General features: G+C 42.3%; 1 protein-coding gene and 1 non-coding gene across 3 annotated transcripts; one reads left to right on the top strand and one right to left on the bottom strand.

Moving 5' to 3' along the window:
- Window positions 1–35,581: 35,581 nt before the first annotated feature.
- Window positions 35,582–71,548, bottom strand: TWSG1 (twisted gastrulation BMP signaling modulator 1). 2 transcript variants are annotated; one of them, XM_054723901.1, is made up of 5 exons: window positions 71,381–71,548; window positions 69,506–69,662; window positions 48,843–48,942; window positions 41,445–41,711; window positions 35,582–38,679 (listed from the first exon to the last, which is right to left on the bottom strand). In XM_054723901.1, exons 2-5 carry the CDS (start codon window positions 69,626–69,628, stop codon window positions 38,498–38,500), a joined length of 672 nt encoding a protein of 223 aa, XP_054579876.1. In that variant the 5' UTR covers window positions 69,629–69,662; window positions 71,381–71,548; the 3' UTR covers window positions 35,582–38,497. The 2 variants fall into 2 exon arrangements, with proteins under 2 accessions (XP_054579876.1, XP_054579877.1); XM_054723902.1 differs by lacking the exon at window positions 71,381–71,548 and adding an exon at window positions 70,622–70,670.
- Window positions 46,732–46,833, top strand: LOC114230058 (U6 spliceosomal RNA). Its single transcript, XR_003615915.1, has one exon. It is a non-coding gene; the product is annotated as a U6 spliceosomal RNA (small nuclear RNA).
- Window positions 71,549–72,089: the final 541 nt, after the last annotated feature.

Genomic DNA, 72,089 nt, shown 5'->3' with positions numbered 1-72,089 from the left:
AATCAGGGATCTTTTGAAATGTTCTTGTTTTATAAAGTTTGGCAGCTTAGTAAGGGAAATACGATTTGGGATAGATAGTCCTTCCCAACGCCTTCCATTCCTACAGTCGATACTCTCTTTAGAACCTCCTTGCCTATTTAATTAGACCTCTGTAATCCATCTTGCACTCTGCCTCTCAAAGCAGCGTCCCTCAAATCTGACAAGAGGTGAAGTCAGATTTGAGGGACTTACCCAGTGAAGTCAGCCCCCTCGCCTGACATTCAAGAGCCTCCCACAATTAGACACCAAGACACTCTTCTGACTGCTTGCAGAGCTTTCTTGTTCTCCCTCTGGCAACAAAAGTGTCCTCCGGTTACTAAGATGGGCAACTCCCCATACGCTTTGCCTCTGGCAACACTAACTGGGCCAAAGGTAGACACTGTCTCAAGTTGGGGCATTTTTGAGCCCTTGCTTGAAATTGTTATATGGACGTAGACATGGAAGGGGGGAGAGGTTTTTCCTGAGGTAACTGGAAGGTGAACATCGTGGGTGGTTAGCATGGTGGTGTGCCGGGGGAGGCTAAATAGCCATCTCAGATGGTGGTTTAATTGAATTTATTTAAGGGAAGGGCATGGGGGATGAGCTATCTAAAGGGAAGGGCTGCACCCAGCCAAGGGGACACTGGGTCCGTGATGGCAGCCCCCAGGGGCTGGAGTCTTACATGCAGTCACTGGTGGGAAACTTGTCATCAGTGGGTCTGGGGCTGAGCTGGCGGGTTGGAATGTGAAAGGAATGCAGGTGTGCGAGCAGGTGCCTTCAGGCAGTTTTCATGCCTTGTGTGGTCTTACCCCTGGTGTCCAGTGAGTTTTTCCTGCTCTTTGTTCTGTGCCCGGGAAGCTAACTAATGGCCCTTAAGGATTGTATTGCCCTGTCGGCCTAGCAATAACGGCTGCTGGCCATGTTCTTCATAACGTCAACAGGCCCGTCTACAGTAGGAATGAATGAGGCCAAAGCGGGGAGAGGCAGGTGATGTGGACAGAAAGGCAGAGAAACCAAGAGCTGGCAGCATGAAAACTGGTTTCCGTTTCGGAGGCCATCGTCTTTATAACTCGTCTTTGAGTGCTTTGAGCATGTGAGCCTAGCTGGGTGAGCTGATACGTTTGTTTATTTTTTATTGTTTAGGACTCATTGGTGTGGTTATAGAACATACTTGTTTTTTGCCTCCTGCGTCTTCATTCCTCCCATTGAAGCCAGGCAGCATAATCAGACCCTCGAGCGGCTGAGCGTTTCGGAGATGGTCATGGAACCCAATCAGAACCAATGAGCCCCACAGAGACTTCACTTGAGGTTTGTAGTAAGTTGTTTTTCTGGTGTGGTGTAAGTACATGAAGTCTAAATACGTGCAACCATTTTGCTCCTACAAGAGGCAAGCCTGAAGGAGACGGGTTTAAGGGAAAGGCACCAGCGAGCCTGAAGGTGAAGTCAGTATTGTCAAATGAGCTCTGGAGAGGAGAAGAACCTTGTTTGGTGGCATCATTAGAGGTGCACTATCAGACCTCGCCTGTTTGACCTACAGCCTAATGTCCACACTGTTTAGAACAGGGGTCCTCAAACTTTTTTAAACAGGGGGCCAGTTCACTGTCCCTCAGACCGTTGGAGGGCCGGACTATAGTTTAAAAAAAAACTATGAACAAATTCCTATGCACACTGCACATATCTTATTTTGAAATAAAAAAACAAAACGGCAAAAACACCTGCATGTGGCCCGCGGGCCGTAGTTTGAGGACGCCTGGTTTAGAATGATGTCATAAATGTCCTGTTGTTTAGGCAGGTTTGTACTGGGGGTGTTCTGTGACTCAAAACTCTAAATGTCCTAATTCTGTTGGATTTCTTTACATGACACTGAAAAGTGCTGACGAATACAAATTAATACTTAAAAATAAACTGTGGAAGAGACTTTCGGCTATGGCTATGTGACATGGCCAACAATTCCTCTAACACAAGCAATTTTCAATCGGTGTGCTGCAAGAATTGTTAAAACATGCAATAACTGACTAGTCAGGGGCAGACCTGTTTTCCCTTAGACTGTCAAATAAAAAAAATGACGACAGCCAACAACACAATAGCCATTGGTGTGAATGAATCAATATTATATTATTTTGTTAGATTGGCAAAAAAATATATACTTTTTGGTGTGCCAAAGAATTTTAGTAATTAGTTTAGGTGTGCATGAAAATCACTGCTCTACACACAAAATTTCAAATGTTTGGATGTCAGTTACTAATGTCACCTTAGCCAAAGCATGTCACAAGCCAAACCCCAGGATGTAGAAATAGACTCCACAAAAATCTGTGGTCACTTATTTGCAATCTATGACAAGAACTCTCGAAGCTCCTTGGCTTCTGAGGGGATGATTGTTTACCCTCCAAGGATCTGTAAATTACCGTGAAATGACACCTTTTTCTGAACCAGCTGCTTCAGGTAGTTGGCTAGCACTGTGAAAGTAAATCCAAGAACAAAAATCATAAGTATGTTCACTGTTCCGATTACTGATAGAGTGCCTGGCACAGAATAGATGCTTAGTAAGTTTTTGTACAGTAAAGCTGCTAAAACTCTCAGTAGCAAGTGATGGAATTCCATTTTGCTTAAACAAAAAAGGAGAATTTGCCCAGCTGGAGTGGCACAGTTGGTTGAGCATCATCGTCTCGTGCTCCAGAAGGTTGCCAGTTTGATTCCGGTCAGGGCACAAACCTGGGTTGTGAGTTTGATCCCTAGTGGGCCGCAAACAGGAGGCAGCCTAGCGATGTTTCTCTCTCACATCAATGTTTCTCTCGCATATTGATGTTTCCCTCTCTCTCCCTCACTTTCCATCATCCCTCCTTCCCTCTCTCCCTTCTAAGTATGTCCTCGGGTGAGGATTAAAAAATAAAAGGAGAATTTATTGGCACACATAACCAAGTCCAAGATACTCCAGGCACAGCTGGTTCTTGGGCCTCAAATGCATCATCAGGATTCTTCTTTACCATCTTTTGGTTCTTTCTTTGTGTTGGGTTTATTTTCTGGTAGACTCGCTCCATGTAGTAACAAACACACCAAGTTTATATTCTTGGATAGTGTACCCTACAACTGTATATGTCTTCTTCCTCTGCTTGAAATAATAACATCTGCTACTCGTTGACTTGACTATTCTGTGCCAAGCACTGTACATTTAAGTTAAATGTATGTTTACTTTCAGTGAAATAAATATTTATATCACATAGTGATTAAGATCATGGATTCTAGAGCCAGTTTGCCTGGATTTTACCCTATATTTATACAAATCCCAGATTATGCCAAATAATTTATAGTTAATCTAGAATGCAGTTTAATTATTGTGTTTGGATGTTCTTTGCAATGACTCAAATTAACAATGAAGCTATACTAAATGATGCGACTCAAAGTTTGGTGGGGGAGGGGGTGATGGAAAATGATTTATTTATTTTTTGTTTACACTTCTGCCAAATTCTTCTTTCTCACTGAAGTTGAAATAGCATTATCTCTAAAACTTCCCCTTTCCTTCAGAGTTTTTGAAATAGCTTATCAAACCCCTCCTTAAAAGCAAGCATGGTAAGGCTTTCTTCAGCTCCAAGAAACCACCAAAATAACATGCAGTAGTCCTCCTTCATCCATGGTTTTATTTTCTGTGGTTTTAGTTCCCTACGGTCAACAGTGATCTGAAAATACTAAATGAAAAACTCCAGAAGTAAACAATTTATAAGTTTGAAAGTGCATGCTGCTCTGAGTAGCATGATGAAATCCTGCTCCATCCTGCCAGGACGTGACTCAGGACGTAACTCATCCCTTTGTACAGTGTATCCACACTGTATACACTACCTGCCCCTTAGTCACTTAGTTCCCATCTCTGTTATCAGATTGACCATTGTGGTATCTCAGTGCTTGTGTTCAATTTTACTTAGGTCTACCCCAAAAGCCATTCACATAACTTTTATTACAATATATTGTTATAATTGCTCTATTTTATTATTATTTATTATTTTTTAATCCCTTAGTGTGCCCAATTTATAAATTAAACTTTATCATAGGTATGTCTCCATAGGAAAAAGCACAATGTGTTATAGGGTTCTTTGGTACTATCTGTAGTTTCAGGCATTCAGTGGGGGTCTTGAAATGTATCCCTCACTAATGAGAGAGGACTACTGTATATATAAAACATATATGTGACTGACTGGGCAAGTCCAGTTGGGATGACTGTGAGATGACCTTCACCTATAGACACAGAATTAACGTGTAACTATACTGTCATCCAGGCCACAGTACTCTAATGTGTCCACAAGGATAAGAGGAATACTGTCAAAAACTTTGCAAAAATCTGTATACACAATGAGCAGGCATAATTAGACTAAGTAATGGGGCACAAATTAGTTGGAATTTGATTATTGGCTCTAATTTCTATATGCCAGGGTTCAACAAACTTTTTTTTTAAAAGATACATTTGTATTGACTTCAGAGAGGAAGGGAGAGAGAGAGATACATCAATGATGAGAGAGAACTATTGATTGGTTGCCTCCTGCATGCCCCACACTGGGGATTGAGTCCACAACTGGGCATGGTGCCCTGACCAGGAATTGAACCGTGACCTCCTGGTTCATAGGTCAAAGTTCAACCACTGAACCACATAGGCCAGGCAACAGACTTTTTATTATGGGGCCAGAAAGTAAGTTGTTAGGTTTTTTGGGGGGGCCATATGGTCCCTGTTAGAACTACTCAACTCTGCTGTTGTAATGCAAAAGTAGCCAAAGACAACATATAAACAAATGAGTGTGGCTATGTTCCAAAAATTCTTTATTTGGAAAAACAAGTGGAGGTGCTTTGCTAACTTCTGCTCTGTGAACATATATTCTTACCTCATTTGCAAAAATGGTCCTAATGCTAACTACTTTGTAAAGTTGTTATGGCACTTATAGAAAATAATATGATGGATCTTAAAAGTTCTTTAACAAATTGTAACTAGCCCTGGCCGGCTTGGCTCCGTGGATAGAGCGTCAGCCTACGGACTGAAGGGTCCCAGGTTCGGTTCCGGCCAAGGGCACATGCCTGGGTTATGGGCTCCATCCCCAGTGGGGGGGGGGTGCAGGAGGCAGCCAATCAATGATTCTCTCTCATCATTGATGTTTCTATCTCTCTCTCCTTCTCCCTTCCTCTCTGAAATCAATAAAGAAATATATTTTTAAAAAATTGTAACTATGTGTGGTGATGGATGTTACCTAGACTTATTATGGTGATCATTTTGCAATATCTACAAATATGGAATCATGTTGTACACCCAAAACTAAGATAATGTTACATGTCAATTCTACCTCAATAAAAATAAAATAAAACTCCTATTTTAAGTTGGGGAAAATATGAACCAGGGCACTGAAATGAGTCCCAAAGTCAGATAGATTTTGGGCTGAGCCTGGGATTTGTCACTAACTAGTAACAGGTGACCTTGGGCAAGTTTCTAACCCTCTCTAAGCTCTTGCCTGGCTAGATCGGACAACAGCTGACACACTTTAATTTTGCAGCGTTGTCAATGGAGCGGTAGAATTTCTGGTTCACTGACCTACCTGTGCTCTGGCTCTGGAGCAGCTCTGCTTGTGGGGACATGCCTTTAACGACTAAAGATCTACTTCTCAAGACAAGGAATCAGGTATTTCATCTTTTTACTGAAGCGGAAACAAAAAGAAAAGAGCCTTAACCAAAACAAGGCTTTGAAGTTCGCCATCAAAAGGATTTCCTTGTCATGGCTGTTGAAAGCTTTTAAAACTACATAGGCTTTTTAAAATATGGTGGGTTGCCATCTCCCTGGGAAGTTTATGTGTGGGTCTAATTACAACAGAGTATCAATTGAAATAATCTTTAAAGAGTCTTTGATTGAAATAGGAGTCCCTGGTAAGTAAAGGATGAGAAGTGTTCTTTTAGTAAATATTTAAGAGTTCCTTTGTTAAATATTTTACTTTGCAAGATAGGAGCTGCAGGTTTCTAGAAGCTGCCGTTGGTGGAACTATAAATTGCTACGGCCTTACAAGAGAGAAATGTAGGATTTCTAACAAAATTGAAAGTATGCATAAACTGTGATCCAAAAACTTATTCCAAGGCTATCCTAGACCAAGATATACACAAGGCTATTTATAATATTGTTATTTTTAATAATGAACACATTGGGGTCCAGCAACAAGGGATTGATTAAATCAATTATGATATATCCACTGCAGTAGAACACCATGTTTCTTATATAAACAAGTACTGTGTAGCCCTAGCCCGTTTGGCTCGGTGGATAGAGCGTAGGCCTGTGGACTGAAGGGTCCCAGGTTCGATTTCAGTCAAGGGCACATGCCTGGGTTGCAGGCTCGATCCCCAGTGGGGGCGTGCAGAAGGCAGCCAATCAATGATTCTCTCTCATCATTGATGTTTCTCTCTCACCCTCTTCCTTCCTCTCTGAAATCAGTAAAAATATACTTTAAAAAATACTGTGTATCTGTATGTTTTGGCATGAAAGATGTCCCTGATAGACAGCAAACTTAGTTATCTGGACAGAATATGTATGAGAATGTGTTCACTGTCTCTGTATTATTTGAACTATTTATGAAAATGATGCATTATGAAGGAGAAAAATAATGATGCTTTCTGTTTGGAAAAAAAGCAGCTGTAATTTGTATTTTCATTGCTCAGAAAACAGAGTAAAAAGCAGAATATTGGACTGAAGAGATCTATGGTCACCCAATTCAATTTCCTCACATGGGATATAGATAGTAAAACACTCAAAAACTCATATAACATAATTCTTAACTTGAAAATACAAATTGTACCTCTTTTATTAAAAATGTGTTGCTGTGAACTGTGATACAGAGTAAATTATATTTTTTCCAAAAAACAACATACTAATTTATTTCAATATTAAAAGCATTACAGATCTGATCAAAATTGTGTCATAAATTCAAAAAGACATACATCAATTCATCTTATTTTTGTATGCATTTCAAAGTAAATTGCAGACATGAGTACACTTTATCCCTAAACATTTCAGCTTGCAATATTTGTTCTATAGTTCTTTTTTAGTTTAAGGTAAAATTTACATACAGTGAAATAGACAAATATTAAGTGAACCATTCTGGGTTCAGAAATATGCAACACTCAACCCAACCCCTATCTAGATAGATAAATTTTCTAGTTTTTTCATATCCAAAAGTTTTTGTTACTGAATTTATTGGGGTGACATTGGTTAATGAAATTGTATATGATTCTGTAATACATCCTTTGTATATTGTACTGTGTGTTTACCACCCCAAGTCAAGTCTCCTTCCATCACCGTTTATCCCTCTATACCCTCTTCTCTCTCCATGTGCCCCCTTTCCCTTTGGTAATCACCATGCTGTTGTCTGTGTCTATGAGTTTGTTTGTTGTTTTTGCTCAATTCCTTCACCGTTTTCACCTGGCCCCACAATCCCCCTCCTCTCTGACAGCTGACAATCTCTTCTCTTAGGTAAATTTTCGTCACCCAAGAAAGTTCCTTCAAGCCCTATCCTAGTCAGTCCCCAGCTTTACCCTCAGTAAGAAACAACTGCTGCCTCATTTGTTACACAACAGATTTGTTGTGCCTGTTCTAGAACTTCATATAAGTGTAATTAGCCAGTTAGTACTATTTTGTGTAAGGTTTCTTTCTGTCTATTTTGGAGAGTCATTCTTGTTGTGGGTTTCAGTAGTTCATTGCTTTTTATTACTAAGTGGCATGCCATCATTAAGTACTATATCACAATTCATCTCATCCCATTGATGAACATTTAGGTTGTTTCCACTTTGGGACAATTAGTGGGGCGGGGGGAAGCTGCTATGAACAGGTCAAGAATTATGCAGGGTCTGAAGTTTCATACCTCATGCACCAGTTTCATGGATGCTGGCAGAAGACACAAAGACTCCTGAGTCAGACATGAAGGGTTTTATTGCTCATAGGAATAGTGGTAGCCAGAGTTTCAGTGTTTGCTCCAGTTCCCTAAGCCCCATTTCCACAGGGTGATGTAACAGAGCCAAGTGACACCTGCTACACCCAGTTATGTCACAGGAGACAAACCCTGATCTTAGGGAACCTAAATCATTTATGACTGCTCTGGAGAAAGACATTATCTTGATCTTCCAAGGTTGTACTTTATACAAATAGCTCAGAACAAAGGCAGCCAGTGCTTCTGCTCACAAGACATGCAAAAAACCAGAGGCCCATGCAGAACTGTCTCCAAACAAAACCTTCTTCTTGTACATGCCTTTTTGTGAACATGTTTTTTTTTAAATATATTTTTTATTGATTTCAGAGAGAAAGGAAAAGGGAGAAAGATTTAGAAACATCAATGATGAGAGAGAATCATTGATCAGCTGCATCCTGCATGCCCCCTATTGAGGACCAAGCCTGAAACCCATACATGTGCCCTTGACCGGAATTGAACCTGGGACCCTTCAGTCCACAGGCCAAAGCTCCATCCACTGAGCCAAACCAGCTAGGGCTGTGAACATGCTTTTAATTTCTCCCGGGTAAAATCCTAAGAGTAGAATTGCTGGTTACAAGATAGATGTTTCTCTAATATCCCAAAAGTAATGAACCATTTTATAACCACCAACAATGTCTGAGAGTTCTTGTTATTTCAACTCTATCAATGTTGGTATTGTCAGTGTTTTTAATTATAGCCATCTGGTTAGTTGTAGTTGACAAGTTAATTATAGTTTAATTTGCATTTTTCTGATATATTAATGATGTTGAACATTTCTATTTGCTTATTGGCCATTAATACATTTTCCTTTGAAAGACGTCTGTTCAAATCTTTTGCCTTTAAAAAAATAGCTTTTTGGGGGGGTCATTTTTATTATTGAGTTGTGAGAGTTCTCTATATTCTGGATACACATCCTTTATTAAATTTATATTTTACAAGTGTTTTCTTCTCGTTTGCTTATTTATCTTAAGTGTGCCTATCAGTGAGTAGGCTTTTTTCAATTTTGCTGAAGTCTAATTTATCAACTTACCGTTTTATGATTACTACTTTCTGGGTCCTGTCTAAGAAATCTTTGCCTACTTCATAGTCATAAATATTTTTTGAAATGTTTTATTCTGGAAGCTTTATATTTAAGCTCTTAAGTCTAGGTCTGTGATACATTTTGAATTATTTATTGGGTAAGGATGAGGTACATATGAAAGGTTTTGTTTTTTTTTCCATATGAATATTCGTTTGATCGAACACGATTTATTGAAAAACCTTTCCTTTCTTCATTGAACTGCTTTGGTAAAAAATTAAATAACTGTGTAAATGTGTGTCTAATCAGTTCCATTGACTTGTCTGTCATTACACCAGTACCATACTGATTACTATCCTACCAAATATAAGAGTAATATGCAAATTGATCGTACCTCCACTACACCCACAAGCCATGCCCACCAGCCAATCAGGAGTGAGTATGCAAATTAACCTAACCAAGTTGCTGAGGCCACGGAGATAGCAGGAGGCTTGGGTTGCCCCCGACAATGGAGGAAGCCAAGTTTTCCACCTGCCCTGGTGGGCCCAGGCCTCCGTTCAAGGCTACAAAGTTTCAATTATAGAAGATAAATAAATCCCAATAAAAATGGTGGCAGCCACAGAGCTGGAGAGAGCAGGAGGCTTGAGTTGCCTCCGGCAATGGAGGAAGCCAAGCTTTCCTCCTGCCCTGGTGGGCCCAGGCCTCCACTCAAGGCTACAAAGTTTCAATTATAGAAGATAAATTAATCCCAACAAAAATGACTGCAGCCATGGAGCAAGCAGGAGACATGGCTCCACTCAAGGCTACAAAGTTTCAATTATCCTACCTAATAATAGAGTAATATGCAAATTGACCGCACCTTTGCTATGCCTAAGCCATGCCCACCCACCAAGCCACGCCCACCCGCCAATCAGGAGCAAATATGCAAATAACCCAACCAAGATGGCTACAGCCACTGAGAGCGGGAGGGTTTCTGCGGTAACAAAAGAAGCCAAGCTTTCCGAGCCTCCTGTTGCTGGCCTAAGCCTCCACTCAAGGCTACAAAGTTTCAATTATAGAAGGTGAATTAACTCCAACAGAAATTGCTGCTGGCCGAGGAGCGAGCAGCAGGCTTGGCTTTGCTCCAGGCTACAAAGTTTCAATTGTAGAAGGTAAATAAATTCCAGATACCAGGGCCTCCTCTTGGGTCACCAGGGGGTGTGGCTGGCCTGCAAACCACCACAGGCCCCTCGCTCAAGCCGCCCCATGCCCCAAGGGAACCCCCACCCTTCAGGGTAAACCAGTCAGCTCCCGCCCATGCACCAGGCCTCTATCCTATGTAATAAAAGAGTAATATGCAGATTGACCATCACTGCAACACACAATATAGCTGCCCCCATGTTGTCAAAGATCCTGCCCCCATGTGGACACAAGTTGGTCACCACAAGATGGCCAGCAAGGGAGGGCAGTTGGAAGGCACCAGGCCTGCAAGGGAGGGCAGTTGGAGGCAATCAACCCTGCAGGGGAGGGCAGTTAGGGGTGACCAGGCTGGCAGAGGAGGGAAGTTGGGGGCAAACAGGCTGGCTGGGGAGCAGTTAGGCATCAATCAGGCTGGCAGCAGAGTGGTTAAGGGGTGATCAGGCTGGCAGGCAGAAGCAGTTAGGGGCAATCAGGAAGGCAGGCAGGTGATCAGTTGGGAGCCAGCAGTCCTGGATTGTGAGAGGGATGTCCAACTGCCCGTTTAGGCCCGATCTCGAAGGGCCCCAGATTGGAGAGGGTGCAGGCTGGGCTGAGGGACACGTCCCCCCTCCGTGCACGAATTTCGTGCACCGGGCCTCTAGTAGAAGATAAATAAATCCCAGATACCAGGGCCTCCGCTTTGGTCGCTGGGGGGCGTGGCCGGCCTACAAACCACCACAGGCCCCTCACCCAGGCCGCCCCATGGCCCAAGGGAACCCCCACCCTGATCCAGGACACCCGTCAGGGCAAATAAGCTGGCCCCCGCCCATGCACCAGGCCTCTATCCTATCTAAATCTATCTAATAAGAGGATAATATGCAAAATGACCATCACTCCAACACACAAGATGGCTGCCCACATGTGGTCAAAGCTCTTGCCCCCATGTGGACACAAGATGGCCACCACAAGATGGCCAGCAGGGGAGGGCAGTTGGGAGGGACCAGGTCTGCAAGAGAGGGTAGTTGTGGGTGATCAGGCCAGCAGGGGAGGGCAGTTGGGAGGGACCAGGCCTGCAAGGGAGGGCAGTTGGGGGCGATCAAGCCTGCAGGGGAGGGCAGTTAGGGGTGACCAGGCCGGCAGAGGAGGGAAGTTGGGGGAGACTGGGCCTGCAGGGAAGGACAGTTGGGGGGGACCCAGGCCTGCAGGGGAGAGCAGTTGGGGGGGACCAGGTCTGCAGGGGAGAGCTGTTAGGGGTGACCAGTCCTGCAGGGGAGGGCAGGTAGAGGTGACCAGGCCTGCAGGGAAGGGCAGTTAAGGGCAAACAGGCTGGCAGGGGAGTGGTTAGGGGGTGATCAGGCTGGCAGGCAGAAGCGGTTAGGGGCATTCAGGAAGGCAGGCAGACGAGCAGTTGGGAGCCAGCAGTCCTGGATTATGAGAGGGATCCCAGATTGGAGAGCGTGCAGGGTGGGCTGAGAGACACCCTCCCCCACCCCCATGCATGAATGTTATGCACTGGGCCTCTAGTAGCTTAATAATATTCTTAAAGTCAGACTGTAAATTCTTAAATTTTGTTCTACTTTTTCAAAATTACTTTGATAATACAGGTCATTTTCATTTTCATATAAATTCTAAAATCAGCCCATGGAATATTAGATGATAGGTAGATATTTAGATTTTCAAGGTATATAATAGTTATTTTAAGTATCACGATAAGAAAAACATTTTAGTAACTGTATATTAATTTTCATAACTATTTTATATTTCTAAATTGATTGCACAGAAAGCCAAAATAGATTTTTTAAAAATATCTTTTTATTGATTTCAGAGAGGAAGGGAGAGGGAGGGGAAGCTAGAAACACCAATGATGAGAGAGAATCATTGATCGGCTGCCTCTTGCATGCCCCCTACTGGGGATTGAGCTCCCAACCTGGGCATGTGCCCCGACCATGAATCCAATTGTGACCTCCTGCCTTAGTGGTCAGTGCTCAACCACTGAACCCCACTGGCTGGGCACATGTGCCAGTATTAATTCAACATTGTGGTTTGTATCACACCATCACGTTAAAAGTAATTCAATTCATTACACCACGAGCATGAAAATAAAAGTCTCTGCTGCTATCTTGTAATTCATGGCAACCCTTCATGAAGGGTAGTTTTGTGACTAGTTTGCCAGGGAGTAAATATGAATAACTAAGAATTCACAGATATATAAGAAAATAAGCAGCAAAAAGGAAAGTGCCAAAATAAATTTATTTTGAAGCAAGAAGTGGTAAGTTAAGGTACCCTGACTTACTAATTTAAAATGATATGCATAGTCAATTTGTCATCAATTAAATGAGAAAGCAAAATAAAGATATTTGCACATATGCAAACATTTGTGTATGTAACTCACACATATTCCTTTTAAGAAAGTTCTTGAGAATATATTTCAGCAAGATAAATGGAAAACCAAAAAAAAAAAAAAAAAAGAAAAGAAAGGAAGACATGGGATACAAGAAAGAATAAAACTGACCCAGAAGTCTATTATCAAGAAGGCTTTTTTCTTTCTTCTTTTATCTTTTTTTTTACAAGATCTAAGAAAGACACTTAGAAACTTCAGGACAAATAGGAAGTTGTACAAGATAGTCAAGGTTCAAACAGGAAGCAATCTAGATTTCACATGATTTTGAGCAATTGGTAGAATATTAGAAAAAGGATCGTTTTTGCTTATGATTCTAGGAACACTTCTTTCAGATAACACTGGAGTGCTGACATTGACCATGTACAGAAATAAACAGAATCCTAGCATTAAACAAAAAATCTATGCAGCCAAGCCAGTATGGCTCAGTGGTTGAGCGATGACCCATTAACCAGGACGTCACTGTTTGATGCCCAGTCAGGGCACCCACCCAGGTTCTGGGCTCAATCCCCAGTGTGGGGCATGAAGGAGGCAGGCAATCAATGATTCTCTCTCATCATTGATGTTTCTCTCTCTCTCTCCCTCTCACTTCCTCTCTGAAATCAATAAAAATATATACATACTAGTAGCCCTGCACACGAATCTGTGCACCAGTAGCTTGCCAGTAGCTCACTGCCGCCCTCCAGTAGCTCTCCGCCCGCTGCCCTGCCCTCCTGTAGCTCCCCACCCTCCATCCCCCCTTCCCCCGCTCATAGTTTGCTGCCCTGCCACCTCCTGTAGCTCTCTGCTGCCCGCTTGTAGCTCGCTGCCCCACTCTCCTGCTATTCATGATCTGGTCATTACGTGGTTGGTTGTTACACTTCACAGTGTAACAACCATTTGCATATTACACCTTTATTATATAGGATATTTTTTAAATCTATGCAGTTAATACCTACCCAGTGATAATAATTAACATATTGCTTAATGGGTTTGAACTTTAAAAATTAATCTACAGACAATTCACAGAAGACTAAGACACCTAAGTTGAGAGGTGAAGATTGGAGAAATCTAATGTTACATCCTGGAGAGGCAAAGAATATTGCATAAAATTAATTGGACAAGAAATAGAGGTCTAAGTATATTATTTTAGGTTTAAAAAAGAATAACTAAAAATAAAATAACTATAAAAAACTGAGGATATTATGGTAAGTAAAACAAGTCAGGCAGAAGAAGCTAAGGACCATATGATTTCACTCATATGTGGGATATAAAACTGAAACTCCTGGACACAAACAGCAGTGTGGGGGTTTCCAGAGGGAAGGGTCTGGGGAAATGGGGTGTTGGGGAGGAGGTGAAGGGGGCCTAATATATGGTGATGGAAGATGATTTGACTTTGGGTGCTGGGCACACAGTGCAATATACAGATCTTGTGATTAGACATCCACACCTAAAACCTATATGGTCCTATTAACCAATGTCATCCCAATAAATTTAATTTAAAAATAAATACAAGAAAATTAACTTTCCATGAAGCATTTAAATAAATATCTTTCATCATAATATTTAAAAACAAACACTGAGAAGAGAAGGGCAATAGTGTGGATGGAAGTCATCTTTTGAAGCAGAAAGTTGTTAGGTAATACCTTTCTAATCTAGAAGCAGTGATATTAACACATTATTTAAAATTATGAAGGCAACTACCAGAGAAACAAAAGATAGAAAAGTTCAGGCCTGGGTTGTGAGAGATGTGATGATTTTCTCCACAAATCCTACTGTAGTCCATGATTTTTTTTTAAAGTAATTTACATCTATTATGTGGATAAAATTTTAAATGAGAAAAAAGTTTAGATTAAAATTTTCTGCACTATGTTCTGACATCAAAAATAGATCAAAGCAGCTGTCTTACATGCGAGTAGTTTTTGATTAGAAAATACCAGTTGGTTTATTTTTATAATTTTTCTGTTGAGTTTCTAAAAGAGGAGATAGAGAAGATTTCAAACTGCTATTTGATATTATTTGTTCAGAAATCATACATTGTGAATAGATGACTTTTTTTTTTCTCCATAAGTGAAAAGCCAAGTTGGATTATTTTTACTACATTTTCTCTTTTTACGTTGATTTTTGACAAAGCAGAAATAGTTTGATGTGCTCTGTAAGAATTGTGCTCAGATAAGTACATGTTACAGACCTAGTGGAAAAAAATTTGAATACTTCTTTGGAGGAATGTCTATTCAAGACCTTGGCCTACTTTAATCTGGTTGTTTTGTTACTGAGTTTTAGGAGTTCTTTATATGTTCTGGATATCAATCCCTTATCAGATACACTAGAGGCCCAATGCATGAAGATTCGTGCAAGAATGGGCCTTCCTTCCCCTGGCTGCTGGCATTTGCTCTGGCTGGAGCCGCCTTTTTGCTCATGCCTGAAGCCACCTTTCTGCCTTCCCATGCTGTCCAGAGGCCCTGAGCAGTTGGGGTGGTGCAGAATGCCTGCGTCCCGCCCTGTCCCCGGCTGCTTGGCGCCTGCATCTGCAAATTAACCAGCCATCTTTGTTGGGTTAATTTGCATACTCACTCCTGATTGGCTGGTGGGCATCGCAAAGGTACGGTCAATTTGCATCTTACTCTTTTATTAGTGTATATGATTTACAAATATTTTCTCCCATTCAGTGAGCTTCCTTTTCACTCTGCTTCCACACTTTATATAGACTAAATTAAATGATACAAAACTAAGGGTAAGAGAATGAAAACTTCATACTGGTCCACCCCATCCAGTGAGCCAGCTGTGTCTGAATAACGACCTCCCCAAGAAACAAAATGTGAGCTGGCTCATCTGATCTGCTCATTGGATAGGCATTTTGTGTGTCTCAAACTTTCTGTTTTAAGGCTGAAATTTAAAAAGGTAATTACTGTATTATTTTTTTAAATTCGATCTTCTAACAAAGCCCTTTACCCCTCTGATTTATGAAGTCACTGCTTTGAGATCTCTCAGGGGGCTCCCTCACCGGGAGTGGGAGATGCCCCTCTAGAATTTCCGGACCTCTTACTTCCCCCAGCATTCCCTCCCTCAGATTCTATGGGATGGATGAGCCATTGACACAGGTCCTCTTGTACACCCACATTGGTGAGGAGAATTTGGAAATACAGTTTTACAATTTAAAATCTGCATTATTGCCAAGAGAAATCCCCTGTGCACTAACAAGAAAGAGTCAAATCTCAACTTTCAGTCTAAGGCTCATCTGCTGCCTGGGCAGTTGTTGAAACAAGTAAATTCTTGGGCGAGGAAAACAAAGCTGCCCCGAGAAGCTCCAGGCGGGGAGGCAGGCCCACGGGAGGAACATCTGCTTGGCGCCCAGCCCTGAGCCCTGCCCCAGGGTCAGGGTGTTGCCCCATTTCATTAACTTATGCAAGCTAACTACTAAGAAGATTCAGTGCCATTCTTATGGAAAATAAATTGCCAGTTAATATTAAATTTCAGGTTATTTGAACATTCTGTGGAACAAAAGCCCAACTGTGATTTTGGGACAATTCATGTTAAGAAAGATGATTTTCAAAGACTCTGATCATATTTCAAGAATATTGCTGACCACTGACATTTGAAATAAGATTTTTAATTTTTTTCCCTTTCACAAGTATCATTTGGACGTTTGCCTCGGGGAATTTCTTCCTTGGCAACACATATAAAAGCTTAAAACTGGATGACGTTGACATTCTAAAGATTTGAAGTTTGTCTTTGATTCTTTCAAAAAGGAGGAAAAGAAACAAAAGGAAGGAAAAACCATTTAATGTCATTAAAGTGTCTTTGAAGGCATGACAGGCTCGTGCTGTGGAAACAGATGAAATGGAAATACTTTCAAAAGGTCCAAATGGGGGGATTTTTTTCCAACTTTTCCCACCCCTCCTTTGCAGAGATATAAAGGCTGAGGCCAAGTAGAATTGGTGCCGCCCAACCCCCTTAGGACATCTCCCAGTTAATAGCAAGGCTTCGTCACGTCCAGTTAGGTGGCCTTACCAGTCTCTCTCCAGCCCTCTCCAGGTCATTCTTTCATCGCCAGCCTCTTAAGCTCAAATCAACTACAACAAAACAAACAGAGCACAACCACCTTCTAATTTTTAAAGAGAGGCAATACACGTTAAAAAGAATGAGATAGCTCTACGTATACTGACTCAGAACACTGTAGCATAAGTAAAAAGAGCAAGTGACGGGAAAATCAATTCAATATGATTCTATTCACATTTTTTAAAAAAGGTGTATGGTCCCGGGTCCGGGTGAGGCTGCGCCCCTGGGTCTGGGTGAGGCCACACGCCTCTGGGTCCGGGTGTAGCTGAATCCCGGGTCCGGGTGAGGCCGTGCGCCCCTGGATCCGGGTGAGGCTGGGTCCCAGGTCCGGGTGAGGCCACGCCCCTGGGTCCGGGAGAGGCCACGTGCCCCTGGGTCCGGGTGAGGCTGGATCCTAGGACCGGGTGAGGCTGAGCGCACCTGGGTCCGGGTGAGGCCACGCGCCCCGGGGCCCAGGTGATGCTGGGTCCCAGGTCCGGGTGAGGCCGCGCGCCCCTGAGTCCAGGTGAAGCCGCGCCCCTGGGTCCAGGCGAGACCAAATCAGAGGGAGTTGGACCTACATTACCACCATTTGTCCACCATCCAGAGCTGAAAAGTCAGTGCCAACATGTACACACAAGGAACTGATGGACATTGAAATTGGGTCTCAAAAGAACTGTTGGTCCAGAAAGAAACTCACTACAGACTGATTAATTTGCCTGTCAGCATAACTATTATTGCTCGTCTCACATTCGGTTCTTATAAGTATATTTCTAGTAACACATGATCTCACTCATCTAGGGGAAATGATGAACAACATAGACTGATGAACAAGAACAGACCCAGAAACAAGGAGGCATTGATCGGACTGTCGGGCCTCAGAGGGAGGGTTGGGGAGGGTGGGGGTAGGGGGGAGAGATCAACCAAAGGACTGTGTGCATGCATACAAGCCTAACCAATGGTTAAGGACAACAGGGGGGTGGGGGATGGGAATGGGGGGATGAGGACAAATATGTGACACCTTAATCAATAAAGAAATAAAATTTAAAAAAAGGTGTATGTGTACCCCTAGCCGGTTTGGCTCGGTGGATAGAGCGTTGGCCTGTGAACTGAAGGGTCCCAGGTTCAATTCCGGCCAAGGGCACATGCCTGGGTTGCGGGCTCCATCCCTAGTAGGGGACGTGCTGGAGGCAGCCGATCAATGATTCTCTCTCATCATTGATGTTTTGCTCTCTCTCCCTCTCCCTTCCTCTCTGAAATCAATAAAGAAATATATATGTTTTTAAAAAGATGTATGTGTATGCATGATTTTAAAACAATGGAATCACACACACACACACACACACACACACACGATGCTCCGACCAACTGATTCACTGGGCCAGCCCAATAAGTTTTGACAGTTGTATAACCTATGTGACCACCAGGATGGTGATTAACAGGTAACTCCAGGTTCCGACACTGTGAGGAGTGAGCAACATTTAAAAGATTTTTTCCCTGCCATGCACCTAAGACACATTGCCTTGGAACAATGCCAGCATTATAGCCTTCTGATTTATTAATTTCCTCCCATCTTCTGGATGACCTTAGAGAAATTATGAGGTGGGAGGGACAGGAAGAAACCTCAGTGGAGCACCAGTGTAAACTGCATGCCAGGTGGTGACAGTATCATGGCCCCGACATCTCCCCATGGCACAGCCTCACAACCAAATCATGAAGCAGGAAGGACAGAGTTGTCCTCAGAGGCCCTGAGTGTTCTTAGATCACGCAAATGAAGGAGGCTTCTGGCAACCAAGAGTGACCAGCTAAAGACCAAGCACAATGGACATTTCTTAGAAACTCCCAGTTCAGTGTTCAGCCATTAGAACTACTGGGAATCACCTCTGAAACAGTGACAGAGCAAGCTAATCACACCCTTTAGCACAGGGACCAGGATGGAGCTTGGCCTGGGTCAGCAAGAGCCAGAGGGAGAGGCCACCGCACGGCTTGTGCAAGGAACAAGCTGAGGAGGGACCCGGGGACAGATGGTGCCTGTAAAGACCTACTAGTGAAAGGGCCTGGGGCTCCCCGCATCAGGGTCTGTAGGTCCAGGCTGCAGTGCCCCTAATGCACTCCTGGCTGCAGCTGCTATTGTAAATGCTCCAAGGGCGGACCTTTAAAGCCGTAGTAGCATGAAGGGTGTGGGCTGAAGGTGACTAAATGTTGTCTGAAAGGCCCATTCTTCTTTTTTAAAATATATTTTTATTGATTTCAGAGAAGGGAGAGAGAGAGAGAGAGAGACATCAATGATGAGAGAGAATCATCAATCAGCTGCCTCCTGCGCGCCCCATACTGGGGATTGAGCCTGCAACCCGGGCGTGTTCCCTGACCGGTAATCGAATCATGCCCTCCTGGTTCATAGGTCAATGCTCAACACTGAGGGCAGGCCCATTTTATTTGGCAGCACTCTGAGATGGTTCAATTGCAGGATCATCTTCACGTGAGTTATACCTGAGTACTCAGACTTTCTGTTTCAGTTTTTTTTTTTTTTTATGACAGATTTGCTATTTTGAATATATTTTTATTGATTTCAGAGAGGAAAGGAGAGAGATAGAGAGAGAGAAACATCAATGATGAGAGAGAATCATTGACTGGCTGCCTCCTGCACGTCCCCCACTGGGGTGGGGGGAATTGAGCCTGCAACCCGGGCATGTGCCCTTGCCTGGAATCAAACCTGGGACCCTTTAGTTCACAGGCTGACACTCTATCCACTGAGCCAAACCAAGTTGGGCCAGATTTGCTATTTTTAAAATGTCACAGAACAAATAGACCTGTAAGTTACGTTTCATACATTTGGGGGTTCATTTTATGTTCTTCTGACAGTTCCAATATGTTTCTGCTATTTAAAAATTGGTTTTGGACCCCGAAAGTGAGAACTGTGGCAAGAGCTCACTGGGGACTTCCTGGGAGGCAACAAATACCCACAGCTGGGGGGCTCCGCGGAAGCCAGGACCCGAGAGAATATCACCCAACTCCGCGGTGGGCTTCTGTGCGAGATGGTATGTTGTTGGTAGGACGGCAGCAAATGGACCTTGCTGTGTGATGACAGCTATTCCTTGGGTAACTTGCAAGGAAATTGTATAAAGTGTTAGTGATATTTAGAATTCTCATAATACATTGTCAGGTTAAAAAATAGCATTTCACGATCCAGTTTCATATGAAAAAGCACATAGATTTGTGTAGAGAGAGAAAGAGTGGCGGAACATTGCGTGACTTAGGAACTGGGGCTATAAAAAAACACAGAAACTTCCCAAGAAAAAAAGAGGTTCGCTGCCAGGAAGCACCTGCACAAGGATTCAGGAACAGCCAGGACGGTCAGGACTGACGGTCATTCTGGACTCAGGGCAGGTCTAGAGGCCTCAGTAGATGAGCCTGGGCTATGGACTGGGTGGGGGGGGGGGGGGCGGAGGGGGGGCGGGGGCTTCTCTCTGCCATTTTCACGGGCCAGCTAGCTCCCTCACACCATCTTCTGCATCTTCTTCCTCACAGCCGCTACTTGGATTTTCTGTGGCTTCACCACTTTGGCTTGCACAGGACCCATCCGGGCTGCGCGGGTCCTCGTAATGTGGTTCTTTCCGCTGAGTGCCCACGGCTAACCTCCGTTCTTTCAGCAGCTTCTCGTCCTCATGCCCAGGAGAGACGGTCCACGGCCCACCTCGTTTGTGCCAGCCTCCTCCTTGGCCCAGCCGCTGCCGCTGACCACTGGGCTGCTTTGGCAAACCTGTGCTCCCTGATCCAATCAGCAAGGTGGCATGGGTTACTGTGAGGGAGCCCCTCAGTGCTGTGGCCAGTGGGGAAATTGAGGCGCACTTGCCCCAGTGGCCGCAGGTAACACGCACGACACAGATAATATGCACAACCTGTTAGCCAGCTACCAGGGGAACGAGCAAGGCCGTGGCCCCGGCGGGAGGCGCGGCGCCGCCCTGATGCGCCGCCTGCACCCACGTCTGGCAGAGCCTGCCCGGCCCTGCTTCGGGCTGCTGCGCTCTCCTCTCCGCTTCAAGTTTGGGCTTGAAACGTCCAGAGAAGGCCCAGCCCCCACCTGCCAGCCTGTCTGCTCCGAGGTTCCTGTTTCCCAGCAGAAAAAAGTCTGAATTTGAAAATGAGTCCATTATGGGCTGGTGCCTTTTCAACCTGTTTTATGAACCCATTATTATCAGGAAAATCAAGCGTTAAATGAAAAATAGTCGTCCCCCCCCCCCCCCCCCCTCAGTGAATGTTTATTTTTCTTTGTACCTCGATAACCAAGAGAGAAACAGAAGAGCGGAGTCACCGACACAGAGACACGGTGTTTGGTGATGTGGGTGCAGAAGCGCTGCGTGGGCGCCCGCGGGTCACTGCGTGCACCGCTATGCGCGGCAGGGGGAGGGGTCTGCTGTGTGAATGTCGCCCCCAGAACTGCCGAGCACCTGCACCTCTCGAATGTCATTCAGAACTCCCAGCAGCAGGAGAGTGTGTCCTGCCCAGAGGGCCGCTCCCCTGCGGGAGCGGGAGCGGGAGCGGGAGCGCGCCTGGCGCCCTGCCACCGGCCGGGAATCACCGAGTCTGTGCCCGGGCCTCCGGAACCAGCTCTTTGTTCTGAGTTCTGCACTGGAGCTGCGAGGTCCCTCGGAGGAAACCTGGAGTGTCTGTTCAGAACACCTCACAAAGGGGAGAGTTGTAAACACTGATAGACAAGGTTCGCTTTAATAAGTTGACAATTACCGTCAAGTGAGTACGTGTTCGCCTCCCCACCCTCGCAGCGCTGGGTGCTGCCCAAATGGACGGAGCTCTTCGTAACCAGCCATAGCAAGGACATTCCCCGTCCAGGATGTAAAGGAGGCCCCATCTGGGGGGCAGGGGAGTAGGGGAGGTCGAAAAGCTTGGAAGGCAGTCGTTTTAAAGATTACAAATGCAGCAACAGGTGAAGTTGTTGGTTAGTGTGTTTTATGTGATCACAAATGCATTGTTCTTTTTTAAAAACTATATATTTATTTTTTGTATTGATTTCAGAGAGGAGGGGCTAGGGAGCGAGAGATAGAAACATCAATGATGAGAGAGGATCATTGATCGGCTGTCTCCTGCACGCCCCGCAACCCCAGCATGTGCCCTGACCAGGAATCGAACCCGGGACCACTGAGCCACGCCAGCCCAGGGGGGTGGGGGGGGGGGGAGGGGGACAAATACATTATTCTTAAAGGTCATTCTGTGGAATTTTAAAATCAATGTTTGGAGTTTCTTGCTGGTGTTTTTATTGGTTCTGATTAGTTTAAGAAAGTGGAATGCAGCTGTTTCAATGAATGCTATGGACTGAATTTATACTCTTGAACTCCTTTATAATGACAAAGATGTAAATCCCATGGTAGTACAAGGTGCAAACCACAGGACTATCTGTCCTAAAATCATACCGCTCAAATCTTAGGTCCTATTTAGAAACTATTCATTAGAATTTGATAACAGACTATATGTCATTATCCATCAAAGACATGACCAGACCCACAGTGTAGGATCAGTTAAAATCAAACTCTCAGTGAGCATTTTGTACCCATCTGTAGGCCCCTAAAAAAAAAAAAAATTTAGGGGGGGTGCTACAAAATATGTATTTTTTATGATAGACACATACTTCTTTTTTATATTTTTATTGATTTCAGAGAGGAAGGGAGAGGGAGAGAGGGATAGAAACATCAATGATGAGAGAAACCAAGATGGCGCCATAGGTTAAACACCTAACCCGCAGCCGGGCACAACAATTTCAAAAATACAACTAGAGGTCAGAACGGTCATCGTCCAGAACCACAGGAAAGCTGGCGGACTGAAATGCCCACAGCTGGGGAGAAGGAGAAGGCCACGGGGACAGTCGGGGGAGCCGCAAAAGCCTGAGGTATGGAGAAACGGACGGAGACACGAGCACGCGCGCCTGCGGGGAGGATGGAGCCGGAGAGGAAGGGGCGGCTGACGGCCTGGCCGGCGTTCACTGGCAGGAAGGAGATAAAGGCTCCGGATTGCGCTGAGCGCCGGCTCCGACTGCACTGAACCCCGTTCCGGGCGAAACCCTGGGAAGCCAGGCGCAGGCTGGGGGAATGAATCTGGGCTGTGGGGCGCAGGCACAGAGGAGCGGCGGAAGGCAGAGCTCCAGAGGCGCGCGCAGGAAGGGGCGCAAAGGACGGACTGTTGCCTGCGCCACTGAACTGCCCTAGCGGGAAGGAGACAAGGGCTCCGGACCGTGCTGAACCCCAGTTCCGACTGCACTGAACCCCAGTTCCGGGCGAAACCCTGGGAAGCCAGGCACATGCTGGGGGAATGAATTTGGCCTGTGGGGCAGAGGCACAGAGGAGCGGCGGCTCCAGAGGCGCACACGGGAGGGCGCGCAGAGGAGGGACTGTTGCCTGCGCCACTGAATGGCCCTGCTGGGAAGGAGACAAAGGCGCCAGACTGCGCTGAGACCCAGTTCCAACTACATTGAAACCCAGTTCCAGGCAGCGGGCGAAACTCCAGGGCGCGTTTCTCTCAGAGGTGTTTGCAAGGAATACAGAGGGACACAGACACAGGAGCCTCATGTCTCCTGCACAGCAACTCTTCCTATATAGACAAAGAGGGTCCTCATGGACAATTGGCCTGGAGGACAATTCCTCCTAGTGACACCAACAACAATCAAGACTTAACTGTAGATACTCACTCAGTTTCGCAACTGCGCCGCCCCCGCAGGCCGCCCGGCCCGGGGCACTGGGGACACCGCGGCGGCAGCGGCGCCCGGAGCCCGGCGGCCGCCCAGCGCCCATCCCCGCCGCGAGGCCCCCGCGCGCCTGGTTCCGCGGGCCGCGCGCCCCGCACACCGGACGGAGGCCCGGGCGCCCTCTCCGTGCACCTCCCGGCGCCACTAGACCTCAGTAGAGTTGACTGAATTCAAGGGATTAAGAAGAACAAATTGGGGAACTCGAAAAAGATGACGGCGGAGGTGAAGGCTGATGTGTTGCCTCACATGGCAGTTTCGGAAATACAACTGGAACATGGACTAGTGAGGGTGGCGACTGCTGCTCGCGTCTCCCCAGACCGGGCGGCTGCTCCTCTCAGTCAGCACCGCAGCCGGGGCCATGGGCTCGTGGGCGCCGCAGCAGCTGCTGTGGCGGCGGCCGCGGACTCGGCGCAGCGGCTCTCTGTGAAGGAAGAGACCATCTTTCTGCAGGAGGGGCGCATCCGCGCCACCGACCTGGCCGAACTGCGCAGTGAGATCCTCGAGGCCCCGGAGGCCGCCAACACCGATTTGGAGGATTCTTAGGAGTTCTCATCTTACATTCAAGCCCTTTAAGCCATTTTGACAGAGGAGAATCAAGAAGGCGGCTAAGTTAAACAAAGGAACTGCGAACTCCACCGCGCACAGCAATTTCAGGGGCACGAATGGAGGACAGAGCCTCTGCCATCCAGAACTACAGGAGAGATGGCTGAATGGTAGATTTATAGCTAAGAGGGAAGAGGAAACCAGCGAAATCGGAGGGGATGAGGTGTGGAGGCGCGTGGGTCTGGTTGGTGGCGGGAGAAAGGGGCTTTTGTTCCAAACCTAGGGGAGATTAGCTCTCCATCACACTGAAATCCAGCTTCTGGGGACCCGTGGGAGACCCAGATGCCTGCGGGGAGAGGCGGGACTCTTGCGGAGGTGCCAAGCGCCCCTGGGTCTGGGGGAGGCCGCGCTCCCCTGGGTCCGAGTGAGGCCAGGGGTCCATAGATCCAGGTGAGGCCTCGCGCATCTAGGCCCGGGTGAGCCCAAGTGGCCCTGGGTCTGGGAGAGGCCAAACATCCCTGGGTCCAGGTGAGACCATGTGTCCCTGGATCGGGTGAGGCCTCGTGAACCTAGGCCCGGGTGAGCCCAAGTGGCCCTGGGTCTGGGAGAGGCCAAGCGTCCCTGGGTCCGGGTGAGACCATGTGTCCCTGGATCCGGGTGAGGCCTCGTGACCTAGGCCCGGGTGAGCCCAAGTGGCCCTGGGTCTGGGAGAGGCCAATCGTCCCTGGGTCCGGGTGAGACCATGTGTCCCTGGATCCAGATGAGGCCTCGTGCACCTAGGCCCGGGTGAGCCCAAGTGGCCCTGGGTCTGGGAGAGGCCAAGCGTCCCTGGGTCCGGGTGAGACCATGCGTCCCTGGATCCGGATGAGGCCTCGTGCACCTAGGCCCGGGTGAGCCCAAGTGGCCCTGGGTCTGGGAGAGGCCAAGTGTCCCTGGGTCCGGGTTAGACCATGCGTCCCTGGATCCGGGTGAGGCCTCGTGCACCTAGGCCCGGGTGAGCCCAAGTGGCCCTGGGTCTAGGAGAGGCCAAGCGTCCCTGTGTCCGGGTGAGACCATGTGTCCCTGGATCCGGGTGAGGCCTCGTGCACCTAGGCCCGGGTGAGCCCAAGTGGCCCTGGGTCTGGGAGAGGCCAAGCATCCCTGGGTCCGGGTGAGACCATGTGTCCCTGGATCCAGATGAGGCCTCGTGCACCTAGGCCCGGGTGAGCCCAAGTGGCCCTGGGTCTGGGAGAGGCCAAGCGTCCCTGGGTCCGGGTGCGACCATGTGTCCCTGGATCCGGATGAGGCCTCGTGCACCTAGGTCCGGGTGAGCCCAAGTGGCCCTGGGTCTGGGAGAGGCCAAGCGTCCCTGGGTCCGGGTGCGACCATGTGTCCCTGGATCCGGGTGAGGCCTCGTGCACCTAGGCCCGGGTGAGCCCAAGTGGCCCTGGGTCTGGGAGAGGCCAAGTGTCCCTGGGTCCGGGTGAGACCATGCGTCCCTGGATCCGGGTGAGGCCTCGTGCACCTAGGCCCGGGTGAGCCCAAGTGGCCCTGGGTCTAGGAGAGGCCAAGCGTCCCTGTGTCCGGGTGAGACCATGTGTCCCTGGATCCGGGTGAGGCCTCGTGCACCTAGGCCCGGGTGAGCCCAAGTGGCCCTGGGTCTGGGAGAGGCCAAGCATCCCTGGGTCCGGGTGAGACCATGTGTCCCTGGATCCAGATGAGGCCTCGTGCACCTAGGCCCGGGTGAGCCCAAGTGGCCCTGGGTCTGGGAGAGGCCAAGCGTCCCTGGGTCCGGGTGCGACCATGTGTCCCTGGATCCGGATGAGGCCTCGTGCACCTAGGTCCGGGTGAGCCCAAGTGGCCCTGGGTCTGGGAGAGGCCAAGCGTCCCTGGGTCCGGGTGCGACCATGTGTCCCTGGATCCGGGTGAGGCCTCGTGCACCTAGGCCCGGGTGAGCCCAAGTGGCCCTGGGTCTGGGAGAGGCCAAGCGTCCCTGGGTCCGGGTGAGACCATGCGTCCCTGGATCCGGGTGAGGCCTCGTGCACCTAGGCCCGGGTGAGCCCAAGTGGCCCTGGGTCTAGGAGAGGCCAAGCGTCCCTGTGTCCGGGTGAGACCATGTGTCCCTGGATACGGGTGAGGCCTCGTGCACCTAGGCCCGGGTGAGCCCAAGTGGCCCTGGGTCTGGGAGAGGCCAAGCGTCCCTGGGTCCGGGTGAGACCATGTGTCCCTGGATCAAGATGAGGCCTCGTGCACCTAGGCCCGGGTGAGCCCAAGTGGCCCTGGGTCTGGGAGAGGCCAAGCGTCCCTGGGTCCGGGTGCGACCATGTGTCCCTGGATCCGGATGAGGCCTCGTGCACCTAGGTCCGGGTGAGCCCAAGTGGCCCTGGGTCTGGGAGAGGCCAAGCGTCCCTGGGTCCGGGTGCGACCATGTGTCCCTGGATCCGGGTGAGGCCTCGTGCACCTAGGCCCGGGTGAGCCCAAGTGGCCCTGGGTCTGGGAGAGGCCAAGCGTCCCTGGGTCCGGGTGCGACCATGTGTCCCTGGATCCAGATGAGGCCTCGTGCACCTAGGTCCGGGTGAGCCCAAGTGGCCCTGGGTCTGGGAGAGGCCAAGCGTCCCTGGGTCCGGGTGCGACCATGTGTCCCTGGATCCAGATGAGGCCTCGTGCACCTAGGTCCGGGTGAGCCCAAGTGGCCCTGGGTCTGGGAGAGGCCAAGAGTCCCTGGGTCCGGGTGAGACCATGTGTTCCTGGATCCAGATGAGGCCTCGTGCACCTAGGCCCGGGTGAGCCCAAGTGGCCCTGGGTCTGGGAGAGGCCAAGTGTCCCTGGGTCCGGGTGAAGCCAGAGCCTGGGTCCGGGTGAGGCCGTGTGCCCCTGGATCCATCCGGGTGAGGCTGGGTCCCAGGCCCAGGTGAGACCACGCGCCCCTTGGGTATGGGTGAGGCCACGTGCCCCTTAGTCCGGGTGACGCCGTGCCCCTGGGTTCGGCCGAGACCAAACCAGAGGGAGTCGGACCTCCGTTACCGCCATTTGTCCACCATCCAGAGCTGGGGGGTCAGTGCTGACATGTACACATAAGGAACTACTGGACATTGAAATTGAGTCTCAAAAGAACTGTTGGTCCAGGGGGAAGCTCGCTACAGACTGATTCATTTGCCTGTCAGCATAACTATTATTGCTCGTCTCACATTCAGTGCTTATTAGTATATATCTAGTGACATATGATCTCGCTCATCTAGGGGAAATGATGAACAACATAGACTGAGGAACAAGAACAGAACCAGAAGCAAGGAGGCATCGATCGGACTATCGGGCCTCAGAGGGAGGATAGGGGAGGGTAGGGGGAGGGTGAGGGGAGAGGGAGAGTTCAACCAAAGGACCTGTATGCATGCATATAAGCCTATCCAACGGTTAAGTTCAACAGGGGATTGGGGCATGCGTGGGGAGAGGGGTGGGATGGGAATGGGGGGATGAGGACAAATATGTGACACCTTAATCAATAAAGAAATTTAAAAAAAAAAAAAAAAAAAAAAAAAGAAACATCAATGATGAGAGAGAATCTCCTGCATGCCCCCCACTGGGGATCGAGCCTGCAACCCAGGCATGTGCCCTTGGCTGCAATTGAACCTGGGACCCTTCAATCTGCAGGCCAACACTCTATCTACTGAGCCAAACCAGCTAGGGCCAAAATACATATTTTTAAAAAATATATTTCTGTTGTCTTCTTTAAATTTAAATTTTAGTTATTATTTTTTTGAAAAGTAATATATTCTCATGGCATCTCCTTCCTACCTTCTCCCTCAGCCTCTGGGTGCCCCTTCCTGGAGACAGCCAACGTTTTCACTTTCTTGTGAATCTTTCCTGATATTTTATTTGTACACAAGCAAATATGTACATAAATTTTTCTCTGTGTTAAACAAATTGTAGAATATTATACAGTTTTACACCTTGTTTTTTTCTGTTAATAATACATCTTAGATATTATCCATTATTCTTCACAGCATTCTATTATAAGAACGTACCGTGGTTCATCAGCTACTGTTGGACACTTAGGTCCAATGTTTTGCATTACAACTAATGCTGAGTGGATGCCCTGTACCACACGTGAGTGATATCTGTAGGATAAACTCCCAGACATAGTTGGGCTAGAGCCAAATGGACCCCTCTCTTCCAAAGAGGTTATGGAAAATTGCATTCCCATAAATAATGTATGACTGGTTTCCCACGACCTCCTCAATATTAAATGTTATATGGCTTTTCAAACACTGTTGTAAAAAATAACAATGTCAATGGAGCCATTTTAAAATGGAGTTGGAGCTGCCATCCAGAAGAATTACCTTGCATGTCTTGGGATTTGAATGTTTAAACTGGGTAAAATGCCCTGGCCTGGGTTGCTCAGTGGTTGGAATATTAGCCTGTGCACTGAAGGGTCGCAAGTTCTATTTCAGTCAAGGGCACCCACCTGGGTTGCAGGTTCAACCTCTGGCCCTGGTCAGGGAGAATGTGGGAGGCAATCAAGAGATGTATCTCCCTCACATGATCTTTCTCTCTCTCTCTCTCTCTCTCTCTCTCTCTCTCTCTCTCTCTCTCTCTCCTCTCCCTCCCTCCTCCCTTCCACTCTCTCTGAGAGCTCGATGGAAAAAATATCCTTAGGTGAGGATTAACAAGAACAACAAAAAAAAACACTGGGCAAAATAACCTTTGGACTGAGCCTAAGGAACGTTGTTTTCCAAGCAACTGTTTGCAAAGATAATAAGAAAGCAGATATGACTGAAAATTAGAAACTTTCTTTAGATTAACATCACTGCTAGCTTACTGCATCTATAGAAATGTCTTCCTTCTATTGTAATTCCCCCCTTTTGTCAATTTAATTATTCCTCTTCCCTTTCTCATAAATACCCCTTGCCTTTGCCTCCTAATTGGAACACTATTTGGGTTTCTGCCTGAATCAGTGCTTCCCGAAGAGCTATTCCTGGGATCTCCAATGCATTCTTGTTGCCTCTCACTTCTTTTTAGGTTAACACTGTCGTGAAAAATGTTGACCACTGTCAATTTCGTAGATGAAAATGCTATTTCCATGCTTTTATTTTGTGTTCATAGTCTAATTTGCATTTCTTAAATTTTGTGAGATTGAAAACATTTAATAGTAATGGTTATTTCCTGTTCTTTGCATAGTCCATTTATATACTTTCAACTATTTTTATATCAGGTTGCTATTCTTTTTTCTTACTGACTTAACAAAAAAATCTTCCCATTTTATCATATCTTATCATTGTTTATAATGTCTTTTTTTAAATTCCAAAATTCAAATTTTGGGTTTGTAGTAAATATCAATCTTTACTGGCTTTAAATTTTTTAATTATAATTAGAAAGGCCTGCCCTACGCTAGGATTAAACATTAATTCTCTTTTCTGGGGGAAATTTTGTAGTTTAAGTTTTTATTTTTAAATTTCTGACTGATATGGAATTTCTTTTGGAATAAGATGTGAGGTGTTATTTCAGTTTTATTCTCTTCTGGATGGTTAACCCTGTGGATTGAATGTGTTCTCCCCGAAGTTCATATGTTGAAGCCCTAATCCTCAAAGTGACGGTATTCGGAGATGGGGCCATTGGGAGGTAAATGGGTTTATATGATGAGATTAGAGCTCCCAGGATGAGCTAGATGCCCTTATAAAAGAAAGAGACAGAAAATCTCTTCCTCCATCGATCAGAACCTCAAACCTCAGGGAAGGTAGGGGAGGGTGGGGGTAAGGGGGAGAGACCAACCAAAGGACATATGTGCATGCATATAAGCCTAACCAATGGACACAGACAACAGGGGGGTAGGGGCATGAATAGGGGGGAGGGGGGTAATGGGGGAATGAGGACACATATGTAATACCACAATCAATAAAGAAATTTTAAAAAGAAAATCGCTCCCTCCGTATGCACACACCAAGGAAAGACCCTGTGAGCACATAATCAGGAAGTGGGCCCTCAGCAAGGACCTGGCCAAACTGGCATGCTGGTCTCAGACTTCCCAGCCTCCAGGCCTGTGAGAAAGTAAGTGCTTGCTGTTTCTGCCATCCAGTCTATGGTATTTGTTACAGCAGCCCAAACCGACTTGGACAGTGGTTCCCACCACCTTTATCCTATACTTCACATTTTATGCATTTGGGACTTTTTTGACTTCTTTGTACCATAGCTCTCTCTGTTGTTGTGCCAGTACCACTCTGTTTTAATTACTCTAACACTTATAACATGTTGAATGTCCCTACCCTGATTTTAAATATACTTGGTAAAAAAAAATCATAGTATTGTTGTAGTGTTCTTGGTATCCCGGATCTGTCTCTTGCTTTAATAGTGTTTGGACGGAACAGACCCAGGGACACCCTTTCTGCCCGCCTCCAACCACCCTCCTTATCCAGCCACCACCTTCAGAACCACCTCTGAGACCAGCCAACACACCGTTGTTGTGTTTTGTTTTTTCTACCTTCACTCCTTATCGCCGAACAACCCTGAGCTTCCACATTTGTCAGCATTATTCCACCGAGGCGAAGGCTGCCTGCATCTGCCGGCCGCCTGCACCTACCTCTCTCTGGGCTTCTATTTTGACTGCGATGATGTGGCTCTCCAGGGCGTGGGCCGCTTCTTCTGTGAGTTGGTGGAGAAGAAGCGCGAGGGCGCTGAGCGGCTCTTCAAGCTGCAAAGCCAGCACGGTGGCTGCATTCTCTTCCCGGACGCCCTGAAGCCTCCCCAAGGTGAGTGGGCAAAACTCAGGACCATGGCAGCCGCCTGGCCTTGGAGAGGCACCTGAACCAGGCCCTTTTGGAGCTGCAGGCCCTGGGTTCTCCCCACGCAGCCCCTTATCCTGTGGCTCCTGCAGAACCACTTCCGGGGTGAGGAGGTGAAACTCATCAAGAAGATGGGCGACACCTGACTCACCTCTGCAGGCTGCCGGCCCCAGGCTGGGCTGGGCCAGTATCTCTTGGAAAGGCTCACCCTCAAGCATGGCCAGGAGCCTTTGGAGCCCAGAGGCCTTTGAGAGGCCTCTCTGCATCCTCCTGTGTCTGGCTTTTGCCTGAGCCTCACCCCAAAACTACTAGCCATTCTTTTAACCACCCTGAGGCCCTCTCCCATGCACTGGACCAAATGAAACAATAAAGCTTTTTGCAGGGGGAAAAAAATTAATATTGTTGCAAGCAACAGAAATAGATTCTTAAGCAAGATAAAGCATTTAACTAGAAGGCTGTTGGGGTAGCTCTTGGAATCAAAGGTATTAAACTGGGAAGGGCAGCATGTCCACTCCAGAGAATTCCACTGGTAGAACTTCTCTCCAGAGGGTGTCATAAATGTGACTGGGTTTCTGGGTCACTGTCTTCAGCTTTCAAATTCTTGAGCTAGAGGTGGGCTTTCCTCACTTAGGTCAGGTGTCTTGACCACAGGGTCAATCAGCTGGGACTGGAATGCTGGGTAATTACGACACAGAAGAGGCCACCTCGCGGTCATAGGGAGAAGAAAGTTACCCTAGTTAATGTCTACTACAAATTTGAATTCTTGACACTATCCTTCTCTGAATCCTCAACTTTGCTAATACGTACATTTTTATATTGGAAAGTACGTGTTCAGACCTTTCTTTAAGGCAGCTCTCCAGATCAGAAACAAACAAAAAAAACTGACTCTGAAGCTAAATGCCAGACTGGTACAGTGATTACTCCTGCCCTGGGGGTGTTAGCTGATCTCAGTAGCCTTAATTTGGCTAGAAGAAGACAGATGATGATGGACAGGTCCATACAATATAGGGAGTATAGCTTAGAAGGCCTCCCTCTCCCCCCCCCCCCCCCCATCCCCCAGCCCAGGAAGCTGGAACCCTTTCAAGAACCCCCCCAAAATATGGACTGGAAACAATTCTCTCTCTGGCAATGGAGAACAAAGGATGAGGCAACTGTCTCCCTGAGAGTTCAGATCATGCACCTGCGTGCTGCTCTGGAGTTCAGATGTCTACTACCCATGTATACTTAAGTCCTGTAAACCAAGAAATTCACATCAAGGTTTTCTGGGTTGGTAACCCCTGGAGGAGTTTCAGATACAAAAACTCTTCCCAGAAAGTATATATCCACAATCCAGGCTACCTTGGACTGGCAAGGAGTCCTGATGAACACGAGCTTACACTCGAAAAGTGTAAAAAACGTATACAAAAGAGGCCACCAGGAAGGAACGAGACATAAAAGTTTAATCACTGAAATGAAACACATCAGAATGCTACTCTGGCAAAAATCTGTAGCTACAGAAAAACCTCAAAGTTGTGCCACTAGTTAGTCAAAATCATCTTGAGATAACCCAAATTCAGTAGGATATTATTTTAAAAACAGTTGTATGATCTTTGGAACATGAAAAGATGCAGGATCTAATCAGGTTCAGAGCTCTTGAGTTTTTCCTGAAGACATTGCCATACCTGAGGATTTCATCAAAGGGTACTTAGAGGAAAAGACAAAAACATATCTTAATAGTCAAAGATATGCAAAGCCCAATTTTGTTATTAACCTCAGTGGGATGAGCAGACGCCTCTGAGAAGTTGGGAAAAAGTAGGTAATGTGCATAATTCGGACCTAAAGGACCTGGGTTATGGGGCTACTTGTTTCAGAATACTTCCCCCCCTAACCCTGATGCTTCCCTCCTGGGTAGGAAAGAATGTAGTGTCCCCAGGGCTTTTCTCTGCCCTCTGTATTTATTGCCACAGCCCCCACTCCCCACCCCTGGGGTGGGGGGCAGACGAATAACTTGATAAATTTGGGAAGAATAATGGGCACGCTCTTCCTCTTGTTAGTCAGTTGTCCATAAAGAACATGTATTTTGTCCTACTCCTCCAGGGGCAGGCCCTCCTTCAGGCCATGTTTTTGGGGGCATGTCTGGCTAAATCTTGGCTCAAGTCTTGTCCTCTAATCTGGCCTCTGTCCATTTTCAGTTAGTTATAAGAAATGAGTTAACTGCCTTGCTCAATAGGAACCTGTTTTTCAACCTTGGGATGATTTAGAGGATCTAGAATAATGATCTGAGACCTTTATGAGTGAGTCAGTGAAAGTGGTAAGAGGTGGGCGCAGAGGGAAGTGTCCCAGGCTGGTGAAACAGCATTTACAGGACTGATGCAGCTCAGTGGGACTGCAATTGGACTGTGCAATGAAGAGGTCTCAGGTAGGCCTGGTGGGTCAGCAGGACCAGTTGGAGGGCCCGAAGAGGCCTGCTGAGGAGTTGCAGAAGTGTGCTAGGATGTGCTATCACTCATTCATCCATAAAACAGTTTGTGCCTGCCATTTTAGGGTGCTGGGGAACTGTGTCTAAGGTTTCAGAAAGGAAGAGAGAGGGAGAGACAGAAAGATCAATGATGAGAGAGAATCATTAGAGAATCATTAATCAGCTGTCTCCTGCATGACCCTCACCGGGGACCGAGCCTGTAATATGGGCATGTGCCCTGACTGAAAATTGAACCATGACCCCCTTCCTGCTGTAAAGGTCGATGCTTAACCACTCACCCACACCAACCGAGCTGAGGCATACTTTTGGAGAGTTACTTGCTGTTAAAAAAATGAAACAGGGTAAAAGGGTTGATGAAGGAAGGGGCTGCTACTTTATTATTTTTTTTTTGGGGGGGGGGGAGCAGCTACTTTAGAAATGGTGGTGGAAATATTTGAGCTGAGACCTGAATAAGAACAAGAAACCAAAATCTGCATAAAAAGCAGACAGAGCAGAGTTAACAACTCATGCAAAACCCAAGGGTGGAATGAACTCGGTGTGCTGCAGAAGGGCACAGCCAGACGCAAGGGGACGGAGAGAACGAGAGACAGTGGTGGGAGATGATGTGGCTGGGAACAGAGCTGCCATTCTGCAAACCCAAGGGTGCAACACTTCACACCTCATCATTTTCTTTCATTTAAAAACTGACTCTGAGCACCATCTCGCCCAACGTCTGTCATGAGAGAGGATCTGTCACATATCTCGCTGGGGTCTCACATAATCCTAGAGTTGGGGGGCCCTGGACAAAGAGGGCTGAGCTGAGCTGCTAATATTCACCGGTTGAAACCTCTAGAAAAAGGCAATGTAGGTGCAGGACCCAGGCCTCCTCATGAGCTGCTGGGCAAGTCTTAGAACTTTAGCCTCTGCTAGGGCATGTTGCGGCTGGGGCAGGCTGCAGGGTCTGGGAGACCCACGCTACTTCCAGTTTTCTCTCTCAGGGCCCCAAAATCACTCGCACTCTCCCTATTCCAGCCAAATCCCTTAGAGCAGGCGAGGCTTCTGGAAAACAAAAGGCATGGCTCAGTGGTTGAGTGACCACTATATGAACCAGGAGGTCACGGTACATGCCTGGGTTGCAGGCTTGATCTCCAGTGGGGGGCATGTGGGAGGTAGCCAACTGATTCTCTTTTATCATTGATGTTTCTCTCTCTCTCCCCCTCTCTGAAATTAAAAAATATATTTAAAAACACACCAAAAGGCAGGTTGTTTGTGCTGCTCCTACTTCCTACTGGGTAACTCAAACCCTCTGAGGTAAAGGAGCAAAAAGGCCTTGCTGTTTGCTCAAACTGAAACTGGGTTGGGGCAGTAACTGCCTGCTCCCGTGCTTTAGACCGATCACTCCGCTGCAGCGTGGAGTACAGAGGTAAGGAGGGGCGGAAACACAATTTCTGCCCTAGAGATATTTCAGTGGTGACTGTGTCTAACTTCGGTGGCTACCTTCAGTCAAGTGAGGGGATTTCTGTCCCTGTGACGGGCGGGGGCGGGGGCTCTGCACTTTCCCAGGCGGCACTCTGAGTCAGTGCCAGTGTGGGAGGGCAGAAATCACTCTTCTCTTTGCTTCTGCACTGAGAATTCTCATCTCCAAAGACCTTAGAATTATTGCTGACTCCATCCTTCCAGCACAGAGTTCAAAGTGAAATAACGTGAGATGAATTTATTTTTTTATTGGTTAGGAAAAATCTAAACGTCTGAGTCATCACGCCTAACACCCACAGCTAAGGGCGTGTCTAGCAGCTTAGAAACTCAAAACATGCCAGGTGTGGCCTTGGCCAGTGCACCTGTCTGGCCCGGTCAGGTCCTGCTGACTTTTCAAGCTTGGAGATAGTCCCTCTCAACTCTGCATCTCCAGGTTGACCCTCTGCCTCTCGGCTCCACAGACAGACTGCCATGGGACACCTTCAGTGATAAAACAGCTTTCCAGACCAAATGTACTATCTTTCTTGAAATTAACCCTACACCCCCAAGTTCGCCAGATCTGTAATACCCTTAAGTCACTCAGGCTGGTAACCTTGTCTTCTTGAATCTTCTGGTCCCTAGATCCCCCATCCATTAGGCTGTCAAAATGTGGATTCTGTGAAATGGCCAATTCTAATATCACCCTGAGAGGACTACTACAATTCTAATATCACCCTGAGGGCTGGGAGCTATTTTCCTACTGTGATCTTTCTGTAACTACTTCCAACCATCAGGTAGTTGTGAGGCGAGTTGGCATCACAAGGCCTTCGGAGCAAGGAGAACAGTTAATTATTTCATTTCAAAGGTTATGCCGTGTAGGAATAAAGCATATGGAAAAGCAGAGGGCACACTGCTACAGATCCTTTGTTCCAACAGAGTCCGTAGGGACATCCAGGGAAGGGACATGCTTCAGCTGATACCTTAAACAATAACTTCACTAGACAGAAACCTCAAACTTACTTTGATGTTCTATGCTGAAGTTTACAAAATATACACACTCATTTCAATTTTTTATTAAAATACTTTTTTGTTCATAGGGACAACCAAAGGAAAAAGTACATAATTTTATATGTTGTAGATCATGTAAAATACAACAAACATAGGCTTATGGGAATGCAGAATAGATTTAAAAATATTCAAAGAAGCTTTAATAAAAAACAAACTTTAAATATGTGGCTTATTTATATGTTTACCTCATTTTTCAGAAGTTTCATTTCTTTTCTCCATTTTAATGCTACTGTGATTTATAAATAATTATTCAAATAGTCTAACATCTCACCAATTTTGTTTTCTGAAACCTTGGAAATCATATTTCTAAATGAAGGCCTCTCCTTTACAGCATTCTATGTAAACAAAGACTCACTTTATTTGAATTACCATTTGATTTGGTGCCACTATAGTTTCAGTAATAATTAGATGTTATTAGGAGAAGAAGGGGCAGAAAAACCTGCTAGCAAGGACATGTTTTACTATAGGAAAGAACCTTTTCTATGTGGCTTTTATAATGCCTACTGATTTAAAGTTTAGTGTTTTTTAATCTAGTCATAAAAAAGGTAAGAACCTAATTTTTTATTTAAAAGAAAAATAATTTTTTACCAGGGCTTCTGTATGGTAGTGAATTGTGCTTAGAACGGTAATAGGTCTACATTTTAGTGGTGCTACTTGCTTCCCAAATGTTATGCTTTTAATTTGAAAAAAATATTGTAATTCAAAACCTGAAATGGAATGTCAGGTGAACTCTATGTTTCAACACCTTCATAAGCCAGAAAAATTAAGCATTACATTTAGGGATAATTTCTATTGGAAGAAAGAGAATATGAAAAATCAATTAAAACATAATATGGGTCAAGAAATTATCTTCCCAATGTAAGGGGAAAAAGATAAAGTACATTTAAAAATTTAATGATGAAGACCTAAAAAAGATGATAAATGCAGTTTTAAAAAGTTTGTTACTGTATTTAAAAAAACAACATTAAGCATGTTGTTAATAAACTCAGAAGTATTCCTCTATTCATAGATAAATATGAAATTACTCTATTCATAGAGTAATTCTTCTATTCATAGATAAATTTGAAAAACTGCAAAGTTGAATGAACCAACAGGCTACAGATTCCTTTAAAATTTTTTTTAAGTTCAAGAAAACCTTCACCTTTATTGGTATTCATGAAGAAAGGGAGCTAAAATGTTTTAAGGCACTTTAAACAGAGGCATTCTAGGTAAAAGTAAGAAAAGGATATCCCAAAGTCTTCCTATTAAAAAACATTCATTATCTAAATTTCAACTTTATTAAAAGCTAAAGTACCTTGAGTATTCATTAGAGTTACCTGAAAGAGCAGAAAAGATATTAAGGCTTCTAACTTTATGAGAATAGCTCATCATCGTAGTACATATGATTTTGTAACTCACTACTGGTCAGATAATGAATACAAATACAAAGTGTCTAACAGCATCATCTATTTTTATGTAGTAAATATTTAGACATACAAAGGTATTCCTAAAAAGTTATGTGTAATTCAAATGTGTCCTATTTGAGAAATGAATAATTTTGTAAAGTTAAGAGTCTCTGTAACATAAATATGTTTTAGATGCTTGAAGATTGCAAGGGCACATAGTAGCTAAGCTTATCTTTATTGAAGCATTATGTAAAAAGCTGACAAAATGTTCTGTAGTGTATTTGAAGTTAATGTTATCTTGAACAAAGATTTTTTTTGTTTCATAATCTTAACCTCCTACTGTATGATATTTAATAAGAACATCTGATCTAGATATAAACCTAAAAAAAGATTACAAGGTAACAAAATAATTAATGTAAATAGTTTTACGTTGGTTTCCCATTAGAATCCCCAGTATTTTCGACCTTCCAGTTCATACCCGTGGGTTTTCTTCTCTAGCCCCCCCTCCTATCACTCCTCCATAGCAGAACGTGGCTGTGTGTGCTGAGGCCGGGTGGGCTCAGGCTTTGCTTCATCTTTCATTTTTGCCATTTCCGTACAAGGGACAAGTTGTTTCTTTGCTGCTCTACGCGGAGTCTGATCTGGCAGTCGCTTCCCATTCCTAGTGCTCTTTACGCTGGTACCTTAAGTCAGAGAAATGCTTGAACTTCCTAACGATTTATTCTAGCAGCATATTTACTGCAGTTTCTAGGTGTGCCCTGAAATTCTTGGTAAATACTCTTCATTACTACCTACAGCAGCACTTTGGGCAGGGGGATGGAAGGGAAGGAGAAACCTTCCCTAACGCTTTCCCTAAAGTATGTGTATTACAGGATGGATTCTATTAGTAAAAATTTTAAGTTGTAAAACATAATAAGCATTTACTTTCTAAAATCAACATAAAAAGGTTTGAAATTAAGCTTTTTATGGTGATTTTAATGAATTCTCAGGGTAATGCATTTGGATATCTACACTATTTATAGAACAGATGAACAAGGCACAGTAAAGAATGGCGTACAACTACAAAAACTCAGTGTCCTAGTAGTACATGAAGAAATCATAACTTATTTTCACATGCTCTAACACTTCCCACACAAAAGGTTTTCGGCATGTTAGCAGAAAAGGACATTAGGCTTTCTGTTAGAAACCTCAGCTCTTTCAAGTATTCTCCGTGTAATTGCTTCTCATGTGACCAAAGCTGAACATGTATTTTTACGTTTGTTTCCCTTTAGAATCCCCAGTATACTAATGGGAAACAAACAGAAGAAGGGGCTTATTGCTGGTGGACAGTAAAATCAAGATGAGCAGTTATCACAATTTAAAACATTGCTGAATTTGACATACTTTAAAAGCAACTCAGTCCAAATTCTTCACGTCTTCTTAACCTGCTGGCATTCTGATGCAACCAGCAGACATCAGTGAAAAGCTTTTCGTACCTTTCTTTTTGACTCAATTGCTTTGGTTTCCATTTCTTTGCTTTCTTTAAAACATGCAGTTCATACATTTGACAGTTTTACTACCATAGTCAATACATTCTGGACCAATACACTCGCAGCAGGCGTTATGGAACCAGCGATATTTGGATGCCCCCATGGACTCACAGGATATTTTACACTGATGTATGGACATGCAGTCATCAAAATAAACCACAGTACACATGTGTTCTGAAAAATAAAAAATTAAGATTTTAGAGCAAGAAATAAGAAATAAAATGCTTTAGTACTTAGCTGGATATTATTAACAGTTATTTTATCTTAGTTCTCTTATTGCTAGTCTGCACAGAACAACAGAGAAGTATAGGAAAAAGGATCTCTTTGCTAACTACATGGAGAAGGAAGCCAGAGTCTCCTATGCCAGCTGAAGAACGCAAAGGGCTTACTTAGTCACTTTATTAGGTTTCAGACTTTGATCTGAAAGTTAGATTACTGGGCTTAACAACATGTGCCTTTTAACTGGACATTTCTGATAAGGTTTCCTATGAGAAAATTTTCCAACAAAAAGAGGTTTGAAAAATACTGTTCTGAAGTTATACAGAGAATTCATAATAAAATAAAATAAACTTAAGTAATTCAAATGATGATGAATGACTAGCAATGCTTGGTACAATTCAGCATTAGCTATTAAACTCTTAAGTTAAATTAAGCAGACTGGGCATTGGCAGTGTAGTCATAACTTTCTGATGTTAGTAAAAACAAAACTGACTTGAAATTAAATCATGCCAAGGTTTTGATACACTTGTCTTAAGATATTAATGAAATACTTCAAAACACTGATATGTAGTATCCAGATTCTCAGATGTTTGTTGTGTGAGTTTTGTTTAGTTGTGTGTATTTTCTCCCACTAAATGTCTGGCACATTGCAATCCTCAAAAATGTGGTTATCTTTGTTGTATTGGCATAATCAGTGACTTGTACAATCAGCAATAGCATTTGAGCAAGTTCTATAGTAAGCAATATTTTCAGTTATAAGGTTTCAAAAATGTAAAAATGGATTTAAACTTGCTGAATGTAAGGATTGAACCTCAAGTCACTGTAGCTTTAGTAATTGCTTATTGTATTATTTTAGATGCTAGCACTGTATGTGTTGTGCATATTCTGATTTTATTAAAATAAAAAGTTGAACTGCAGAGTAAAAAAAAAAGAGAAAATACTTTTCTTACTATTAACAATTTCTAGTCCTGCTTTCCAAGCAACCACTTTTGATTGTTTCAATTTAAGTTCTCCTGGTGGTTAACCCCATATGACTACCTAGCTCGGAGGATTTATTTATCTGAAATAAATAAATAAATAAAGGACAATACAAACTATTAATAGAGAGTATATGACTAAAGGCTAAGTTATTTCACAAAGCCACTTATAGACCTGATAAATCACCAGGGGTCTGAATAATAAGGGAAGGCTTAATGGCAAAAAACTGGACTTGTATTAGGAAGAATTAAAAGCAAAGCTACCACGTAACAAAATAAGGAAAGTCACAAGGAGATGAGTGTAGTGTGCACAGGGATGGAGTGGAGGCAAGTCTGACTGCAGTGGATAGAAGATGGGATCTGGTTAAAGAGGGAAACTGAGGGGACTGGCAGAGCACTATGCCAGGCAAACTACAGGGGTCATCAGTGAGCCAGTCAGGTGGGGGAGCATTTAAATCTCCAAGTGATTGGTACCTACCAAACTCACTTCGTTACTTATTCTACTATTATTTATTAGCTATGAGGGAATCAAAGAGTAATCAGAGATTTCAAGGAACTAAGTAGAAATTGTTAGACCTATAAGTTAACAGACAACAAATCAAACTGTAAATGTGGGAGGAGTAGGAAGTGACTAACTCTACCTGGGGGGACGGGCATCTAGGGAAGGTGTCACAGAGGAGAAACTTGAGCTCTGTCTTGAAGGATAATAACCTTCCTGATTATTATTTCATGAATTTAAATAATCTTTTGGAAATTTTTATTATTATTTAATATCTATTATGTTGATTATTTACATTATAATCATGGGGAAAATGGTAGCAAGACACATTCCATTCATTTATGACATCTTCCATAAGGATTTGTCTTATGGAGTACGTCAACGTGAAAGGAAATAAGAATTCTTACTTTATGTATGATTAATAACAGCTGTTTTGCCTTTACTATCAATGGCCGAAGTTCATACTATTTTAGACAGGTAGGATTGAAATGGAAGGCTCAAAAAAAAGCACAAATTATACTATTTATGCATAATTCACCTCATAGTTTGAGAAATGACTGCAATTCTCATAATTGCCTTATTCTTCCACAATAAAACTGTAAAACTTTTTATTTGAAAATATCATAGACTTTAAAAGTTACATGCCTTTGTCATTCCAAAATAAAAGTATGACCTATCCTAACAAGTGTTCTTTAATATGTTTCTCAAAGTTGTATATGTCATTCTTTCCTTTAGTTTTCCTCTGACCAATATTACTCATGGAGAACTGGATGTGGTTAATTTATACCTGGAAATTAGATGTCTGTAATACCATCTTGCTTATAAGGAAATTTAGCTGATAACCTGGCATCATTTGTGGTACCAAGGCTATCATGAAAACCTGATTTCTAAGGACAGTTTGAATGTTACCTGATGGTGAGCAATACTGTAGTAAGTAAGCAGCTCTGTTACTATCTGATGAAAAGAACAACTAAAATATAACACATATTTCAAAATTAGCACCATGTATCTATCTCCTACTATAGCCTCTATCATTGCAAATATGAAGGACTTGTGACAATATGCTTGACATGCCTCCTTATCTACTCAGGGATTTGGGGTTGTTAAAATCCATAGTTTACTTAAGAGTATACAAACTCAAAACCAAAAAGCTACTTTAAAAAGATAACCTTAACATAGGCTTCACAGACCACACAGAAAGTGAGGGGGCAGGATAGAAAAAGTCAACTGTTGGCAATAATTACCTTTGTCACTGGAATACGGTGCGTGAACATTATTGCTGGGAACGGACACATTTTGGTGGTGTGGCTGGTTTACAGTCTCTAAAAATGAAACCAGATTCTCATGATGTGACAGTTCTTCAGCAACAGGGAAGGAAACGATGTTCCAGTTCAACTGAGTGTCTCCTTCGGTGAGTGCCCGGAAGAGAGAAGGGATTGGCTCATGAAGCTCCTCCACTGTGCTCTTCGAAGTGGGAGGCGTGTCGCTATAATTTCGAGGATTACACATACCTGGGGGTGAGAGGGCAAAGAGAATAAGTTTACTCTTTTCACTAATTGTAATGTCGTGAACTCTTGTTAGTTATTGCCCTGCAATCAAAGCTCCAACATATTAAAATTATGTGACGTCTAGCATTATACTTATTTTTCTAGCTTTTGTTGCTGTTGAGAGGGACTTGAAGAGGTGACACATCAGGAGCATCAAGCACACGGAGTGCCCATACTTGTTTTCTAAGTACCCATCCTCCACTGAGAGGAACCAGAAGTCCTTGGAGAAAAGAATGATTCTTGGGATGGATCCTGGAAAGTACAAAATGACCCTTTGCGTGCCAGAAAGTAAAGAAGGGTGGGACATGTTGAAAAACACAGGAGGCAACCAGAAGGGGCTACCCCACTGGCCAAATCGATAATTTACCACTAAAATAAGTAATGACAGGAATGGATTACCACTTTGTGAATAAAATAGAAATTGAATTATATTATAAATACGTGAATGAGGACATGGAGGAGAATGGAAAGCTCTTCCTTTTACTTGAGTGCCAACTGATAAATGTAGAAGGAATGAAGGAAATAGAAAATCCTGGCAACCATCATAGAAGTGTATGATGCAGATGGAAGTTGTCAATGGATGGTAAGACTAGTGGGTGGAGGTTTGATGAGGAACATATTGATGTACTCTTGGAAAACTCTCTACACAATGCTAATCCATTACAAAGGGGTTAATAAATGTGGAAAAATCTGGCAGACACTAGTGTAACCAGGAGATGAAGGTCAGCATCGCCAGTTATGGGACAGTTTGATGTTGTGTGTCCCTTAATGTCCTGCATTGCTTCATTTCAGTGATACTGTTGCCAAGAATGTGTGACTTCAGTATGAACATCCATCAACATTAGGTGGATCAAAACTGAGGATCGTCCTATGTAACATAAAGTCTGTAGTCATTAAACCACCAAGGGAAAGACTAAGAGAATGTTTCAGTTGAATGAGTCTGAAGAGACAGGACAACTAAATAAATAAAATCCTGGACCAGAAAGGAACAAGAGATACTGGTGAAACGGTTGGCAAAATATAAGTGGGGTTTGTGATTGGGAGGGTTATATGCTAGTTATGTAGGAGAATATCCTTGTTGTTGGAAAATACAGACTGCAGTATTTAGTAATGATGGGACATCATCTGTCAAGCCTGCTTTCAAAAGAGATGAATGATCATGAGGGTGTGTGCCCATAAATGTGTGTGTGTGTGTGAGTGTGTGCGCGCACACGCGTGTGCGTGTGCAGGGAAAGGGAGAGAGTCAGGGGTACTAAGTAATGGAGCAAATTCATTAATGTTAATAACTGGGGAATCAGGGTGAGGGGGTAAGTGAGTCTTTTTAACCTTCTGGCAAATTTTCTCTACATTTAAAATTATCTCAAAATGACTTCTTTTAAAAAGTATTTTTTAAAAGAGAAAATGGCAGAAAAGAATAAGAAATGGTGACCATAGAAACTTTTTAGAGGAATCTTGTTATAGAAGAGAGAGCTGTTTAACCAAACCCGGCTTTCGAGCTGTCCCAGCTGACACTATGTGGAGTAGAAAAGAGCTACCCCAAAGAACCATGCCCAACCGAGACACATAGTCCAGGCAATATTATACTTTTAAAGACTAAATTATGTTTCATTCTTGCTTAGCATCTATTAGGTCAAAAGTGGAGTTTTTCTTCTTTCCCAGATTAAAAGTTTGAAAAGTTAGATGAAATTTATAAATTATAAATTTATAAATTCCTATATTTTATAAACTTAGAAGGAAAAACCAAATGATTTGTCCAATGTTATATAATCTAGGACTAGAGCCAAGATTATGATGCAGCCTGAGTTCATGTTCACTTCTCTGATAGTAATTTGAATACTTAGAATATTTGTTTATATAAATGTACATGGTATATTCTTCTTTCAGATTCTATAATTAATGAAAATCAGTAATCAGAGATAAAAAGGCAAACAACTTAGTTCAACAGAAGAATTAAACTCAACATCTACTGAGACTTTATTTTATTATTTTTTTAATATATCTTTATTGATTTCAGAGAGGAAGGGAGAGGGAAAGAGAGATATAAACATCAATGATGAGAGAGAATCATTGATTGGCTGCCTCCTGCACGTCCCCCACTGGGGATCAAGCCCACAACCTAGGCATGTGCCCTTGACCAGAATCGAACCTGGGACCCCTCAGTCTGCAGGCCAATGCTCCATCCACTGAGCCAAACCAGTTAGGGCTACTGAGACTTTAAAGAAACTCCAGTGATCATTACAGATTTCATTGCATTAAAAAAAACTGTTTTGGAGTTTTGTGCATTTAATAAACTTAGGTCAAAAACAATTCTAATTTAACTCTCAATACACTGCATTAAACCCTATAAGCATGGCCCTAACCGGTTTGGCTCAGTGGATAGGGCGTCGGCCTGCATACTGTAAGGTCCCAGGTTCGATTCTGGTCAAGGGCATGTACCTTGGTTGCAGGCACATCCCCAGTAGGAGGTGTGCAAGGAGGCAGCTGATCGATGTTTCTAACTCTCTATCCCTCTCCCTTCCTCTCTGTAAAAAATCAGTAAAATATATTTTAAAAACAACAACAACAAAAACACACACCTATAAGCATGAAGTAAATGCTTGCTAGGTAATAGTTTTCTGTGGCACCCTCCATTTCCTGCCTGAAGCACTCTTCAAGTTCTGTATTTTTTCGTGGGGGCTATCCTACTGGAGGGAGGAGTCACCTTTTAAAATTTCTGTAAATTTTTCAGTTGTCCATATTCATTATGTACAATGGGTCAATTTCTGTGGAGAGGTGCTAACCACCCATAGTTTAAATCAGGTAGTAAAACCTTTCTGGGAAGCATCTCACCATTATCCTGAAGTTTATCATTATTACAGAGCTTTTCTTTAGTTAACTAGAGAGTTTATTTTTGGAGCTCTCCTTTCTTTTCATGATCATTTTCTTGAGATAGTTTGTTACTTTGTGGCATTTTCTCACAACAAAAAAATTTAAATACTAATTATACTAAAAATGTTAAAGAAAGTGGCTCTGCATATGACAGTCAGGGAGGCCAAAAAATCAGGAAACAGATGGCAACAGTTGACAAGGCAAGCATTTCAAATCCTTTCAGTACACAGAATTCTGATACTATTTCTTTCTCTCTCTTTTAACTTTATTTTTATTGTTTACATTATTACAGATGTCCTCATTTTCCACCAAAACAAAACAAACAAAACCAAAACAAAAAAAAAAACCTGTGGTAGAGATCTAGGTTCCAAAATCCATGGGATCTGAGGAATAGATTGGACGGCAGGGATGAAAATGAGCTATAGTGGTTACTCTTGCCTTAAGAGAAAGTCAGAAGAGAGAAACTAATGTTCTTGTACAAGGCAGTTGGAGGACAAAGCCTGGTAGACAACGTATGAGCTGAAAGTCCACAGTTAAACAGGAAGGGAAGGCTGTCCTCTAATTTGGTCCTTTCAGAGGTCTGGGCACCACCCATGAAAAGTATGGGGAGTGTTTCAACTTGGAAGGGAGGAGTGGCCACAGGTTTGCAAAGGACATCAAAAAAGCCTAAATTGGAAGAGAAGTGCCTATGAGGAAAAGAGTACTGCTGTACAAAAGAAACTGAAATATCTACATTTTATCCTAGAAATAGAAAGATTAACTGAATTTAAAATGAAAGATTAAGTTACATTATAAACTCATTCAAAATTTAAAACTGGTATTCAATCATTAAAGGACAATAATTTTTTAATGGTAACTAGCCCAGAAAAACACAAGTTGCTTCTAAAATTGTAGAGATAGGAGCATGTATAATTATTCTTACTCAGTAGAAGAATTACAGACCTCCTTTCCTAGAAGTTGAATGGCACTGTTACCACTGTGCGATGGTTAAAACACACACACACACACACACACACACACACACCCCACTCACACACATTATTTTAGGCAATGCTATAAGTGCAAGGCACTTGTGTGTTTGGCATCCATGTTTAAATTAAATGCTTATATATGCATATTAGGGGTTAATATGCTTATTTTGCTTTCATTGTACATATTAAATTAACTTACATTTATTGATATAAAATAACTCAAAGCTTCTTTTAGTTGACCTGACATAATAAAAATAATTATAGCCATCAAATGCATAGAATAAACTGGTCATCTTGGGAGAATAATACATTAAGAGTTCATTTATTTATTTATTTATTTATTTTTATTTTTAAAAATAATTTTTATTTTATTTTTATTATGGTATCATATAATTGTCCTCATCCCCCATTTCCACCCCAAACCCCTCCCCATGTATGCCCCCACCCCCCAAGAATTCATTTATTTAACAGTCATAAAACACTTCTATTTGCTGGAGTACCTTTTATGTGCTAGACACTATACTGGCTGTTAGAAATAACAAGATTAGTCTAAGACCACAGAGGGAAAGATATGTCTGTCCTGGTTCTCTCAGAATTCACTACGAAACAGTGAGGAAAAACAAACTGAAACACCAACTCCACCTTGGAAGAACATAAGAGCGAAATGTAACGGACTCAGCAGTCTCCCTCCCAGGCAAATGCAGCCACGGACTTCTGGGAAGACCCAGGAGTTGGAGACACCAGGCCTTACTGCAGAGGCAAGCTTATGTGAGTATAGTTATGCTTCCACGACCTTTCTCCCTTCTCCACAACTACAGGAGATGAGAGGGCTATTCTTACAAAAATTAAACCAAAGAAGCCCTGAACGAGAGAGTGGAGATGAGGATGAAAAGAAACAGAAGAGTAAATGACAGTATGCTGACACGGCCCCTCGGAATCCCAGTACATTTGCAGCCAGCCAAATCACTCCAGTTCCACCCCAGGCAAGAAACTCACCGATCCTTCTCTGAAAAAGCTGCACAACCCTGAAGGGAAAGATCTATAGACAGTGAGGTAGAGAGGGCTCCTCCGTGAACAAGCCAGCTCATCCTCCACTCACCTGAGAAGGAGGCAAACTAGATTCCACGCCCTAAGTGACTGAGCCTGTGCTCACTTCGGCAGCACATACACTAAAATTGGAATGATAGAGAAGATTAGCATGGCCCCTGTGCGAGGATGACACCCAAACTCGGAAAGCAAATTTTTTTAAAAAGAGACTAAGTTTTACATATGAATAGATGGCCCAGGATCACCAGACATTTGAGGAAATGGAAATAGGGCAAAGAGTAGAAGGAAAAACTTTAACAACAACCAAACTCTGTAATTATTAGTCCCAGAAAGGTAAGAAAAAAATATATATAACACAAAAATAGTATGTTCCACAAAAGGGACATTCACAGAGGGCTCTTGGAAATTAAAAACAAAAGCCAATATTTTAAACATTAATACAAAGCCTGAAAGATAAGGAAATCTCTCAGTTCGTATACTCCAATACAAAAAGACAAATACTAGGATTATTCATTTAATAAATCAGTGTTTACACCATTATGTATCAAACTAGTATGTGATACTATTTTACTCAATGGGTTGTTAAATTACTGATTTAACTAGAAGTAGTGATAAAACTATATTGGAAAGATAAGAGATAAAGAGAGTTAAATCATCATCTACCATAATAAGAAGTCAATAGTTTCTAACATCAAAGAATCACGAAAATAACATAAGGATATTATTTAGAATTATAGAACTAATACAATACTGAAAAGATGAAAGTGGTTGTCTCTGGCACAGGATCAACGGATTTGAAAAGAAGCATGACACAGGGTTACTTTGGCATTGTATGCATATATCTAAAATATGTACATATATCCCACTTTCATAAAAATAGAGATTAATTTTACAAGATTAATTTGGTATCAATATGACACCATCCCTTTTCTTAAAAAGTTTATACTCTATTAGGAAGGACATGCAAAATAACAATTACAGTATCACGTACAACATCATGTCACAGAAGCAATCTGAAGAGCACAGAGGATCCAATTCTGTCAAATGAGGAAGGTTTCTGAGACAAGGAGACACCTGAACTCAGTTTTAAGGCTAGAAAAGAATTAACTGACCAGAGAGAGGATGATGAATATTTCTCTAGCAACAGCCTATGTTAAGTTTTCTTTCTAAAACACAAATGGTGCCCGGCCAGTGTGGTTCAGTGGTTGAGCATTGATCCATGAACAAGAGATCCCTGGTTTGATTCCTGGTCAGGGCACATGCCCGGGTTGTGAGCTCGATCCCCAGTCGGGGCATACAGGAGGCAGCCGATAGATGTTTCTATCTCTCTATCCCTTCCTCTTTCTAAAACAAACAAACAAACAAAAAACAAACAAACAAACAAACAAACCTATAAATGATAGCATTCCATAAACACACTTTTGCAACTTGCTATTTTTTTATTTAATACACTATATAGACTTTTCCTCAGAAAACCTTAAAAACAGATTTTAGTTTCTGAAGGATCTTTTAGTGAAATCTTATATAAAGGAAGATAATCTATATATTTTTTAACATGCTAAGTACTTATTTTTTATTTACAACTATAAGACATGCTTCTTATAAAAAATTCAACAGTGTAAAAAAAATTAAAAAGTAAAAAAAAATCCCGTTTTTCCTCCACTCCTACTTCCTAAGAATAAGCACTTTTAATTTCCTCTAAGACCATTTTCTATAAAAATACAGATAAACAGGGTAGGGCAAAAGTAGGTTTATAGTTTTTCATATGGAAAATAATAAAAAATAATACAAGAATAAACTCTTATGTACTCACAACTGTAAACCTACTTTTGCCCCACCCTATATGTAAATACCATCTAATAAAGCAAATATAATATAAAATAATATTCTATATACTTATGTTTTTTTAAAAATGTTTTTATTGATTTGAGAGAGGAGGAAGGGAGAGGTAGAGAGAAACATCGATGTGAGAGAGAAACATTGGTTGGCTGCCTCCTGAAAGCCCCTCACTGGGGATTGAGCCTGCAACCTGGGCATGTGCTCTGACCTTTTGGTGCACAGGATGATGCTCAACCAACTGAGCCACACCAGCGAGGGCTCCCTATTATATCTTATTCACCTTGTCTATACACTTATATTCTTTAAAATCGCTTGCAGTCAGGACTCTCAGATAAGAAATATTAAGAAACTTTACTTCATGTCCACTTACCAACACAATCACAGCACTCATCCCAGAGGGTCCCAAGACACAGCATACATTCCTTGCAGCAGGAACAATTTCCTTCTCCAGGTCGGCACTGGCAGAGCTCCTAGAGATAGATGTTCAAACTTAAAATTCCAAATAACTGTATTTAAAATTGTTGATTATTTGCAGTAAAAAAACATACAATATTTGCATTTATAGTAATTTACTCTTCATATAATTTTTTAAAAGTACATTAAAAAGAAAGAAGAAAGAAGAAGAAAGGGAGAGAGAGGTAGAAACATCAATGATGAGAGAGAATCATCATAATGCCTGGCCGGTGAGGCACAATGGCTACCTCAGTATGTGCTCCCACCAGCAGTGCACTAGGGTTCTCTCATCTCCACAGCCTCGCCAGCACTTGTCATCTGTTGATTTATTGATGGTAGCCATTCTGGCAGGTGTGAAGTGATACCTCATTGTACAGTCAAACCTCAGTTCATGGAAAAACATGTTTCTGTTTTCAAACAAAACTTCAGTTCTCCACCCGACAAAATCCAGCACCCATTTTTGACTAAAAACTCTCAGCAAAGTGGGAATAGAGAGAATATACCTCAACATAATAAAAGTTATATATGAAAAACCTATAGCCAACATCATACTCAATGGGCAAAAACTAAGAGCATTTCTCTTAAGAACACTTACAAGACAGGGATGCCTGTTTTCACCACACTTATTCTACATAGTGCTGGAAGTTCTAGCCACAACAAGCAGAAAAAATAAAAAATAAAAGGCATTCAAATTGGAAAGCAGGAAGTAAAACTGTTATTATTCACAGATGACATGATATTGTATATAGAAAACCCTAAAGACTCCACCAAAAACCTACTAGATTTAATAAATAATTTAGCAAAGTAGCAGGATACAAATTTAACATCCTGAAATCAATGGCATTTTTATCCTATATAATAAAAGGCTAATATGCAAATTGACTGAACTGTGGAACAACCGGTCGCTATGATGCCCACTGACCACCAGGGGCAGATGCTCAATGGAGGAGCTGCCCCCTGGTGGTCAGTGCACTCCCACATGGGGAGGCAGCTCAGCCAGAAGCCCTGAGCTGGGCTCACGGCTGGCGAGCGGAGTGGTGGCGGGATGTCCGACTGCCGGCTTAGGCCCGCTCTGGGCCTAAGCCATCAGCTGGACATCCCCCGAGGGCTCCCGGACTGCAAGAGGGCACAGGCCGGGCTGAGGGACCCTCCCCCCCCCAAGTGCATGAATTTCATGCACTGGGTCTCTAGCATACCAATAATGAACTCTCAGAGAAACTAAAAAAACCCAACACTCTCCATTTACCACTGCAACAACAACAAAATAAGATACCTAGGAATAAACTTAACCAAGGAGGTAAAAGACCTGTACTCATAAAACTACAGGACATTGAAAAAGGAAACAGGTCAAAGTATATACCATGTTCATGGGTTGGAAAAATTAACATCATTAAAATGTCCATATTACCCACAGCAATCTATAGATTCCAACATATCCCTTTTAAATTACCATGAACATATTTCACAGATCTAGAACAAATATACTAAAAATTTATATAGAACTGAAAGAGACCCTAAATAGCCACAGCAATCTTGAGAAAGAATGACAAAATTAGAGGAATCACAATACCAGATATCAAATTATATTACAAATCTATTGCATCAAAACAGCCTGATACTGGCACAAGAACCAGCATATAGGTCAATGGAGCAGAACAGAGACCTCAGAAATGATTATTGTTTTAAACCACTAAACTCTAAGGTAGTTACTCCATGAAAACTAATTAATACAGCTTGCTTCATAACTGAAGATTCAAGATAATTCCTTTTGCCCTTAACACCAGACAGACACTCCTAAACAAACCCAACTTAAAGGGAAATTCTGTAGCCACCATCGCCTACTTGGCTTTCCCTGGGTCATGAGAACTTAAACACAGCACATAATATTTATCCCTATTAAATTCATCTTATTACATTTATATACTACTGGAGTCACTTCATCATTCTAAAATTACATGTTTCTGTCACTGATATTTAATCACACTGATAATAAACACTGACATGTAATTCCTAATTTTTCTTCTCCAAAAGTCCCCTATTACACAGCACTTTCAAGAATCAACACTTGTACTATTCTATTTAATTAGTTTGATGTCAATGCATATCTGAGACACAATAAGTACCAATTATAATATTTTAATACTATGGAATTCTGTAGGGTCGGGCTGTTTTTCACATATAGGTAACTTTGCTAGACCTATAAGAGAAGGACTAAATGGGCAGAGATTCTGTGAGAATTTCAGATGTTTCATCACAAAACTGGTGATGCCTGATTCAGAGAAGCTCAAACTTACTTGGAAATCTAGAAAAACACAGTTACCAAAAGTGATCTTTGTGACTTGTTTCTCCATGAAGACCTGTCTGTCCTGTCTTTGGTATGAGATAACATTTTCTGAGTACACATTTTTTTAAAAACACCATCAGAGTTAAGGATGTTGATACTTTTGGTTTTTAGTATTATAAAGGTTGCCACCTAGTCACAAGAAATAAAGGTTCTTTTAAATTTTTAATTTACATTTTACATAGAAAATATCCCTTCACTATTTTATTTGCTTATATTTACATTATCTACTTAGCTCGGGAGAAATGATTTAGAAAAGTAACAAATTTATTCAAAGAATGTTTCTCCTTTTTCCTATCTATCAATTTCCAAATGGTAGCCTGTTAAATGAATTAATGTATGCTATACTAAATAATTTTTAAATAAATGTCAATAATAGCTTCCATCAGAAAAACTAAGTTTGTAAAGCATTCATTATGCCTTTTATTGTCAGGTATTTGTGAGGTGTTTTAAATTGGAATGAAAGGGTGAGTGATATCCTAAGATTACTGCTAGCTAATGGAAGGTTAAAACTATGACTAAAAGTTGCTTGAGCCCTGGTTGGTGTGGTCAGTTGGTCGGGCCAGGCACTGAAAGGTTGCTGGCTTGATTCCTGGTCAGGGTACATGCCTGTGTTGTGGGTTCCATTTCAGGCGGGGGGCATGCAGGAGGCAGCCGATTGATGTTTTACTGTCACTGGATGGTTCTCTCTCTCCCTCTCCTTTCCTCTCTCTCTAAAAATCAATTTAAAAATAAAAATAAATTAAAGATGCTCGAACTTGCCTGGATTACCCAGCCCTCAAGATTCAAATCTATTTCACACCCTCTTAATAGATGCCTGTACTTTTATATGCCAGTGTAACAGAATAATGTATAATAGTGATAAACTTAATGATTATAATTTACTGATAGAATACAAAGTGAGAGGCTATAGAAAGCTGAGACATAGGGGAAATGACTTAAATATAAACTTTATTACCATACTATTAAAATGACTGTTAAAACTAGTTGAATGCCAAGTAACAACGTTAGCTAAATATTTTTCTGTCTTTCCATCTTACTACAGAAAAGACCAAAAAATATTTGTTTTAAGAAAACAAATTTAATCACATAAACTAAGAAATTTTACAAGTAAATAAGCCTCAGAACATATTTTAAAAATCTCTATTCTTCATAACGAATGCAGCATCCTTTTCAGGAGATTGGGAAAGAAGGAAAACAAGATCCTCACACCAACCTTTTAGTCAGCATTTGTAGCTTTTCCGTTTTCGAAAATACATTTAACTTCTCACTTTTCAGGAGAAAATTCCAGGCAAATTTAACATACGACATTTAGGATCTCAAAAACCTAACTTTAAATCAAGAGAGCAAAAATATATGGTAATCATTTGCTTTATGACTATTAAGTCAAGAAAAAATGGAAACAATTCATTTCCATGTGTAAATAATTATAATAGTCACATGTAGTTCACCAAGTAATTCATCTTTCCTATTCAATTTACATGTCTTTTAAAATCACACTATTGAATAATACTTGGTCATAAACACATTTGGAGAAGTATACTTTAATTTTTTGACAGCAAGCAAACTGTGGTTAGGATGAATGTTTCAAAATATAAAACACATTTCTAAAGTGCTTTGAATCTAAGTATTGGAAATACAAAAGAAAACAAAACAACTCAAAATGTAATTCTCTGTGATGAATCAAGGATCACAGAAAAAATTACTCCATTTAAAAATGTTCAGCAGAATCTTTTCTTCCAGACACTTAAAAAGAAATCTTTTGTGCTAGTTGTTTTAGTTGTGAGGATATAAATGAATCTTCCATAACCAGAAAGAGGCTAGAGTCAAGATAAAGGTAATGCCTTAACATTTTTTAGATATTTATTTGATTTATAAATATTTAAAAAAAATATTTACTAGAATACAAGGAAAAAACACCAAAATTCCTCCCGCTTTGGTAAATTACTATGCATTTCTAAGAAAATAATGAGTGTATACTGTCCTGCTTTAAAAAAAAAAAGCAATTCCCTATTATAAAAATCTGTCAACATAATTTAATGGCTGCATAATAGGACTTAAGTTCCTGACCCTTCCACACCTTGCCCATGTTCTTACCCTTCATCACTACCTTCAAAGACGTCATTATCTTCCATTTTACTATTATTTCAAAGCCTCCCATTTACTAAATTAAAAAAAAAAAGTTGTGTTGAGATGTTGAATTTTTTATTTGGAAAATTTGACTATTTATATATTTTTCCTAACCTCACTATAACTAAACTTGAGTACTGCTCAGTTGAATGGAACATGTGATCACAAAGTTCACCGTAGTCCAAAAAAGACTGACTCAATGCTTCCATTTATTTGCTGCACCACCTCCCCCAAGTTCCTAAGAGGGTTTTATTTTATCACTAACAAGCAATGTGCTAAGTGTTTCATATGCAGTATCTTGAATTTCAAAGAGTCCTAATAAGATAGTTATTTGATTTTTCAAGTAAGGTTATGAAATTTGTACATCCTTCAATTAGTAAGTGGCTAAGGTTTGACCCAAGTTTTGGTTTGATATGCCTGTTTTTGGAATGTGATATATGAAACTTATTTCTTATTCATTTAGTATTTCAATAATTATTGTTATTTATTTTCTTAGAGAGAATGAGCCCACAATTAAATTTAATCCTTTAGGTTGTTTAATTAATGGTACATAATTCATTCTCAATACCTGAATACAATTAAAACTGCTATTGCCCAAGTTTAATCATTGTTTATAAAGGTAAAATAAGTATCATTGGTCAAGAGCTGCAAAACCAGTGAGTTGGAATTTAATGGTTAGTTCTTCTGTTGCTTTAGTCAGTTAATGACCATATCACCTGCTCCCTAGTCTGCAAGTCTCTGGAAAAGTGTAGCCGTTGCTCCCGGTGCCGGAACCGATGAAAAGGCTGAGAAGGAATAGGTTACTGATTTGTTCGAGTTCACGCAAGTGGGGCTCTGGCATCAGGTCTTCTGACTCAAGGTTGTTCTTACTACCACTGCTCTTACATGTGAGAGCCAGTGTAATAATGAAATAGGACATCTGTTCTCTGTGTGAAGGTCTATACTAGATGGTTCTTAAAGTGGCATAATCACATCCTACCTAATAAAAGGGTAATATGCAAATTAACCATCACTCCGCTACACCCACGAATGGGCCGGCGGGAGGCTGGGGGGCGGGACTCGGGGTGGCCTATTGGGCCGATGAGTCGTGGTGGGAGCGGCGGCAGCGCCCAGGTCCGCCCCTCAGCGATCGTGGTCGGAGCAGCAATGGCGCCCGGGTCCCTCCTATCACTGAGGGACCTGGGCGGCAGTGGCACCCCAATCGCGGATGGCGGTGTGGGGCCCAGCAGCTCCCGCCCCACGCTGCTGCTGCCGCTGGGGTCCAAGCCCCCACCCTGAAAGAAGGCAGAAGGCCATGGCCAGAGCCAAGGCCTGGGTCCCCGGTGCTGGAGGAAAATTGGTGCCAGTAGCCAGGTGAAGGAAGGTCTATTGCACGAATCTTCATGCAAAGGGCCTCTAGTTGTTCAATAATTTTATAATGAAAGAAACCAAAAATTTTATACTAAATGGAAAACAAAATTTTATACATTTGAGCTATCTCATATTACCAGCATGGGTATCCAGAGAATTCGGCAAGACCTTAAAAAGCTTATATGAAATGAAAATCTGGCAGGAAGTTTTGAGACAGAGCCTAATCATTTAAAATGTATTTTACTACATTTTTACTAGGGAAATCCTCCAATGTGACATAGAATTTCAAATTTTTGAATGCCAAAAGACAGAGGTTTTACTTATTTATTTAGTTAATCCTCACCTGAGGATTTTTTTTTCATTGATTTTCAGAGAGACTGGAAGGGAGGGTGAGACAGAGAAACACTGATGTGAGAGAGATACACTGATTGGTTGTTTCCCGCACCTGCCCAAACCGGGACCCAGGATCAAGCCTGCAACCAAGGTACAGGCCCTTGACCAGAATTGAACCTGGGACATTTCAGTCTTCTGCCAACACTCTAAGCACAGAGCAAAACTGGCTAAGGCTTAACATAACTATTTAATCAACTTTAACAGAAAATCTTATTCAAAGTTCTGGTGAGATCTTAATCCTCTATGCAAAATAAATGGGGGAGGGGGACTATCATTCACCTAAGACTAAGACTAGACTGTAAGAGTAAAAATTTATCTTATGAACTTCCAAATTTCTAGGCTAGAGATGGAAACTAATACATTGAGGAAGAATCTGATTTACAGCATATAACACTGAGTCTCACTTTGTCAGTCATAAAAAGGAAGTGGTAGGAGAAACCAAGATGGCGGCATAAACACCTGAAATTGCTGCCTCGCACAATCACTTCAAAACTACAACTAAAAGACAAAACGGACATCATCCAGAACCACAGGAAAGCTGGCTGAGTGGAAATACTACAACTAAAAGGGAAGAGAAAAGCACACTGAGACTCAGAGGATGTGCGGAAGTAAAGTGCAGAGGTACGGAGGCGCGCATGTGGAAAGGGCTGGCAACTGAGTATGCGGTTGTCTTTCTCAATCGGGAGGAAGACACAAGCTCTCGACTGCTCTGAACTCCAGTTCCGGGCGAGACTCTGGGGACCCAGACTCATACAGGGAGAAACTGGACTGTCTGGCATCAGGCAGAACTCGAGGGCAGCTTTCTCTCAGAGGTGCTTGCAGCAATTACCCTGGGACACTGAGACCCGGGGGCCTCTTAGGGCAGGGCTGAGGATCAGCCATAGCTGTTTGCTCTGCCCTGTTCATTCCCTGAGACTCCGCCCCATCCAAGCTGTGCACAGAGGCTTTTGCTATGAATGGCCTGGCCCTTTGCAATCTAAAATTACCTAACAAACTGCAGCTGGGTCAGAGAGACCCAGAACATCCAAAAGAAGGCCTAAGGCCCCACAGCAGCTTGCATTGCTTCACAGCTGGGCCTCATCTGGGCACCTCCAAACCCCAAACAAAGAAGAGGAATCTGCAGATCTCCCTGTAGCTCCTGCTGGGTGGCCTCAGGCAGAGGCTAAATTAGCACCTCCTTAGAGATCCAAGAGCCAGTGTACCCAGGGGTCAGAGTGGGACCATCCAGATTACAACTCCTCAGATCCATAAGGGACACACTCAGGGGGCACACTCAGTGAGCACCAAAGCCCCACTGAAGTAAGTCTTGCCCCAAAAGGGTGTCTCCAGCACAGAAGTTCTCCCATCATAGACACAACTGATCCTCACAGCCAATTGGCCTGGAGGTCAATTCCTCCCAGTGATACCAACAACAATCAAGGCTTAACTACAACAAGACTGTGCACACAGCCCACAAAGGGGTGCACCAAGAGTGTCCACCTCAGGTGACTGGGGAGGCTGAGCCACTGGGCCCTATAGGACACCTAGCACACAAAGCCACTCCATCAACACAGGGAAGCAGCCAAAATGCGGAGACAAAGAAACAGGTCACAAATGAAAGAAATGGAGGAAAGCAAACGACTGGATACAGAGTTCAAAACCACGGTTATAAGGTTTTTCAAGAATTTCCTAGAAACCGCTGATAAATTTAGTGAGACCCTCGAGGATATGAAAAAGGACCAAAATTAAGCATACACTGACTGAAATAAAGAATAATATACAGAGATCCAACAGCAGACTAGAGGATCACAAGAATCAAGTCAAAGATTTGAAATACAAAGAAGCAAAAAGCACCCAACCGGAAAAGAAAAAAGAAAAAAGAATCCAATAATATGAAGATAGTGTAAGGAGCCTCTCGGACAACTTCAAGTGTACCAACATCCGAATTATGGGGGATGCCAGAAGAGAGAGAGCAAGATATTGAAAACCTATTTTAAGAAATAATGACCAAAAACTTCCCCTACCTGGTGAAAGAAATAGACTTACAAGTCCAGGAAGTGCAGAGAACCCCAAACAAGAGGAATCCAAAGAAGACCACACCAAGACACATCATAATTAAAATGCCAAGGGCAAAAGACAAAGAGAGAATCTTGAAAGCAGCAAGAGAAAAACAGTTAGTTACCTACAAAGGAGTACCCATACAACTGTCAGCTGATTTCTCAACAGAAACTATGCAGGCCAGATGGGAGTGGCAAGAAATATTCGAAGTGATGAATAGCAAGAACCTACAACCAAGATTACTTTACCCAGCAAAGCTATCATTCAGAATTGAAGGTCAGATAAAGAACTTCACAGATAAGAAAAAGCTAAAGGAGTTCATCACCATCAAACCAGTATTATATGAAATGCTGAAAGGTATTCTTTAAGAAGAGGAAGAAGAAGAAAAAGGTAAAGATAAAAATTATGAACAACAAATACATATCTATCAACAAGTGAATCTAAAAATCAAGTGAATAAAAAATCTGATGAACAGAATAAACTGGTGGAGATAATAGAATCAGGGGCATAGAAAGGGAGTGGACTGACAATTCTCAGGGGGAAAGGTGTGTGGGGGGTGCGGGAAGAAACTGGACAAAAATCATACACCTATGGATGAGGACAGTGGGATGGGATAAGGGCATGGGGTGGGGTGGGAACCGGGTGGAGGGGAGCTATGGGGGGAAAAAAGAGGAACAATTGCAATAATCTGAACAATAGAGATTTATTAAAAAAAAAGAAAAAAGAAGTGGTATTGTTGGGTTTACCCTAATAAACTTTGGTATCCAAATGAGATAATGGCTATCAAAATGCTTTTGTGACTCAGCAATCCCTCTCATAGGTATTTACTCGAGAAAAATGAAACATATGTTCACACAAAGACCCATATGTAAAAGTATATATCAACTTTATTCATAATCACCAAAAACTGGAAACAATCCAATGTCCATCAACCAGTAAATGCATAAACAAATTAAGGTACCGCCATACAATAGACTACAACTCAGCAATACAAAGGAAAGAAATACCTGAAACACACAATAATGTGGACGAACCTAAAAAGCATTATATTAGATGAAAGAAATCAGAGAAAAACAAAAGGCTACATACTGTATGATTCTGTTTATGACATTCTGGAAAAAGTCAAACTATAGAGACAAAAATCAAATCGGTGGTAGTCAGGCACTGAGGCTATGGAGGGGCCAGTTTTGACTACAGAGGAGCACGAGGGAACTTTTAAAAGTGATGAAAATATTCCCTCTCTTGACTGTATAGAGCAGTGGTTCTCAACCTTTCTAATGCCGCGACGCTTTAATACAGTTCCTCATGTTGTGGTGACCCCCAACCATAAAATTATTTTCATTGCTACTTCATAACTGGAATTTTGCTACTGTCAATGAATCATAATGTAAATATCTGTGTTTTCCGATGGTCTTAGGCCAGTGATGGGCAACCTTTTGAGCTTGGTGTGTCAAACTTTGCCAAAAAACTGAGCATAACTCGGGTAGTGTGTCACTTTGAGGAAAAAACATTATTTCGTGATATTTATAGTTTAAATAACATAAATGTATAATTGTTATATATGATTGCATTTAATAAACCAAAAACTAAATATTTAACTTACCTGCTTAGTGACTTCTTTGTTCATCCGTCAGTCGGTTTCTTTTGTTGGTCTTGATATTATTTAGCTTGTGTGGGGTGCCGTGAACTAAGATAAGTGAGGGGGAGGGGGAATTCTTTAACCTGCCTATTAGTGACTTTTTTGTTGCTGAATTTCATTGGCTAAATCTTCAATTGAAGGTTGGTATTTTATACACTTCCGGCCCAAGCAAGCGCTACTAACTTCATCTGTCAATCTGTTTCTTTTGTTGGTTTTGATATTATTTAATGCTGAGAATAAGGCCTCACAAAAGTATGTAGAGGGAAAAATTGTGAGTAAAGCCATTGCTATATTTTTCAGGGTGCTAAAAGTGTCTGGTAGTCGGTTCCAGGCACTCCAAATTTCCTGTTCGTAGTGGCACTCCTCTTGATTCTCCAAGAGGCACCTTTCCAGATTCTCAAGCTTTGACCTCAAGTCGACAAACACCTGAGCCCAGATATTGTCTTGAAATTCTGCAAGTTGCATCTCCAAATCATCAATTTGCATCCATTGGAAACCATTTAATTCCAAACTACTGTAGACTACTACATCAGGATACTTAATTATTTTCATGGTCTGTTCTAGACTTCTAAATTGACTAAATCTATCACTAAACTGGTCAAGTAACGAGTCTAAAACATGCTGGTACTTCATATGCAAGAGTTCCATTTCATTTTGTACAGCTGCACTGGCCTTCTCAAAATACTTTGTTACTCGAGGAAAATACTTATAAGTTTTAGTTTCTACATCTCGCTTGAAAATTTTAACTTTACTTTCAAAAGCTTTTATGTATCCAAACATAACGTCAATACTTTTGCCAAAACCTTGTAACTTTAAGTTCAGTTCATTAATATGAACAGAGAGATCTGTAAAAAACATCAGGGTGTTGACCCACTTATCATCATTAAGCTGAGGAAAGTTTCCCAGATACTTATCGTCAAGAAATACCTTAATTTCTTCAAAGCACTCCACAAAGCGCTCAAGAACTTTGCCTCGGCTCAGCCTTCTTACATTATTGTACATCAGCAGTCCACTGTAGGTGGAATCAATCAACCTCCAGTAAAAGTGCCGAAAATTCTCGCTTGTGAAGGTGGCGAGCAGCTATTAAATTAACTATTTTTGTAACAACTGACATTAAGTCGTTTAAGTCGGTGAATCCTGCCTTGGCACATAAAGCCTCCTGATGGATAATACAATGAAAAGGCACAATCGGATGTCCAATAGCTTCTGTAAACAATTTGACAAATCCGACTTTTTTCCCCACCATATTTGGTGCCCCATCTGTCATCACTGACACAACTTTAGAGATATCAATGCTTAGGTCACGAAATGTTTGTATAACAACCTTACATATTTCACTTCCTGATTTACTTGTTGACACTAATACTAACTTTATCAACTCTTCTCTCATTGTGAGACCATCAGAATATCGACCAATAATGGCCAACTGAGCATGTGATGTGACATCAGTAGTTTCAAGAGAGATCGAAAAATATTTACACTTCCTTATGTCTCTCTTTAATTGATGTTGTACGTTTGTGTTCAGTCTCATTATTCGGTCTTTTATGATATTTCTACTGAGTGGTAACTCAGATATTCTCTTAATAATTGCATCTTTATACTGCTTATCATGAAATAGAACTGGTGCACATCTTAGGAGAGTTTCTTTAATAAAATCTCCCTCACTGAGCGCTTTTCCATGCTGAGCTATAGTGTGAGCAATGCTCAAACTTGCAGATGTTAAATTTGTAGAGCCTTTCATAAATTTAAGGATGGAATTAGATTGGCTCTTATAAAGGTGTAGCTGCCTGGAAATGTATTCCTTCCTTTCATCCTCACTTTTTTCCAAGAGCTGGGAATGATTAATTTCAAAATGTCTATTTATATTCCACGTTCTGCTTACTACCGTTTCAGTACATAGAAGGCAAAATGATCTGCCATTTTTTTCTATAAAGCCATACATCTCGGTCCATGTCTCTTGAAAGGGTCGGCCACTGCTACTACCACTTCCTTTACTTAACCTTAGTTTTTTATTTTTTGGGTTCTCCATCAGGGGGGCAGTGACAGAAGATAGAATTATAGATAGCTTGTTAGGCCTGCAGGCAATTAGGGGTTAACTAGCCTAACTAACCACAAAATGGTGCATATAACTGTCTTTTAGGAAAGGGCAGGGTTAATAAGCAGAAATAGGGGTTAATAAGGATGCACAACAGTAATAGTGGTGAAATGGAGTCTGCACTATGGAGCAAGATGGTGTTATGTGAATTAAAATAGCTGCCGCTATTTCTAATGGCGGGAAACGGCACCCATAGCACAAACCCTCGCCTCTCCCAGCCTCCCCCTCACTTATCTCAGTAATGATGGATTAGAAATCCATGACACCCCAGAACAGTTGATAATGGTTGCTGTGGTTAACTGTTATTTGGTTACTGGTAATGGCAGGGCCCCCAGAGATGCGTCCCCCACTGTGTTCCGCTGCTCCCTGCTCTGCCGGCGGAAGTGAGGGCAAAGATCCCGGCTTAACCGGAAGTCCCAGAACTAGACGCTCTGTGCCGGACTTCTGTTGTTTTGGCCTACAGACCTTCGGCACAGAGTGTCTAATAGGGGAGGATGAAACATTTGCGACTAGAGTCTTGGAGTTAGACTAGAGTCCTGTTTCATCCTCAGGAGCAGCAAATGTTTCATCCTCGGCATGCGGCTGCCTCAGCGGTCGCGTGTCATCAGAAATGGCTACGCGTGTCAGTGCTGACACGCATGTCATAGGTTCGCCATCACTGTCTTAGGCTCTACAACAGCGGTTCTCAACCTGTGGGGTGCGACCCACAGGTTGAGAACCGCTAGCAGGGTCGCCTAAGGCTATCGGAAAACACAGATATTTACATTACGATTCATAACAGTAGCAAAATTACAGTTATGAAGTAGCAACGAAAATAATTTTATGGTTGGGGGTCACCACAACATGAGGAACTGTATTAAAGGGTCACGGCATTAGAAAGGTTGAGAACCACTGGTATAGAGGATATGTTAGTCAAAAATCATAAAACTCTATAACACAAAAGAGAGAATTGTATGTTATATCAATAAATCTGACCCTCCAACGTGCATTGGGAGATCAGGAAACACCTTATTTCATCTTTGAAAAACCAGAATGGTACAATATGGTACATAAATTTATTATTTTAATAAACCAGAATTAAAAAAATATAAAGCACTATTTAAATGTAAGCTGATATTAAAGAAAGCAATACTGAAGATAGTTCTAACTCTGAAAACATATTCCTCTATTTTATTTATTTATTTTTTTCAAATATATTTTATTGATTTTACAGAGAGGAAGGGAGAGGAAAAGAGTTAGAAACATAAATGAGAGAGAAACATTGATCAACTGCCTCCTGCATGCCCCCACTGGGGATGAGACCACAACCAAGGTTAATGCCCTTGACCAGAATCAAACCCAGGACCCTTCAGTCCACGGCCAATGCTATATCCACTGAATCAAACCAGTTAGGGCCATTTTATTTTAAGCTAAAACTATATTCCTTAACTAACATAAATACTGTATTTTCTTTCTACAAAGAAGCATAAAATAATGCCAATAAAAAATGCAGGACACAAAAGTTATATATCCTATATAATAAAAGGCCAATATGCAAATAGACTGAACAGTAGAATGACCGGTAGGTATGACACGCACTGACCACCAGGGGCAGATGCTCAATGCAGGAGCTGCCTCCTGGAGGTCAGTGTGCTCCCACAGGGGAGCACTGCTCAGCCAGAAGCCCTGAGCTAGGCTCACGGCTGGCGAATGCAGCATCGGTGGCAGGAGCTTCTCCTGCCTCTGTGGCAGCCCTAAGGATGTCTGACTGCCATGGGGAGCAGGCCTAAGCTATCAGTTGGACATCCCCTGAGGACTTCCGGACTGCGAGAGGGCACAGGCTGGACTGAGGGATCCCCACCCCCCCGAGTGCATGAATTTCATGCACCGGGCCTCTAGTATAATATAGCTGTTAAAATCACCTTAATGTAGAATTAAAACCTGGAAAGTACTATATTGAAATATTAAGAGTAATCTGTGTTTGTAAAACAGAACTATGAATGATTTACTTTTTTTCTATTTCTATGCATTCTGTAAATTTTTTTAAAATATGAAAAAATTTTATAATGGTAAATAAACATTTAATTTATTTGGGTAGTATGTCTTAAGAGCCAGATTAATGTCTATACAATTATGAAAACATATACTCAAAAACACAAATTTAAGGTTCTTAAATACTAAATTAAGCAAACTCTTATTATTTATAATATCTTTGATTAGAAGAAAAAAAAAGCCCTGGGAATGTAAGAACAAAACTAGTTAGTAAATGCATATTGCATAAGCATCAATAATCAAGGAAGCACTAGGTTGTACCTATGCTGATATTATTTAGACATTTTCTTAGATCAAATGGGTATTTAAAAACAAATATATAAAACAAAACATCTTTAAACAATTAGCCCTTATTCAAAAGAATAAACATAATGATATGCTAGGTTATAACAAATCTATTTTGACATATTAATATTCTTTAAGGGGATCATCAGACAAACTTTCAAACTGAACAAAAATATCTCAGCTGAATCTTATTATCATATTGTTCTTTATAAATTCCAACTGTTTGGTAAACTTTTGTTCTGAAAATAATATAAATGTAAGTAAAACACTACTGAGAACAGTAGTGTTCTGCCAGCTAAATAAATCAGCACACAAGTTCATGTATAGACGTGAACTTCCAAAATATGTCAAATGGCGCCCATTTCTTACATAAACCTAGTAATAAAATTTTAAACCTTAATTTACTGTATAAGTTCCCCAACAAATTTCTTTACAATAATCCCATTGGGGTAAGGTGGAGGTAGGTATAGATGAGATTGGGCTGGCTATTTGTGAATTACTGTTGAAGCTGAGTGATAGGATAATGGGGGATTATTTGACTATTTATTTTTTCTATTTTATACTTGAAAATTTCTCCCTGTTTTATATTTGAAAATGTCCATATCTTCCAATGAAATCCTAATTTTTGTTTTAATATAATAATTCAACAAGTGAAACAGCCAGTGAAAATAAATTTGTCTCTACTTATAAATTTTAGCAGCTATTCTAACTTCATTAAACATTTGAAGGGAAACAATGACTTATTCTTCTCTTAAATTACATCAGGCCTAACTCATTTCTTTTGGACATTAATATCAAAGGTTTTCATGAGGTGTTAACTGAAGCAAAAGAGGACAAAAATGAGTTAAGAGCCACACTTTTATGAGCAGGGAAGTAAAATGAAGAAAAAAAAAACACTATAAGAAAAAAGGTAATGTTTTTAAGAGAAAAGAGGAAACACTGTATATTATAAACCAAAATATTACTAGTATTAGTGACAAACCAAGATAATTGTATCAAAAAACTAATGTAGGATTTAATTAGCACTGATTAAAGAAAAAGAGAAAGTTAATTTTTTTTAGTTTACTGTGATTAAGTCCTTAAGTTATCTAAACTATTTATTTTTTAACCTAAGACAAAAATACATTTTAAAAATTATAATTATTAATAAACTATTTTGATATCCCAACTTATTTCAATAAATCTAAGATTTATTTAATAGTTAAATAAGTTTTTAGAATAAAAAAGCAGACTGTTGATTTAGTACATAAAAGTGCTAAGTAAACACTCAGATAACCAGTAAAGTGCTAAAATAATGCATCAACGATCTCTGAACCTAAGTTTGAATATTTTCATTAAATATAATGTTTACATGACCCTAAATATGACCATAAATATTTGCCAAAAGTACTCACAAGTCAATTAGGGTTTTTTTGTTTTGTTTTTAGTTCTTACTATAAAATGGGTCTTGGGATTTCTGAGGTAAAAGCATAATATTAACCCAAATTTTATATTCTTTTCCCACATCAGAAGAAAAAAACTAGAAAGATCTTGTTAAAAGGAAAATCCTATATTAATTTTTTCCTCCTGAAATAGGAAAGCTAAACCATTCATTATATCATCAAGGAAATACACCCTGATGACAATTTTACTTTCTTGATGTTTAAAGTTAGATTTCTTTCCTGTCAGAAGCACAAAATAAATATTTATGTAGGGACTACCCTTATTTGTAGCAACCGGTGGGAGTGGCAGGAATGACTGTGCTGCTTGTGGCCATGCCGGTAAAAATATTTACATAACTATGAGCTTCCAGGGAAATTTTTTTATATTTAGTTATTTCAAGAGTTGCAGAGAGCTCAACATAAACAAATGGTCTAGCGTATCCTCACAGTACATCATTTCAACACTGCAGATGCTGTTTAAACCAAACCAAAATAACAAAAAGAAAATTTAAATTCCCTCTAAGATGTAGGAAGTAATATCTTTCTTTAAACTTTAATAGCATTGCCTTTCCTAAAGTACTTCTCTCCAATGTTCATTTCTGTACATGTTCTTGTTCTGTAAGTGTAAGGAGAGAAGCTATTATCATCATCTAAAATGTCAATATGCCTTGTACTTTGTTGAATGTAAAAACAGAATTTTAATAACTTACTATGTGCAATGGAAAGCAAAACTCCAGCAATTCTTTGCACTCTTTTTTATTTCTTTAGTCCTTACCCGAGGATATGTTGATTGATTTGAGAGACAGGAAGGGACACACACAGAGAGAAACAGTGATGAGAGAGAGAAACGCCGCAACCAGGGATTAAACCTGCAACCCAGGGATGTGCCCTGACCAGGAATGGAATGCACAACTTTTCCGTGTATGGGGCGATGCTCCAAACAACTGAACTACACTGGCAATTCTTAACCTTTTAGAGCATCAACCACCTTGAGAACCTCCTGAAAGCTATGGACTTTTTTCCTTTTTCATACTGCACATACACAATTTTTAATTCTGAGGATGCCATAAGCCTTTAAGAGATCCAAGGACCCCACTTAACAATCCTTGGCACATGAAACACCAAGAGCCAATCTGTTCTTCAGCAGAAGAAAACAGGAATGGAAGAGGGCATCCAAGTTCAAGTTTCTATCAGACCAGTTAGGCTACCCTCCACACTAGAGCAAAAGACAAGAACCAGGGATATACTGTCCACTCCCCCCACCCCCAGCCCCGACTCCAACCACAGCAATAAAACCAGCTGATCAAAACAAACACACCAAAAACTTCTGCTCAGGAAAATGATCAGCCTCAGAGCAGAAGGGCTTCCCTGCCCCTCCAGGGAAACCCTCCAGTCTGTGTCCATCAGCCCTGCCCACATATAGTCTCTCAACCATGCTTTGAATGCCTCAATCTTAACTATAATGGACAACTAAATAAAAATTGGGGAAGGCCTGCCACACCAGAGACATAAGTTAAAAGAAAAAATAATCTTGGAAGAAATATAAATACAAGTAACAGAATAAATTTCCAATAAGTATCCTCAGAAATACTTGATGAGAATAGAGTGCATTAAAAAACAAGTGAAAGTGTTAATTTCTTCCCATCCCCTCCATCCCATTCCCCGCTGAGCCATGCATTCATGCCTCTGGACCTATTTTTGTTCATTAGATCCCACATATAACTGAGATCATGTGATATTTGTCTTTCTCTAACTGGCTTATTTTGCTTAGCATAATAATCTCCAGGTCCATCCATACTGTCACAAAGGGTAAGAGATCCTCTTTTTTTTTACAGATGGGTAGTATTCCACTGGGTAAATGCACCAAAGGTTTTTTTAATCCACTCATCTACTGATGAGGCACTTGGGCTGTTTCCAGATCTTAGCTATTGTAGCAGCTTTATTTTTATATGTCTTTTATTGATTTCAGAGAGGAAAGGAGAGGGAGAGAGACAGAAACATCAATGTTGAGAGAGAATCATTGTCTGCTGCCTCCTGCATGCCCTCCACTGGTGATCAAGCCTGCAATCTGGGCATGTGCCCTGACCAGGAATTGAACCATGACCTCCTAGTTCTTAGGTCAACGCTCAACCACTGAGCCACACCAGCCAGGCAAGCTTTATTTTTAACTGCCCAAACCTAGAAGCAACAAAGATGAATCTTAATAGGTGAATGGATAAACAAATTGTGGTACATCCAAAAAATGGAATATAGCTCTGGCCGATTTGGCTCAGTGGTTAGAGCATGGGACTGCCAAATGAAGGGTCACAGGTGTGATTCCCAGTCAAGGGCACATACCTGGGTTGCAGGTTCAATCTCCAGCCCTGGGTCGGGGCGCGTGCAGGAGGCAACCACTCTCTCTAAAAATCAATGGGAAAAATATCCTCAGGTGAGGATTAACACACACACACAAAAAGAAAATATGACCCAGCAATTCCACTCGTAGGTATATACCCAAAAGAAATACAAACATATCCACATAAAAACTCACACATGAATATTCACAGCATTATTCACCACTGCCAAAAAGTAAAAACAATCCAAATACCCATCAGCTGATGAATGGATAAATTAAATTAGGTATATCTGTACAGTAGAAAATTATTTGACCATAAAAGAATGAAGTGCTGATACCTACTATAGCATGCATGAATCCTGAAAACATTATGTTCAATAACATAAGATAGACATAAAAGACAACATGTTATATGATTCCATTCATATTAAATGTACAGAATAGGCACATAAAGACATAGAAAGTAGATTACTGGTTGCCTAGAGGTGGGGAAGAAGAAATGGGGCGTGACTGATAATGGGTATGAGGTTTCTTTTTAGGGTGATGGCAATGTTCTAAAATTACATTGTGGTGATGGTTGCATAACTCTGAATACACCAAAATTCTTTGAATTGTACATTTAAATCAGTGAAATTTATAATATTATAATTATATATCTCAATAAAGCTGTTTAAAAAAATCTAAGACAGAACATTCATCATAGACTCATATTAATCAGAGTTTCAGTAAGAAGATATTATATATAAAAATAATAATAAAAGGGAATGTTCTAGTTTTCATTATTTGAACTAATGGAAATTACAGACCTCTGAGAGTCAAAAAATAATTTGGAATTTAAGTGAATTTCCACCTAAACATGAATATAGTAATTGTTATGAGACTTTATTTCTATTAATGAACAACGAAGCTACACTGAAACAACTGGGAAGTGAGCACAGATTCCCCATCTGACCACAGCACAAAGCTGGAATTAATGTACAGACTACAAAGTTTTCAGTGAGCATAAGCCGAAGCAAACATGCCATATCAAAACTTCCATGTATAAAATTAGGTGATATTAAAGAATTATTGGTAATTTTAAAATTGCTAATAGCTATGTGTTAAAGAGTTCTTATCTTTAAGAGATGGGTATTAGAATTATGGCAAAATAGTATCAGGGATTTGCTTGACATTAAAACAGAACCGCAGTGGTCAGGGTAGGGGAATAGGGATAAAACAAGGGTAACCATGAGTTAATGATTGCTGCAACTGTTGATTGTAATTATTATTTATTATTCCCTCATCTCTTCTATTTGTGCTTGAAAATGTTCATAGTAAAAAAAAATTAAAAACCAACCACTCAACTAACAAACTTTTTTATTAAATGTTTTGGTTTGACATGCAAAGTAAGAGTAAACAGAGTTGAGATGGTGGCAAACTACATTCACATAAAGGCCAGGCTTCCTAGAATTTCAACTATTAATGAGAAGAACCCGATTGTCAGAATTAAGCACAAAATGCCTCTGATCTATAAAAATCATTATTACTTCTAGTACACACACACAATTTCTCTTATGTCAGGGTTATAGCTAAGAGGTAGCTGACTCATACACAGAATTCTAGTATGTGTGGTTACTGAATTTCTTAGCCAACAGCCAATAATTAGAAGGGAGGCTAATAAACACACACACAAAAAGCATAAGACGGCTGATGATCTAATAGGATGGAAAAGAGAGAACAGCTATATAAGACATGAAGTTCACCACTAATGAACACAACTTTATGAAGAGTAATGACCAGTCTGACTGGGGGAAAGGCCACAGGCTTTGGAGTCAAACACAGACCCACATTCTATAGCCACGTCCTAGCTATATGAACCGAGCCAAATTACTTAACCTCACTTTTCTCTTGAAATGAGAAAACGACAGTGGTAACTACATCAGTAGGCTTGCTTTGATGACTAAAAAAGATAATTATCATGTATTTTGGAAGCTGATTTTCCAATCCCAGATAACCACTTGCTTGCAACCCTGTAAGGAACTCTAAGCCAAAACCACCCAGATCAACTGCTCCAGATTCCCAACCCTAAGAAACTGCATGAAATAATAAATGTCTACTGAATTAAGTTGCTACATTTGGAGGTAATTTCTTACATAGAGTAGACACCTAATACATTATGTCTAGCGTACAGTTTGTCTATTATTTGACTAGCTAATTTTTCCCCCTAAATATAGTTATGTAGTCTCTTTGCTATGTAAACTAGATTATACAAGAGAAACCCTTCAATTCCTCTGAAGAGAGTGCTCATCACCTTGTAACAGCATGTTTATGAAGCTGGATATTATTTTCAGTACTGAATCTCTTGAATCTAACCTTGCTTGCATGCAAGTGAACTAAGGGGGCAAAAACCCAGACCACAGTTATGTGTCTGTCATAACTCAGTACCTCACCTCTCACCTAATACACTGTATTATATGTACAATCTATATTGTACAGCAGAGATACAATATACTTTAATATTTATAATAATACTCTTAGTCCTACCTGAATGAGGCATTTGCTCACATCACTAGCACACAGTGCTTTGTTACAACTCAGGGACACAGGGATCCATGTCAGGAACACCAAGATGGCTAGAGTAAGCATAACAATAGAATGTGACTTCATGTTTCTTCAAAGACAATCCGTAACTCCCAGGAAGCTAAACCAAAACAAACAACAAACAAAAAACTTTAATTCAAAGGTAAGTGCGAGGGTAAAAACAAATACAAAAATGAAAAACAGCACAAATAAACCAAACTCCTTGTGTTAGAAGACTTTCCAGTGATCATTTAAAGGTCATTCAATGAAAGATTCAACATGAAAAAACACCCTACAATTTTATATAATAATGTCTTGTTGGCCATCTTCAAAGATTTAGAATACTTAAAATTTCTCAGACTACCTAGAAACAGTGACTAGTAAGTTAAAGTGGATATATTAGTATATGTATGTATTTATAGGTCATCAGTAACTTGAGAATATACCAAGCAAATAACTAATTTCAAAACTACACTGCTACTATTCAACTTTAGTTTTAGGCCTATTATTCAACTTTATGCCTGTATAAAAACTATTAATAGTGTATTCTAATTTTAAAACATTTAACAATATTTTAATTCTCAGAATTAAAACAGATTTTAAATGTAAATAATTCTAGTAATGATGATTATCTCATTGTTTCTTAACACAATTAGAATGAAGCAGCTCAAAAAAAAAAGGAGTTGACAGTCATTCCCTAAATAATTTAGCAAGTAACAAAGGGGATAGTAAATTATTAACTGCATTATGTGAAGCTCTTCTTTTGATTCTATACCACAGGTACCATAGATTCTTCAAAATTATTAAGATGCTATTACACTTTCAAAGGAAGAAAAGAAAAAAAAAAGACCAGGACAAATTCTGACAGCGGTTAAACAACCAATGTGGCTATTAAAACTTTTAAAAAGCGAAGATATAACTTCTTGGGGGTTAAAACACCCTCAACAGAACCAATTAAAATAAATGACTACTGATGTAAGAGGGATAAAACGTGCGTTTATAGGGCCTTTATAATTACCGTAAACTTTTATACTGAGTATTACGAAGTACAATTAAAACAAAAACAATAAGCCTTCGTACCCAGGATGACTCAGTTTTGAAAGAGAAAGCCCTGGTGCTGGCTCCTGAGGCCACAGGTATTCTTCAAGACCGTTACTAACCCAATTACCCAATTTATGTAACAACACGGACCAAGTGGAATGGCTTTTGGGGCCACCAGTGGGGGCCAAGGAAGGCATTTGAAAACTGATTTTTTTCCAGAACTAGTTTTCATCCTACAACTACCAAAAAGGGGATTTTAATTTTTTCATCTCTTGCGGTGGTCTTCAGCCTACTCCCGAAATCTTACTGGGGAAATATTCAAGTAAACAGGGGCATCTACGGAGCAGGCAGCAGCATTATCTAAGCGGCTTCTTGCGTTTCTTCTGCGTTAAGAACAATGCCCCATCTAAGCTGCCGCCCGGCTCCGGCGCCCGGTGCGTGGTCCGCAGGGAGCCGGCGCTGACAGCAGCCTTTGTGCCGCCGGGGAGGCGGCGGAGGCCCTCGGCCCTCGGCCCCAGCTCCCCCGCGCGCGGCGGAGGACCAGGCCGGGAGCGCGGGCCCCAGCGGCGCGGGAAGAGGGGCGCAGCGGTGCCGCGGCTCGTGGCGCCAGGGCCGCCCAGCACCCACCGGCGGCGGGACCCCACTTTGTCCTCCGCGTAGGCGGGGCTCTGGCCGCGCGAGCGCTCCCCTTTCTCCCGGCTCCCGAGAAGCCCACCGCGGGCACGGCCTCCGGAGGCCCGAGCTCGGGGCACAGACCCTCCCGGCCGCAGACGCCAGGCCCGGCCCGCTCCCGCTCACCGTGCGCCGCGGCACCGCTAGGCTGCCTGGCCCTGGCTCCCCGGCGGCTCGGCCAAGCTCGGACGCGCTGCGGGGCCGTGCGAGGGAGGCAGGCCGCGCCTCCGCGCAGTCGCTCCGCGCAACGCCGCGAGCTCCCGACGCCTCAAAGACACAGGCCCGCCCGCCGCCCTCCCGGCCCCCGCTCCCGCCTCCCGCTCAGCACTCCTCCCTCTCCCCCTCCGCCCTCCCTCGGCTCCCCACCATCGCCAGCTCCGCCAGGAGGCGGTTCTCACGCCCGGGGAGCGCTGGACAGCGCACGCCCCCGCCCCGCCCCGCCCCGCCCCGCCGGGGCCGTGGCTCCGCCCCCAGGAACACACCCACCCTGGCGCCCACGCGCGTTCTCCCAGCCCTCTTCCCTGCCCCACCTCAGGCTTCAGCAGGCCCTACTGTCAGGCCCATTCTCTGGACTCACCATGTGCTGGCCATGGAACTGAGCTCATTGAATCCTAACAGCAACCCTGGGAGGCGGCTGTCCTACGTCCTCTTATAGGGATGCCAGACGGAGGCACTGAGTGATCGAGTGGAGCTGACCTTGTTATTTGACATCAGGGGTCGGATTTGTTAAAATACAGGGTTCTGGGATCTGCCTGAGACCGACTGACTAAGGATCCCCCAGGGTAGCTAGAGCCTTCTTTCAGCAGTTCACTAAAGCCTGCTGTGGCCTGAGTGA

The sequence above is a fragment of the Eptesicus fuscus genome, chromosome 12, assembly GCF_027574615.1.
Source record: "Eptesicus fuscus isolate TK198812 chromosome 12, DD_ASM_mEF_20220401, whole genome shotgun sequence".
NCBI lineage: Eukaryota > Metazoa > Chordata > Mammalia > Chiroptera > Vespertilionidae > Eptesicus > Eptesicus fuscus.
This window is presented reverse-complemented; position numbering and strand designations above follow the sequence as displayed.

Excerpts from the sequence above, each read along its gene's own strand:
- TWSG1 (XM_054723901.1), bottom strand. The coding sequence starts at position 69,628 with ATGAAGTCACATTCTATTGTTATGCTTACTCTAGCCATCTTGGTGTTC. Across the intron at positions 48,943-69,505 it reads TGAGCAAATGCCTCATTCAG|GAGCTCTGCCAGTGCCGACC; the intron begins GTAGGACTAAGA and ends ATCTATCTCTAG. Across the intron at positions 41,712-48,842 it reads TGAGTGCTGTGATTGTGTTG|GTATGTGTAATCCTCGAAAT; the intron begins GTAAGTGGACAT and ends TCTCACCCCCAG.